This window comes from Cetorhinus maximus, chromosome 5 (assembly GCF_964194155.1).
Source record: "Cetorhinus maximus chromosome 5, sCetMax3.hap1.1, whole genome shotgun sequence".
In the NCBI taxonomy this organism is placed as follows: domain Eukaryota; kingdom Metazoa; phylum Chordata; class Chondrichthyes; order Lamniformes; family Cetorhinidae; genus Cetorhinus; species Cetorhinus maximus.
The window spans coordinates 138,357,760-138,429,848 of record NC_135883.1 but is presented as its reverse complement, the minus strand read 5'-3'; the positions used below and the strand labels follow the sequence as shown (position 1 = coordinate 138,429,848).

Below are 72,089 nucleotides of genomic sequence, written 5' to 3'. Positions count from 1 at the left end.
AACGAACATCCCCACTTCTGATCTTATGATGGAAGGAAGGTCATTGATGAAGCAGCTGAAGATGGTTGGGCCTAGGACACTACCTTGAGGAACTCCTGCAGTGATGTCTTGGAGCTGAGATGACTGACCTCCAACAACCACAGCCATCTTCCTCTGCGCTAGGTGTGACTCCAGCCAGTGGAGAGTTTTCCCCCGATTCCCATTGACTCCAGATACTGGCTCCTTGATGCCATACTCGGTCAAATGTAGGCTTGATATCAAGGGCAGTCACAGAGATTGAGAAGACCCTGACTAGTATAGAAAAAGCTAAAACTAGAGCGATAGATACTTCAAGACAAACTGCGACAGTAGCAAAGTGGGGGAGGGGCACAAATTTAAACTGCTAAAAGACAATTTAGGATTAATCCCAGGAAGTTGTTCGCAAAAGGACTGATTAAATGCTTGGAATGAGCTTCTGGGGAGATAAAAAAAAAACTATAGTCATTTTAAAGAGATTATTAGATGATGTGATGGGGACTAGTGGATTATTCCAAAAGGATAAACCACAGTAGGTTGAATGGCTTTGTTCATCTTTATAAACCCTGCAATCATATTGTTTAAAGTTGTTACTGCAGAATATAGGACCTCTACTGCGGTCAACATTCATGCTTTCTATTTCTTTGGTTCTAAACATATTGCACAGCAACTTTTTCAAAACTGACTTTTCTCATTACTGCTATGTTGTTTTTTATAAAATGCTGAAGCATATAATTAGCATCTTGGTGCCATGAATGGATTTGGGGTCGTTTTGAGTTACGGCCCTGGCAAGGTAAAACTATCAGTGTAACTGTCCGTCGCTGCTTGGCAGAAATCAGGCCTGTGCTTGTAAAGGATAAGCAGCAAAATTATGCAGTACACCTGCAGAATGACAAGTTACACCTTCTGGCAGTAGCTCTGGGTGACCTGACACTGACCTCCCATACAGACAGGTGCAGTTGATAAACTGAGCGTGCACTCTGCAGGTGAATGTGCATCAGTACATTCAGGGACCATCAGGTTCAATGTGTGTAGGGAACCAGGTACATATGAGGAACAACATATGTATGGGAATCTAGATATGTATGGGGAGCCAGGTATGTATAGGGAACCAGATACATTTGGGGAATCAGGATTGTATAGGGAACCAGGTATACGAGGAACTAGGTGTGTATAGGGAACCAGTATGTATAAGAAATCAGGTATATATAGGGAACCAGGTACATGTGGAGAATCAGGAGTGTATAGGGAACCAGGTATATGGGGAACCAGATATGTATGGGGAACCAGGTATGTATGAGGAATCAGGTATGTATAGGGAACCAGGTATACCACACTGACCTCACAGTCCCCTGTCTACTGTGGCGTTCCAATGAAGCTCAACAAAAGTTAGAGGAACAGAACCTCATCGTTCAGTTAGGCATGTTACAGCCTTCGAGACTCAACATTGAGTTCAACAATATCAGGTCATAATCTCTTCCCATATTTTGTTTCCTTTTCACTGCATGTTTCTGTCTTAGTCTTATTTTCCTCTTGTCTTTGCTTTCAGATGACACTATTCATTATTCTGCCATTCACACCTCCTTTAGATACATATTTTTGTTTTGCTTGTCCTATTACCCAACTCTTTTATCATTATCTCTCCTGTCTTCCACCCAATTCACAGACTTTCCCTTTTGTTCTTTATCCAGCCTCCCTCATTTCACCTGCTTAAAACTTATCACATTTCTAACTTTTCCCAGTTCTGCTGAAAGGTTTTTGATCAGAAGGATTCACTGTTTCTTTCTCCACAGATGCTGCCAGACCTGCTGCCTATTTCCAGCACTTACTGTTTGTATCTCAGATTTCCAGCTTCCTCCCCAGCTGAGATTATCCCTGGACAAGCCTGATCCCAGGGTGGAACCCAGCTTGATAGATCCTAATTTTTATTTGATTCGATAGATGGAGAGGGGCTTCTGAACAGAATCACCAGAATCACCAAATGAACTTTTAGCAACAGCTTAAAATATTTATCAAAGAAGAAAAGATGAACATAACAATGCTCCTTCACCCACAACTATATGTTTATAGATATACACAGATTTGTAAGGATAACACAAGTTACAAAAGCTATCTTAAATTTAATAGCCACAGTAAGTGCTCAATCCATGTAAGAACATAAGAACAAGGAGCAGGAGTAGGCCATTCAGCCCCTCAAACCTGCTCCACCATTCAATAAGATCATGGCTGACCTGCCCCAGGCCTCAACTCCTCTTTCATGCCAGCTCCTCATAACCCTCAACTCCCTGTTATTTCAAAAATCTATCTACCTCCTCTTTAAACGCTTTCAGTGATCTAGCCTCCACAACTCTCTGGGGTAGAGAATTCCAAACATTCACTATCCTCTGAGAGAAGAAATTCCTTCGCATCTCAGTTTTAAATGAGTGTCCCCTTATTCTGTAACTATGTCCCTTAGTTCTAGATTCCTCCACGAGTGGAAACATCTCCTCAACATTTACCCTGTCAAGCCCACTCAGAATCTTGTATGTTTCAATAAAATCACCCCTCATTCTTCTAAACTATAATGAATAAAGGCCTAACCTGTTTAGCTGTTCTTGAAAAGTCAACCCCTTCATCCCAGGAACCAGCCTAGTGAATTTCTTTTGAACTGCCTCCAATGCCAGTATATCTTTTGTTAAATACGGGGACCATAACTGCACACAGTACTCCAGGTGTGGCCTCACCAACACCCTGTACAGTTGTAATAAGACTTCCCTATTTTTAAACTCCAATCCCCTAACAAAACAGGCCAAGACTCCATTTGCCTTCTTAATTACTTGCTGCACCTGCATGCTAGTACTTTGTATTTCAAGCACAAGAACACCCAGATCCCTCTGTGCTGCACTTTTTTGGAGTCTGTCTCCATTTAAATAATAGTCTGCCTTTTGATTCTTCCTACAAAAGTGCATGGCCTCACATTTTCCTACATTAAACTCCATCTGCCAAGTTTTTGCCCGCTCACTCAAACTATCTATATCCCCTTGCAGATTCCTTGGGCAGAATTTTGCCGTTGGTGAGCAGGGGGCGGGGCCTGCTCGCCGATGCGTAAAATGACGTGGGATGACGTCAGGAGGAACGCCCGACGTCATCCCGCCCCATTTAAATTTTCAGGCAGGCGGGGGCACAGCAAAATCAGCCTGTCAGGCTGACGGGCAGGCCGGGAGCCCCGGCGGCAAATAGAAAAAACAGGAAACCTCATCTACTGGCGGGATGAGGTTTCATGCAGGTTTTTAAACAGTTTAATAAAGTTTTACTGTAATTTATGAATATATCCCATCTCATGTGACATAGTCACATGAGGGGGACGTGTTAAGGATTTTTTTTTATTTCTATTTTTATTCTTTTTAAAAGTGTCAGCGATCTCCCTGAGGCAGCACTCAGCCTCAGGGAGATGTGTGCTCTTTCATGTGCACTCTCGCTTTTGGGGAATCCCCCCGCCTGCCCGCACAGGAAGCGCATGGCGCTCCCCGCCGGACATCACGCTGGGCGGGCCTTAATTGGCTCGCCCATGAAAAATGGCGGCGGGGCCCGCTTCGCCGGTAGGGATCGGCTCTCTGCCCGCTGGAGATTGGGTCGGGCCCACCCACCCGACAGGCAGAAAATTCCGCCCCTTATGTCCTCATCACAACAAGCCTTCCCATCTATTTTTGTATGGTCAGCAAATTTTGGATACATTACACTCTGCCCCCTCCTCCAAATCATTAATATAGATAGTAAATAATTGAGGCCCTAGGACTGATTCTTGTGGCACTCCATTAGTTATGTCTTTCCAACCTGAAAAAGACCCATTAATCCTAACTCTCTGTCTTCTGAGTGTTAACCAATCCTCAATCCATGCTAATACATTACCCCCAATACCGTGAGCTCCTATCTTGTGCAATAACCTTTTATGCAGCACCTTATCAAATGCTTTCTGGAAATCCAAATACACTACATCTACCGGTTCCCCTTTATCAACTCTGCTTGTTATATCCTCAAAGAGCTCTAGCAAATTTGTGAAACATTATTTCCCTTTCACAAAGGGATTGTGTTAAGCTTTTCTAAATGTCTTGCTATTTCTTCCTTAATAATGGACTCCAGTATTTCCCCAATGACAGATGTTAGGTTGGCTGGCCTATAGTTTCCTGCTCCTTGTCTACCTCCCTTCTTGAACAGGAGCAGCACATTAGAGGTTTTCCAATCTAATGGGACCCTCCCGGAATCCAGTGAGTTCTGGAATATTTCGACCAATGCCTCTACTGTCTCTGCAGCCACTTCCTTTAAAGCCCTTGGATGCAGGCCATCAGGTCCTGGCGACCTGTCTGCCTTTAGTCCCATCAGTTTCTCAAATACTTTGTCCCTCATGATAGAGACTGTTACAAGATCTGTCCTCCCATTAGCTCCTTCTTTATCTGATATCTTTGTGATGTTTATAGTGTCCTCCACCATGTAGACTGATGCAAAATATTGGTTTAAATTATCTGCCATTTCCCTGTTCCTGTTATCAATTCTCCAGTCGCATCCTGCAAGAGTACCACACTCACTTTAGCCACTCTCTTTATATATACCTGTAGAAGCTTTTACTGTTTGTTTTTATATTTCTTGCCAATTTACTTCCATAATCAATTTTCTCCCTCTTTATTAGCTTTTTAGTCATCTGCTGCTGGTTCCTAAAAAATTCCCAATCCTCTGGCCCACTAGTTTTCGCCACTTTGTATGCTGTAGTTTTTGATTGGATATTCTCCTTGACCGCCTTTGTTAACCACGGGTGGATCATCCTTCTCATCGAGTCCTTCTTTTTGACCGGGATAAATTTTTGCTGAGCGTTATGAAATATCTGTTTAAATGTCTGCCACTGCTCAACCACTGACCTTCCCCTTAGTCTATTTTCCCAGCCTGCTTTAGACAACTCTTTCTTCTGAGGAACAAAGGGACCTTGGCGTGTGTGTCCATAGATCTCTGAAGGCAGAGGGGCACGTTAGTGGGGTGGTGAAAAAGGCAAATGGGACACTTGCCTTTATCAATCGAGGCATAGATTACAAAAGTAGGGAGGTTATGTTGGAGTTGTGTAGAACCTTGGTGAGGCCACAGCTGGAGTACTGTGTGCAGTTCTGGTCACCATATTATTGGAAGGATGTGATTGCACTGGAGGGGGTGCAGAGGAGATTCACCAGGATGTTGCCTGGGATGAAACATTTAAGTTATGAAGAGAGGTTGGATAGACTTCGGTTGTTTTTGTTGGAGCAGAGAAGACTGAGGGGCGACCTGATCGAGGTGTACAAGATTATGAGGAGCATGGACAGGATGGATAGGGAGCAGCTGATCCCCTTAGTTGAAGGGTCAGTCACAAAGGGACATAAGTTCAAGGTGAGAGGCAGGAGCTTTAGGGGGGATGTGAGGAAAAACTTTTTTACCCAGAGGGTGGTGACAGTCTGGAATGCACTGCCTGGGAGGGTGGTGGAGACGGGTGGCCTCACATCCTTTAAAAAGTATCTGGATGAGCACTTGGCACATCATAACATTCAAGGCTATGGGCCACGTGCTGGTAAATGGGATTAGGTAGGTAGGTCAGGTGTTTCTCACGTGTCGGTGCAGACTTGATGGGCTGAAGGGCCTCTTATGCACTGTGTGATTCTGTGATTCTGTGATTAATACCTTTGTAATTGCCCCTATTTAAGTAGTGGACACTGGTTTGAGACCCGAGTTGCTCGCTCTCAAACTGAATTTGAAATTCTACCATGTTGTGATTGCTACCCCCTAGAGGATCCTTAACTACGATGTCTCTTATTAATCCCACCTCATTGCTCATTACTAGATCTAAAATAGCCTGTTCCTGGGTAGGTTCTGCAATGTATTGCTCTAAGAAACAATCCCTGATGCACTCTATAAATTCATCTTTCATGTTATCCCCGCCAATCTGATTTGTCCAGTCAATATGCAGATTAAAATCAGCCATGACAATTGTAGTGCCCCTATTACACGCCTCCATTATTTCCCGATTTGTACTTTGTCCCACAGTGAGGCAACTCTTCGGGGGCCTAAAGAGGACTCCTACCTGTGACTTCTTCCCCTAGGTATTCCTTATTTCCATCCAAATTGATTGCACATCATGATCTATTGCACCTATATCACTACTCACTACAACACTGATACTTTTCTTTATTAACAAAGCTACCCCACCTTCTTTTCCGTTTTGCCTATTTTTCCGGAATATTGAATACCCTTGAATATTGAGTTCCCAGTCTTGGTCAACCTGCAACCATGGGCAGAATTTTCTGCCTTCCAGGCGGGCGGGCCTGATTCAATCTCCGACGGGCAGGGAGCCGATCCCCGCTGGAGAAGCGGGCCCCGCCGCCATTTTACGTGGGCGGGCCAATTAAGGCGTCCGGCGGGAAGCGCTATGCGCTTCCTGTGCAAGCAGAGGGGGATTCCCCAAAAGACCATAAGACCATAAGACATAGGAGCAGAAATTAGGCCATTCGGTCCATCGATTCTGCTCCGCCATTCAATCATGGCTGATAAGTTTCTCAACCCCATTCTCCCGCCTTCTCCCCATAACCTTTGATCCCCTTACCAATCAAGAACCTATCTATCTTGGTCTTAAATACACTCAATGACCTGGCCTCCACAGACTTCTGTGGCAATGAATTCCATAGATACACCACTCTCTGGCTAAAGAAGCATGAGCATGAAAGAGCGCATATCTCCCTAAGGCTAAGTGCTGCCTCAGGGAGATTGCTGACACTTATAAAAAGATTAATAATAGAAATTTTTTTAAACCCTTAACATGTCCCCCTCATGTGACAGTGTCACATGAGATGGGATATGTTCATAAATTACAGTAAAACTTTATTAAACTGTTTAAAACCCTACATGAAACCTCATCCCGCCGTTGGATGAGGTTTCATGTTTTTTCTATTGCCCGCCGGGGCTCCTGGCCTGTCCGCCAACCTTAAGGTTGGACGGGCAGGTCCTTTAATGGTTTAAATGATCCTGTCAATGGCCTCAATTGGCCGTTGACAGGTCGGCAGGCGCACAGCTGATTTTTCTGTGCCCCCGCCTTCCTGAAGATTTAAATGGGGCGGGATGACGTCCGGCGTTCCCCCTGATATCATCCCGGGTCATTTTCCGCGTCGGTGAGCGGGCCCCGCCCTCTGGTCGCTGACGGCAAAATTCTGCCCCATGTCTCTGTAATAGCTATCAAGTCATATTCATTTATTTCTATTTGTGCTGTCAACTCATCTACCTTGTTACAAGTACTGCATGCATTCAGATAAAGAGCGTTAAGCATTGACTTTTTACCATTATTACTCATTCTGGTTCTAATTTCTGCTGCATCTTCTGCTTATATTTTCTGCCCCTTCCTGTCACACTTGGATTATAGTTTGCCTCTTCACAATGCTGCACCTCTGCTCTTTCGTTTCTTTTTGATTTTTTAAACTTCTCTTCAATTGAACCCTGCCCCCCACTAATTAGTTTAAAGGCCTACTAGAACCCTAGTTATACGATTTGCCAGGACACTGGTCCCAGCATAGTTCAAATGAAGCCCGTCCCAATGGAACAGCTCTCTCCTCCCCCAGTACTGGTGCTAACGCCCCATGAATCGGAACCCATTTCTCCCACAGCAATCTTTGAACACGCATTTACCTCTCTAATCTTTTTTACCCCATGCCAATTTGCATGTGGCTCAGGTAGTAATCCAAAGATTATTACCTTTGTGGTTCTGCTTTTTAATTTAGCCCTGAGCTGCTCGTAATCCCTCAGCAGAACCTCTTTTCTAGTCTTACCTATTTCGTTGGTACCTACATGGACCACAACAACTGGATCCTCCCCCTCCCACTCCAAGTTCCTCTCTAGCCCAGAAGAGATGTCCTTAGCCTTGGCACCAGGTAGGCAACACAGTCTTCGGGGCTCTCTGACTTTGCTGCAGAGAACAGTATCTATTCCCCTAATTATACTATCCCCTACAACTACTACATTTCTCTTTTCTACCCCAACTTGAATACCGCTCTGTACCACGTTGCTGTGGTCAGTTCACTCATCCTCCCTGCAGTTTGTGCCCTCGTCCACACCAGTAGCAAGAACCTCGTACCTATTGGACAAGTGCGCTGGCTGAGGCTCCTCCAAAGCTAAGTTCTGGATCTCCATACCTGCCTCACTCGCAGTCACACCCTCCTGTCCCCGACCATGGTCCAAATTTGATGTAATTTATCTAAGGGTTGTGACTGTCTCCTGAAACACAGTGTCCAGGTAACTCTCCCCCTCCCTGATGTGTCGCTGTGCCCGCAGCTCCGACTCCAGCTCATCAAATCTGAGCCGCAGTTACTCAAGCAGCCAACACTTGCTGCAGATGTGGTCACTGTGGATTGCATTTGCATCCACCAGTCCCCACATCTGCAACACATCGCCTGCCCAGCCATCTCTATTCCATTTAATTAATTAATATGGGCATTAAATATTTTAAACGTGAATTTCTTAATTGTAGTCTTCAGCTGTAATAACGTCTCCTGATTTAAACCAGGCCAATCAAAAGAGATACGGAAGAGATACTCACCAATCACCTACCTGTTTTCCTGTGATGTCACACTTTGGCTCTGACAGGTAGAAACAGGTTGACGGGGCTCTCTGCTGCCAGTTTTTATCTTCCACCACCGCTGCCCTTCTCATACAGATCTGCTCTCCTCGCGCTCTTTTATCCTGTGTAAACCAATAAGCACCCTGTTGTCAGACATACCACACTCTGAAACCAAGTGACAGATGCCACCTCAACCAGATGCTCTGGATCTCTCCTCAACTCCCCTCAGATGCTTATCACACTGTGAGCCAATCGGTCTCACTCCACTTTGTCTTTCACACAAGGGTTTCCATTCTCTACTCTCCAAGACCTCACCTTGGAATCTTCTCTCAGACTGATGCTTTCTCTCAGATGCCTTCCACAAAGGTTCACCTCCAGGGTTTCAAACTCTCCTGCTAATGTTCCTCTCCCCCGGATCATCACATGTATTCAAGCTGTCTTCCATGCACTCTCTCACCGACTCAGCCGTCAATAGTACCACTGATTCACATGCCCATAGCAAAGAGTTGCAGACCTTCAGTTGTCTCTTTGGGCCTTCTGGCCTCTTGCAAGCTGTTCTCACTTTAAATCTGCTTTCTGCAGCTTTTGTCTCTAAGTCTGGAGCTTGGAGCCTTTCTCTCTGCCCCTCACTCTTAACTTCACTGAATTGGGCCTTTTCCCAGTTCCTGTCCTTCCCTTTGACTAGAAGGTGTTCTTGGAACTTTCTCATGTTCTTTAGCTTCGGACTGGCTATCTGTCCCCTTTGCTCCAGTCTCTCCTGGTAGCTACTTTCAAAACCAACTGAACTCAAACAGCTTCCAAATCAAACTACTGTTTATGGTTTCTTCTGTGTGTATCTGTGGGAGGGATCCACCTCTCTGAACCCCTGTTGCTAGGCAACAGCCCAGTTTCTCTACTCTTGTTTGTTTAACTTAGCTGCAACGGTCATAAAACTTTCATTAGAAATGCAGGCACCTTTTAAAGTGAAAATAAAACTCAATTTGACCTTTTCTTAACACACAGATACAGAAATACAAATCAAACTTAAACATTAAAGCTAAAACTCATTTCTAAAACCCACAAATACAAATATAACTTACTTAAACTATCTCTGTTTCCTAACAATAGTGTTTGCTTTTCTATATATTGCATATTAATTATATATGAAGAACCAGTTATTTTTGGAGAACTGGGTATATATGGGGAACCAGCTATGTAGGCATCCAGGTATGTATGGGGAACCAGGTATGTATGGGGAACCAAGTATGTATGGGGAACCTGATATGTATGGGAACTGAGCACTTATGAGGAATCAAGTATGCATGGAGGTGTTATGACTGCTGGACTTTATTAGACGATTATGTTTTAAACTGTCTCTTTTAACTTAAAGTAAAACAGCACAACCTGGGATGGGGGATGGTGTGAAATTGAGCTGAAATCTGCCTGGTGATAAGCTCATGTGACCTGGTTGCAATGTGGACAGGGGCCCAGGTCAAAACTTATTGAAAGTTAGGCATGAGCTTCAACACCTGGGGCTGAATTTTCAGCTCGTCGGGTGGGAATGCACTCGACCCGACTGAGTGCAAAATGACGTGCGATGACGTTGAGCGAGCGTCCCGACATCATCGCGCATTAGGGCAATATTTCGGTCAGCTGGAACGCGCCAGAGTCGGCAGCGTGCCCCTGATAATTAAAAGGTTTGTTAAGGCCATTAAAAAGGTAATTAGAATAACTTTTTCGCTGTCCGTCCAACCTTACACTTAGTGGGCAGGCGAATAGGCCAAGCAGCCTCTGCATTTTTTTGGAAACCTCATCTGAGGGAGGGATAACAGCAAATAAGAATAAAATAAAAATGTAAAAATTGAATTACTAACATGTCCCTGCTCATTTGACATTAGGGGACATGTTTTATAACATTTTAGAAAGCTTTTATTTGGAGGCAGAGAGCTGCCTCAGGGAGGTTTTCAAGTGCGGACCCTTGCGCATGTGTGAAGTTGGTGCTCACCCTCCTCACCACCCACCCCCCCACCACCCCAGACAGGCAGTGCTTTCGCTGCTGCTCATGTTTCACGCTGGGCAGGCCTTAATTGGCCTGCCAGTGTGAAATCGCGGTCCGGCTCCAATCGTGGGCGGCGGTCGGCTTCCTGACCACCTCTGCCCGCCCCCGCTGAGCCCACCTGACGAGGGAACAATCCTCCCCCTGGACACAATGGAAAAGGCAGTTGGCCCTATTGCTGCAGAGTCTCAGAGTCAGTCAGACTGAATGATTTGGGAAAAGAAAACCCACAATAGTTGCAACTATGCCAAGCAGAAGAAAAGGACTGTTTCTGGGTTAACCGCCCGTTGAAGGAATGGTGAGGACAGAGCCCAAGTTTGAGAAAACAGAGGTTGTGAAAAGTTAGAGACCACGGAATCACCAGAGTGAGCCTTGCCACAGGGAGTCCACTTAATTATGCTCAGAGGGTTAAGTGAAGAGGACATTGTTTAAAAGGTCACTGGAAGGTTCACTTTGACGAAGCAAGGAGAAGGGATCCTGTTAATGCCGGAGGACTCGGACTTAAAACCTAGGACTACATGTCTATGGAGAGTGCGGTATAATGTGTAAATGCTGTGTAGGGTTTTCAGTTGTGTTAAGAAGTTAAAAGGGGTTACCTTTTCTGTTTTATCCCATTTTTTATCCCCCCTTTTTTATCCCATTTTCTATCCTTTTTTCCCCAACTACCGCCCCCTCCCCCCACCTCACCCCTAAAAGGACCATCTGTTACTTGTTTCATGTTGTTCTTTCATAGAGCACTGACCCTTGTTCTGCTATTAACATATTCTGCTTTCTTACTTTTATGCCACTATCAGCACCTTCTTTAGCCCTTACCACTACCAATAACACTCCCTTTGTCCTTTTGTCCATGACATCTTTGTCAATCTCTCCTTTGCTCCTATCTATCGCTAACCTTCACTTGCTCCACCCCCCTTAAACAGTATAAATGTAATCACATTTCTACTTCTCTTTAGCTGTGAAGAAGGGTCATACGGACTCGAAATGTTAACTCTGTTTCTCTCTCCACATATGCTGTCAGACCTGCTGACATTTTCTGTTTCTATTTCAGATTTCCAACATTCAGAGTATTTTGCTTTTATCTTTTCTGTACTTTAGAGTATTAGTTGCCTACTACTAAGTAATGTTTAGTCTATGTTGGCTTTAGTGTGTTTGTTACAGTAAAAGTCTTAAAGCGTGAAATCTTGTCTATGATGCTTTGAGTTGGTCACTGGGAAATTCATATCCCTTTTTAAACTTATCGGTCTCCATGGGGATCATAACACAGGTATCAAGTGAATCATGGGGTGATGGTGGCATAATGGTAATGTCACTGGACTAATAATGTAGAGGCCCAGGCTAATGCTCTGGGGATGCGTGCTGTCGGCGAGCAGGGAGCGGGGCCCACTCACCGATGCGTAAAATGACGCAGGATGATGTCGGGCGGAACCCCCGACGTCATCCCGGCCCATTTAAATTTTTAGGAAGGCGGAGACGCAGCAAAATCAGCTGCAGGCCCGCCAACCTATCAATGGCCAATTGAGGCCATTGACAGGATCAATTATACAATTAAAGGACCTGCCTGTCCAACCTTAAGGTTGGTGGGGTCGGCCAGGAGCCCCGGCGGCAAATAGTGAAAACATGAAACCTCATCCACCGGCGGGATGAGGTTTCATGCAGGGTTTTAAAAAGTTTAATAAAGTTATTATGTAAATTATGAACATGTCCCATCTCATGTGACATTTTTACATGAGGGGGACATGTTAAGGAATTTTTTCTATTTTTAATCTTTTTCACAGTGTAAACAATCTCCCTGAGACAGCACTTAGCCTCAGGGAGATGTGCGCTCTTTCGTGCGCATGCACGAAAGAGTGCACTCTCACTTTTGGGGAATCCCCCCGCCCACTCAGGAAGTGCATAGCGTAAAATGGCGGCAGGGCCTGCTTCTCCAGTAGGGATTGGCTCTCCGCCCGCCGGAGATTGGGTCAGGCCCACCCACCTGACAGACAGAAAATTCTGCCCATGTGTTCACGTGGCAGCTTGTGGAATTTAAATTCAATTAATAAATCTGGTAGTAATGACAACTATCATTGATTTTTGTCAAAACCCACCTGGTTCATTAATGTCTTTTAAGGAAGGAAATCTGCCATCCTTACTGGTCTGGCCTACATGTGACTCCAGACAGGTCTGGTCTATACGTGACTCCAGATTCACGGCAATGTTGGTTGATTCTTAATTGCCCTCTGAATTGCGTAGCAAGCCACTCAGTTCAAGGGGAATTGTGGTTGGGTAACAAATGCTGAGCCTTGCCGGTGACACCCACATTCCATGAAAGAATAAAGAAAATAATGTAGGTCAACTATTGCATGATATGATCACATGGCCAACCAGCTGACATTTTATGATTTTGGCATGATGAAGGCTGCACTTACTAAGAAGTTTCACAAGTGGATACCTGGAACTTTCCAAGTGGCAGATCTGCAGACAACCCTGTCCTTTGACCTGCAAGAGAAAACACAGCAGTAGATGGTAGGAGAGAAGGAGCACATTTACTTTTTCATGTTAGATTTACACAGTGCAATACAAAGAACTGCCTATACTTGCAGGTACCATTACTGTGATTTTGAATCTTAATGAAAATTATAAATTAACCTTACATTCAAACAATTTTGAAATGTAATAGATGAAAAATGGTTTACCAAGTTCCACTGTAGTTGTTTGATGGTGAGAAAAAAGGGGAAAAAATTCATTCAGATGAATGATATTTGAAGTGCACTTACTGTTACTATTTAGTCAGGCAGGTAGCCAATTTGAATACCTTTCATATCTGTGGTGTTGCCATTAGCAGCACAAGCAGATGAAATAAAAGGCACCATTTCAAGCCATCACCCACGCTTTTGGCTATGGAAGTTTTCATTTAATTTTGTAAAAAATCTTCTGAGCTAAAGGTCATAAAGCAATTAGAGCCAAAAATATCCTAGGTAATGACCTCAGGAAAGGTTATATTATTAATACAGGCATTCCCTAACAGTGTGTGAAACTATTGTCCTAGCTTGTACTACTTTTGAGCATATAATGGAACATAAAATTTTCACCTCTCTCCATTTGTGTGAAAGAAACTCTCAAGGAATTTCAGTTTGATAGAGAAAGGGCCGTAAAAATTGCAAACAGTCTTTCCAGCTAGAGGTAAAGCCATGCCCCATTGAATCAGAGATCAGTCAGCATTTATCAGGGCTGATTGTCAAGGGGTGGCAAGACCTTCTGTCACCTGAGTCATAGAATGATGCAGGACAGAAGGGGACCATTTGGCCCATGGGTGACATGAATAGTCGGAATTATGGAGACATGGCTACAGGGTGACCAGGGATGGGAACTGAACATCTAGGGGTATTCAGTATTTAGGAAGGACAGACAAAAAGGAAAAGGCGGTGGAGTTGCATTGCTGGTTAAAGAGGAAATTAACGCAATAGGGAGGAAAGATATTAGCTCCGACGATGTGGAATCTGTATGGGTATAGCTGAGAAACACTAAGGGGCAAAAAACGTTAGTGGGGGTTGTATATAGACCCCCAAACTGTAGTGGTGATGTTGGGAATGGCATTAAACAGGAAATTAGAGACGTGTGTAATAAAGGAACATCTGTAATTATGGGTGACTTTAATATGCATATAGATTGGGCAAATCAAATTAGTAACAATACCATAGAGGAGGAATTCCTAGAGTGTATACGGGATGTTTTTCTGGACCAATACATTGAGGAACCAATGAGAGAACAGGCCATCCTCGACGGGGTATTGTGCAATGAGAAAGGAATAATTGGCAATCTAGTTGTGCCTTGGGGATGAGCGACCATAATATGATAGAATTCATCATCAAGATGGAGAGTGACGTAGTTGATTTTGAGACTTGGGTCCTGAATCTTAATAAAGGAAACTACGATGGTATGAGGCTCGAGTTGGCTATGATGGATTGGGAAATGTTACTTAAAGGGATGATGGTGGATAGGCAATGGCAAACATTCAAAGAGTGCATGGGTGAACTGCAACAATTGTTTATTCCTCTCTGGTGCAAAAGTAAAACAGGAAAGGTGGCCAAACCACGGCTTACAAGGAAAATTAGAGATAGTATTAGATGCAAGGAAGAGGCATACAAATTGGCCAGAAAAAACAACAGACCTGAGGATTGGGAGCAGTTTATAATTTAGCAAAGGAGGACCAAGGGATTGATTAAGAAGGGGAAAATAGAGTACGAGAGTAAGCCTGCAGGGAACATAAAAACTGACTGTAAAAGTTTCTATAGGTATGTGAAAGAAAAAGATTGGTGAAGACAAATGTGAGTCCCTTACAGTCAGAAACAGGGGCATTTATAAAGGGGAACAAAGAAATGGCTGACCAACTAAATACATACTTTGGTTTCTGTCTTCACAAAGGAGGACACAAATAACATACCAGAAATGTTGGGGAACACAGGGTTTAGTGAGAGGGAGGGACAGAAAGAAATCAGTATTAGTAGGGAAATGGTATTAGCAAAATTGATGGGATTGAAGGCTGATAAATCCCCGGGGCCTGATAATCTACATCCCAGAGTACTTAAGGAAGTGGCCCTAGAAATAGTGAATGCATTGGTGGTCATCTTCTGAGATTCTATAGGCTCTGGAACAGTTCCTACAGATTGGAGGATAGCTAATGTAACCCCACTATTTAAAAAGGGAGGCAGAGAGAAAACAGGGAATTATAGACCAGTCAGCCTGACGTCGGTAGTAGGGAAAATTCCAGAGTCCGTTATAAAAGATTTAATAGCTGAGCATGTGGAAAACAGTGGCAGAATCGGACAGTCAGCATGGATTTGCGAAAGGGAAATCGTGCTTGACAAATCTACTGGAATTTTTTGAGGATGTAACTAGTAGAGTTGATGAGGGGGAGCCAGTGGATGTGGTTTATTTGGACTTTCAGAAGGCTTTTGACAAAGCCCCACATAAGAGATTGGCGTGCAAAATTAAAGCGCATGGGATTGGGGGTAGTGTATTGAGATGGATAGAAAACTGGTTGACAGACAGGAAACAAAGAGTAGGAATAAACGGGTCTTTTTCCGAATGGGAGGCAGTGACTAGTGGGGTACCGCAGGGATCGGTGCTGGGACCCGAGTTATTCACAATATATATTAATGATTTAGATGAGGGAATTAAATGTAATATCTCCAAATTTGCAGATGACACAAAGCTGGGTGAGAGGGTGAGCTGTGAGGAGGATGCAGAGATGCTTCAGTGTGATTTGGACAAGCTGAGTGAGTGGGCAAATGCATGACAGATGCAGTATAATGTGGATTAATGTGAGGTTATCCATTTTGGTAGCAAAAACAGGAAGGTAGATTATTATCTGAATGGCTATAAATTGAGAGAGGGGAATGTGCAATGAGACCTGGGTGTCATTGTACACCAGTCGCTGAAGGTAAGCATACAGGTGCAGCAGGTGGTAAAGAAGGCAAATGGTACGTTGGCCTTCATAGCCAGAGGATTCGAGTACAGGAACAGGGATGTCTTGCTGCAATTGTACAGGGCCTTGGTGAGACCACACCTGGAATATTGTGTGCAGTTTTGGTCTCCTTATCTGAGGAAGGATGTACTTGCTATGGAGGGAGTGCAGCGAAGGTTTACCAGACTGATTCCTGGGATGGCAGGACTGACATATGAGGAGAGATTGAGTCGATTAGGATTATATTTGCTGGAGTTCAAAAGAATGAGGGAGGATCTCATAGAAACATATAAAATTCTAACAGGACTCGACAGGGTAGATGCAGGAAGGATGTTCCCGATGGTGGGGAAGTCCAGAACCCGGGGTCACAGTCTGAGGATATGGGATAGACCATTTTGGACTGAGATGAGGAGAAATTTCTTCACCCAGAGAGTGGTGAGCCTGTGGAATTCGCTACCACAGAAAGTAGTTGAAGCCAAAACATTGTATGTTTTCAAGAAGGAGTTAGATATTGCTCTAGGGGCGAAAGGGATCAAAGGGTATGGGGAGAAAGCGGGAGCAGGCTATTGATTTGGATGATCAGCCATGATCATAATGAATGGCGGAGCGGGCTCGAGGGGCCGAATGGCCTACTCCTGCTCCTAGTTTCCACGTTTCTATGAATCACTCTGATTGGTTAAACGTTTATAGGGAGATGATCTTTTGAAATTAAGAAATAAAAAGAGATTTCTGAATCCCATAGCTAGATTAGTAGCAGCCAACCTGTAGTAGTCTTTGTAGAGCAAAACTAGTCATTAGTAATGCTTTTCTTTGTCTTTTTATAGGTTATAATCTATGTTTATTCACTTAGAGTCTCTTATGTTCTGTAAGGACCTTTTAACTTAGTAGACCTAAAAAGAAGCCATTACAGCTATTGTATCCGAAATGGAGTAAAAAGCAGGTTAGCAGTGTGAGTGAGTCCGTTTAGCCAGATGCCAGTAGCGAAAAGTATCACTTAACTTCATAAATGTGTGAGAATAGAAAAAGATGAAGATGAAGCTCGATCAGATATCTTGGCTCTTTTTAGAGGAGAGGGGCCGGGACGGGTGGAGGGGGTGGTAGTGGTGAGTAGTGGAACAGATAACCCCATTACCGAAAGGCTGCTCATCAACTTGATGTTCCAAGGGATAATGCTTACATCCAGGGAAGGAAGGAAGTTGACTCAACCGCTTCAGAAAAACCAGTTGGTGTAAACTATGAAACATTGCAAACCAACGGTATCTAGATGTCAATCTATCTAATAGAATGATAGAATTGTTATAGCACAGAAGGAGGCCATTCAGCCCACCATGTGTGGTCTGGCTCTCTACAAGAACAACTCGCCTAGACTCACTGCCCCACCGTTTTGCCATAGCCCCACAATATTTTTCTCTCCAGACAATTATCCAATTCTCTTTTGAAAGTCATAATTGAATTTGCTTCCATCACACTTTCAGTTCATGCATTTCAGATCATAACCACTTGCTGCATACACAAGAACACAAAAAAACATAAAAAAATGGTTTTCCTCATATCATTGTTGTTTCCTTTGCCAATCATCCTGTGAACTCTGGGTCTCGATCTTTCTGCCAAGGGGAACAGTTTCTCCTGTTGTGACACAGCAGTTTGGTAAAGGCTGTGTTATTTAAAATCCCAGAGGGAAACTTTAAACAACTGTCATAATTTATATTTTCAATTGGTATGTTTTGAATTGTAGTTCTAAATTCAGGAATATGACCATCAGTTCTCGAGAGGTTTTTATATCAAACTAAATGAAACATTTATTAATTTACAACAGATTAAACACAAACACATGGCTACAAATTACTACTATCACAACTTTTAACAAAATCCCAAACTAATCCCAAACTAATGGGATTAGGTAGGTAGGTCATGTGTTTCTCACGCGTCGGTGCAGACTCGATGGGCCGAAGGGCCTCTTCTGCACTTTGATTCTGTGATTCTGTGAATCTCCACTAAGGCAACAATAGCTAATAGGCTTAAACAGACACCAGGCAAACTATTTTCACCTTACGAATTCAAAATAAGGTTCCCATAAATTTGGTTCCTTTGCAGACAGTTGTAGGTTTACAGGCTGAAATCTTACATGCCTCTGACCTGCACACACAAACTCCTTTCTATTATACCCAGCCTTCCCTTTTGAATTTAAATTCTCATAGTATCATCAGGCCCTTTGAACTCCTTTCATAGTACCAATTTTATTAGTAATATAAACATTGCTTGGTGTCTCCTAGCTAGGTGCCAGATTTCACTTCCACCCTTGAATGCTCTATTCAACAAAATACAAATGTCCCCTCTATCTTACTGTTCACATCTCAAAACTACTATACATCAAAGCACCCAGGCTAGCTGGCTTTAATCTAATTAACACACACAGAGTAAACCTCTATTAAAAAAAAAATTCAATAACATTATATACATTAATATCTCTTCCAGACACTCCCTGCTGTGCCCAAACCCCAAGATTATCAACAGTGTTTTCAGCTATCTAGGTGTTTAACCCTAAAATAATCTCACCAACTATAATATTCTCAGACTCCCATCGTTGCTATAATTAATATTCAGCATCTGTTAATGCTGATTTATGATACATTGAATGCCTGTGAAACTTCAGCTATTCATTTTAAGTGATTTGCTATTCAGACTGCTAGTTGAGTGCGTTGATTAACACATGGGGATCTGATATCATTGCTATCATGGAGACTTGGTGAGGGAGGGGCAAGATTGGCAGCTCAATATTCCAGGGTATAGAATCTTTAGGCGAGACACTGGGGTGGGGTGTAAAAGAAGAGGTGGGGTCACAATATTGATCAAGGAGTCAATTACTACAATAAGGAGGGATGATATCTTAGAAGGTTCCTCAAACGAAGCCATATGGGTAGAACCTAAAAACATAAAGAGGGCAACCACATTCCTGGGAGTGTACTATAAACCCCCAAACAGTCAGGAAGAGATGGAAGGGCAGATATGTAGGTAAATTCAGAAAAGTGTAAAAATAATAGTGGATTCCAACTTCCCCAATATAAACTGGGATAGGCAAAATGTGAAAGACTTAGAAGGGGCGGAATCTTAAAATGTATCCAGGTGAGCTTTTTAAGCCAGCACATAGAAAGTTCTTCAAGAATTTTAGGGAACGAAGCTGGGCAAGTGGTAGAAGAGTCAGTGGGGGACCATTTCGGTGATAGTGACCATAACTCAGTAAGGTTTAAGGTAGTTATGGAAAAGGACAATGATGGGCTCAAAATAAAGATTCTGAATTGGGGGAAGGCTGATTTTAATATTTTAAGACAGGATCTGGCCAAAGTGGATTGGAAGCAGCTACTTATAGGAAAATCTACATCAGAGCAGCGGGAGTCATTCAAAAAGGAAATAGTGAGAGTGCAGGGTCAACATGTTCCCATAAAGGTGAAGTGTGGGACCAACAAGTCCAGAGAACCCTGAATGTTGAGGAATGTATAGGATTGCATAAGGAAAAATAAAGCTTATGGTAGATACCGAGGGCTCAAAACAGTGGAAGCCCTAGAGGAATATAGAAAGTGCAGGGGGTTACTTAAAAAAGAAATTAGGAGAGCGAAGAGGGGGCATGAAAAAACACTGGCAGGTGAAATGAAGGAAAATCCAAAGGCGTTTTATAAGTATATTGGGGGCAAGAGGATAACCAGGGAAAGAGTAGGGCTCATTAGGGACCAAAGTGGCGATCTGTGCGTGGAGCCGGAAGACACAGGTGAGGTTTTAAATGAGTACTTTGCATCTGTATTCACAATAGAGAAGGACAATGTAAGTATAGAAATCAGGGAGGGGGGGCTGTGATATACTCGAACAAATTAGCACTGAGAGGGAGGAGGTTTTAGCAGGCTTAAAAGTGGATAAATCCCCAGGTCCAGATGGGATATATCCCAGGCTGCTGAGGAAGGCAAGGGAGGAGATTGCAGGAGCCCTGACATTAATTTTCATATCCTCTCTGGCCACAGGAGAGGTGCCAGAGGACTGGAAGACAGCTAATGTGGTACCATTATTCAAGAAGTGTGGTAGGGATAAACCAGGGAACTATAGGCCAGTGAGTCTAACATCAGTGGTAGGAAATCTTTTGGAAAAAATTTTGAGGGATAGAATTAATCTCCACTTGGAGAGGCAAGGATTGATCAAGGATAGTCAGCATGGCTTTGCCAGGGGCAGATAATATCTAACAAATTTGATTGAATTTTTCGAGGAGGTGACTCGGTAAGTAGATGAGGGTAGTGCAGTTGATATAGTCTACATGGACTTCAGTAAGGCTTTTGACAAGGTCTTGTATGGGAGACAGGTCAAGAAGGTAAGAGCCCAAGGGGTCCAGGGCAATTTGGCAAATTGGATCCAAAATTGGCTTAGTGGCAGGGTGATGGTCGAAGGTTGTTTTTGTGATTGGAAGCCTGTGTCCAGTGGTGTACTGCAGGGTTCAGTGCTGAGTCCCTTGCTGTTTGTAGTGTACATTAATGATCTAGACATGAATGTAGGAGGTATGATCAGTAAGTTTGCAGATGACACGAATATTGGTGGTGTGGTAAATGGCGAGGAGGAAAGTCTTAGACTACAGGACGATATAGGTGGGCTGCTCAGATAGGCGGAATAGTGGCAAATGGAATTTAATCCTGAAAAATGTGAGGTGATGGGAGGACTAACAAGGCAAGGGAGTACACGATAGATGGTAGGACCCTAGGAAGTACAGAGGATCAGAGGGACCTTGGTATGCATGTCCATAGATCCTGGAAGGCAGCAGGACAGGTGGATAAGGTGGTTAAGAAGGCATATGGGATACTTGTCTTTATTAGTCGAGGCATTGAAATACAAGAGCAGGGAGGTTATGATGGAGCTGTATAAAACGTTAGTTAGGCCACTGTACTGTGTGCAGTTCTGGTCACCACGCTATAGGAAGGATGTGATTGCATTAGGGTGCAGAGGGGATTCCCCAGGATGTTGCCTGGGCTGGAGTGTTTCAGCTATGAAGAGAGACTAAATAGGCTGCGGTTATTTTCCTTAGAGCAGAGAAGGCTGAGGGGGGACCTGATTACAAAATTATGAGGGGCATAGATAGGGTAGATAGGAAGAAACTTTTCCGCTTAGTGGAGGAGTCAATAACCAGGGGGCATAGATTTCAGGGAAGGGGCAGAAGGTTTACAGGGGATTTGAGGAAATTCTTTTTCACCCAGAGGATGAGGGGTTGCTGGAACTCACTGCCTGAAAGGGTGGTAGAGGCGGGAACCCTCACAACATTTAAGAAGTATTTAGATGAACACTTGAAATGCCATAGTATACAGGGCTATGGGCTGGAAAATGGGATTAGAGTAGATAGGGGGTTGATGACTGGCGTGGACACGATAGGCTCTTTCTATGCTGCAAAACTCTATTGATTCTATGACACTAGTTACCTTCCATACATTGTGTAGGAGACCTTTAGTTGTGTAGCCTAGATAGTAGGTATCAGGAGGCTTCTTCACTTCCATTCAGCACAGTTGAGATTGTCAGATTGAGCAGTTTCACATTGACATATGCATCAAATTGTCATTAATGCAGTGATTTATACCTAGGCATCTAAGATCTAGAACAAGATAATGACTCATATGTCTAATTGTGGTTGAGATTTAGTATTCTAATAACCAATGCTTGTGATGAAGGTTTGTAAAGACGGCCAACGCTGGTTTTTTACATAATTATTAGAGTGTTGGCTGCAATGAAACTAGTTAAATATGCCACAATGATCTTTGCTGACACCATATTTTTCTGACATTTTTGCACATACCAATGTTGAATTTCAGACTATTCTAGATATTTTTGTGATATGGGTTGAGGTTGTTGGAGCTGTTGGTAGAAAACATTACCATTTCCTTTCTTCTGCAGTGAAGGGAAGTTTGAGGTCGGCCATCACAAAAATCAATCTTGTGCTCAGAAAAACAAAATTTTGTAGACCAAACATTTCTAATCTGATTTATATGACAATATAGTGCATCTGACTTGAGCTTTGTGCTAAGCGAGCAATTGTCCCACTGAAACCGTTTAGTGAAAGCAAGAGGTGCACTTAGTTCTTGGTATAACTGCACGATTTAGAAATTGGGTCCAATTTTTAAAAATCCATTCACTGCTCCTCTACCCCCTCAGTGCTCTGCCCTTTCTGTAGGAGGTGATTGATGCTGGGTTACAGTTGGATGGACACCTGCCTCTCGGTTCTTCACCAAGTTCAAATGTAACCTCTTATCTATTTTTCCTTAGTTCTGTTGAAGAGTCATACGGACTCGAAACGTTAACTGTGCTCCTCTCTGCAGATGCTGCCAGACCTGCTGAGTTTTTCCAGGTATTTTTGTTTTTGTTTCAAATGTAACCTCTGTGGGCCTAAACAATGAAGTGCAAAGAAGCCATTTTCACCATTGAAGATATCAAAGCAAGAGTCAACCCTGACAGCATCTTCTGTTCACTAGCATGCACCATAACTCCTCAGCCTTGAGATTTATCCCACCTGTGTTCTGTGTACTTCACCGCCATACAGACCGTGAATTATCCCATGAAACCATAATTTTTTTTGTATATCACATATAAAAGGTCTTTTCCATTTCGTTGTTGTTGGTAGATCTAATGGCGAAGTAAAAAAATTTTTGAATTATAATCTTGAAAAATAAAGAACCCCGCTTTCGCCAGCCTTTATTGGATGTTTAAAAAAATGCAGAGAGATAATAACCCTAAAACATGCAGGACACAGGTCGATTAAGAGTGAAGTGCTTGTTCGTGACGGTCACTGCCTCCTACTGTAGCCTTACTTTCCCTTTGCTGACTGTGTTGTCGCCACATTGTTCGCTATAAATTTACATACGTAATGTTATAAATATATGCGGGCTTTGTTGAAGTTTTATTGTGTTTCTGTCATCATCCACGTTTATATGTATTTTGGTCTCTCCCTTTCACTTTGTGATTAAACCAATTGCGGGATTTCTCCATAGTTTGTTACCTCTCACCAACTTTCTCCTCCCCCTCATTCTTCTAGGTTTTTTTATCACGTAAAACAAGAATAACTTTTGCTTTTAGGATGCCCCAGGTAAAAGTGAGAGCAAAGTAAGATCGGCAGCTAAACATCAGCCCGCGTTTATTGTAGAAAAACGGATAGCACTTGAAACCCATTGCTGCCTCCTGTCTCTACAGTGCCCGCTCGGCACTGCAAATCTGGCTTCCTCTTGTTTCAAACAGCTTCGTGTTTTTCCCCCCGCTGAAGGGTGAAATTAAAATAATACCAATAAACCCTTCTTTGCTAACGCAGTGACTCCGATATTGCATTTCCACCAACTCCTTGCTGCTCCTCTTTCTGAGCCGCTCCTGTTTCTCGATCCTTTCCTTCTCCCTCTTTCCCTGTCCTCTTGTGTTTCTCTTTTCCCTCACCCTTCTCCCTCTCTCTGTCTTTTCGTCTTTCCTGCTTACTTCCTCTCTCTGCTCTCCTTTCTCCCCCTGTTTCTCTCCTTTCTTCTCTGGTGTTTCTCTCTCTCTGCCCTTTCTTCCTCCCTCCCTCCCTCTCTCTCTCTCTCTCTCTCTCCCCTCACCTGTTTCGCTCTCGGGACACTGGTATTTTGCTTCCTCTCGTGATTCTCCTATTTTCTCCCCTCTCACTCTCTTGCCCTTTTCTCCTCTAGTGTTTCTCCTGTCCCCCTTGTATTTCTCTCGCTCCCCTTCCTCCCCGCGCCTCTCTCTCCTCTCGTGTTTCTCTCTCTCTCTCTCTGTGTCCAATTTCGCGTCTCTCTCTCCTCCCTTTCTTTTCTCCCTCTCGCCTGGCTGCGGAAATGACACAAAGTCACGTCACGGAGCGGACACCCGGAGTCAAAAAAAAAACACGGCTCCATTTTCCACAGGCGGCCGGGCAGCGGGCGCTGAGCTGTGCGGAGGAGGAGGCGTTGGGCTCAGGTAGCTCGGGGGCTCGCTCCGCCCGCCCGCCCGCAGCGCCAGAGACACAGGGGGCAGGTAAGGGTGAGGTCGGCGCACACACTGCGCTCTTTCACAAATCATCACACACACACACACACACACAGAAAAAAAGCAGCTTTTTGAGTGCGGTGGGGTGGCTGAAAGAAAAGCCCAGATTTCATCTGCAGAGATAGTTATCACCAATCAAGGGCAAAACTCTGCCTCTGGAGAAGGGTCATGGCGCCACGCTGTACGTGTCCAAAAGCCGGCGTGCTTTCTCTCGCCTAACAACTGCTGCATGCTGTTGGGAGCTGAGGGAATTGTTTCCCCTTCTCTCTCGTGACTAAGTTTTGCGAGAAGGATTGGTGATTTCACAATCATGTGCAGCCTCTTCTTCTCCCTGTCTTTCAGGCTCGGGAGGCTCATGAATTTAATGCAATAAGAAAGGAAGTGGACTGGGTTTTTTCTTTTCGCTTTTTTTTTCTCCCCTCTCTGAGTTGTGTCCCTATAGGTTTCAGTTGGGTGGAGGCACAGCGCCTCCACAGGATCACCGACCCTGGGCCCCCCCCACCCCGCCAATGTCAGGCACATGGCAAACCCATACAACTCAGATTTATTGGAGTGACGTCGGTGACTTTTTTTTTCTCTTGCCAACTCCCCAATCCCCTTCCACATATTACCCATACCAAGTGCTGTGGCTGAAGGTGGTGACACTGCATCACACCAAATGTCACAAGAGTGTTTCCAACGTCAAAATAAAAGTTTCTTTTGGAAGTGTTGACCTTCCCTTCTCAGATTGGGTGCACCTCTGCACCTTCCTGCTTCTCTCAATGCAGTTGTTTCTTTTGCTTTGCGAAAATATTGAAAAAGAAACGTGGTAGGGAAGCTAATTGCGCTCGACCCCAACTGCCCAGAATGCCAACTTCCGTTGATTTTATTTCTGTTAAGAACATTACTTAGCTCCTATCGAATGCATGGAAGTGCTTTTCCACAGACAATTTCTTGGAATAATCACAATGTGAGCAGAAGCTTCGACAGCAGCAAATATTTCATGAATGTCAACAGTTTCATTTTGTTCAAATGGTGAAAATGAAATAGGTACGTTTTACAAGATAATTAAAAAATAGCTGTGTTTTCTTTAAGAAGTGAGTTCATGTAACACCTAGTCTGGAAAATGGAGAGAAATTGAGCATAAGTGGCTCAATTCTTCCTCAGATTTTTGTAATTCACTTTGGCAGACTAAAAGTTGTGCAAGAAAGAGTGTGCTTAATCCCTAGGCTGAATTAACTGTTGAATGAATTATCCCCAGGAAACTGATAAATCCAAAAGGGTTTATATAAGGCAAGAACGATTGAATGTATAGCTTTGTTAGCTGTTAATCCAGAAAGCTTTATTGATTGTTAATCACATACATTTAATATGGAACTTATTTGTGTTTAACTGTACAGTTCTTTATTCCAGGTAGACAATGAACACTTCAGTCAGTAAGGAAGAAGAGTTTGAAAAGGGAGCACATGGTAAATTCCTTTATAATAAATATTCTTGGTGGGAGGAGATAAGGCCTTCTTGATGTAATGTGATTCATGCCGCACACACCTAAAACACAGATTAGCAGACTGCTTGAACACGATGTGGACAAAGATTATGAGAGAAGCATGGACTTACTCTGAATGGTTTTAATTTCTGCTCCTTTCTTTTTTAATGGGTCCTGACAACTTCTGTAGTTTCACTAATGTTTCTTCATACTAACCGGCTACCCAGTGCCCGCTAGATGGACAAATGGTGTAGTAACACTTTGGTAGCATAAACGCTGCTTACAATTTAACTTATAATTGGCAGGCACCTAAACCTAATGTTCTGCAGTGAGACAGGGTTAACGAATGTAGAAAAGGAGCCTCTGGGAAGAGCAATCAGAATGTGATAAATTTTATATTGAGTTTGAGAATGATTTGCTTAAATATGAAACTAGGATCTTAAATCTGAACAAGGCAAACCCCGTAGGTATGAGAGGCAAATATTAGGTCTAAAATACTATGTTTCCTAGTTGGTAGATGGACTACAAAATTATCTTGAATGCATTCCATGAACTTATCCTCCTCACTATTACTACAAATTTGGTTTATGCAGTCTATATGCAGATTAAAATCCCCCAAGATTACTGTATTATCCATGTTACACGCACTTCTAATTTCTTAATATATACTCTGCCCTACAACAACTGTTAGGGGTCTATAAGCTACCTCTACCACAGTTTCTTAGCTCCACCAAAACTGATTCTACATCTTCATTTTCTGAGCTAATATTCTCTCCCTTTACTACTTTATCCCATTTTTTATTACCAAGCTTCCTCATTTTCCATTTTGCCAGTCTTTTCTGTAAGTCAGGCATCCTGAAATGTCTAGTTAACCACATTTCTGAAATGGCTATTAAGTAACTACTAGTGTTCCGTTACCTTTGTTAAGCTGCCTGTCCCTTTCCTTGTCCCACTTTGATTATTTTAACCCGTCACTTTGTTGTACCACCTTGACGTTGCTCGTTCCTGCTTTTCGGTTTAACCTTTGTGGAATCTTCCCATGCTGCCCTCCCGAATTCATGACATTCTACTGTCTGTTGTTTTAACAAAGGTTAAAGATTTAAAATAAACAGGTTAATGACTGCATTCAGAATAGCAAAGGAGGAAAGCTGTTGGTGTTAAGTGCTCATTCATCAGTATTATCAGCGGTAATCCCAAGGCGACAATCTGAAGATTACCACTAGATGAACAACAGAGAAGAATTAGAAGAATATTTTTCATAGGAGGGTTATTTAATCATGGAGTGTTTTAAAACAAGTGGCTATTAAGGCAGAAAAGGAAGAATTTAAAAAGATATCAGAAAAAGGAGCAGGGAAATGGAATTAAGGTAATAACTCCTATTGAGAGTTAGCACAGGCACAGCCCAGTGAGCCAAATGACTTCCTTCTGTGCTGTAATTTCTACGATTGTGTCAAGGAGCATATCCTGGGCTCTACAAGTCCAATATACTACTGCACTTCCTTTAAAATGGACCTCATGTAGCTTAGGGTTTGGCTACTCCCATGCATGCTGGACAATGATTTACTTGGTTCGTTATTTGTAGCAACATTATAAATGTCCTCTTTGTACAATATTAACTTTTTTGTTACAATTTCTTTAATAATGGGAACCATTTACTGGATTTAGTTTCCTTATGGGCCTAACTACTAAAAAACTTCTAAAATATATTATTAATTATTATACGCATGTTACCCCATTGGAAAATGCCCTTCTGAGAGGCGCTAAACCTCCAGTAACATATGCATTCGTGCAACCTGGTAAAACTAGATGATAATTAACATTAAATTAATTAAAGGGGATTAAATTTATCCAGTTGAGGAGTATCCCCATTATTCTTCCTTCAGGCATATTCTGATAATTTATTTATTTGCAAAATCATCTAGCAACTGTTCTAAACAGCTGTAGAAATAACCAACATTTCCATCGGTAGGATAAATACCACTGTTGTCAAATAGTCATACGAGAAGAACTTTTAAAAAATCAATTCTTCACAATCCTAGAACTATAGAGAAACAGTCCCTCTCTTGCAGAGAAATAGAACTGAATGATAAGAGAAATATTACTGTGCTACAATGCTGCACTAAAAATTGTATATTTAGGAACCCCTAATTTGTCACAGGCTCTCGAAGGTGGCTTCAGGCGGTTGTTATGGTTTGTAAGACCTATGCATCTTTTAAAAAAATTCTTCTTCTGTTTATCCCTCCTCTTTCCATTAAAATGCTTCTTTCTCAAAGTCCAAACCCTCCCACTGGTCAGGAGGTACAATGCCAGGCTACTCTTTTCAATGGCAGCCTTAACTCCCTGAACTTCTCTCTCTCTCTCTTTATTGCCCATCTCTAATTGATTTTGTGAATGTGATGATGAGTTCCCTTCTTGAACTGCTGCACTCCATACCATGTGGTCCATGGTTTGTTGTCTGTCTCTAAGGTAAACATCAAATTACACACAAAAGCAGAAAATGCTGGAAAAACTCAGCAGGTCAAGCACTATGTGCTCACCCCTGTCCTGCTATTATCACATTTTGCTTTCTTACCTTTACGCCGCTATCAGCACCATTTTTAGCCCTTAACATTACCATTAAGCCCTTTGACCTTTTATTCATGACATCTTTGTCAATCTCTCCTTTCGCCCCATCTATCGCTGGCCTTCTATCTAGCTTCACCTGCTCCACCCCCCTTAAATAATATAAATTTCATCAAATTTCTACTTCTCTTTAGATCTGAAGGAGGGTCATAACAGACTTGAAATGTTAACTCTTGTTTCTCTCTGCACAGATGGCGCTAGACCTGCTGAGTTTTTCCAGCATTTTCTGTTTTTGTTTCAGTTTTCCAGCATCTGCAGTATTTTGCTTTTATCAAAGTTCACACGCTAGCCACCCTCAAGACTGTCTATTGCAATCTCTGCAACATAATCTGTCTCCACTCCTTTGTCACCCCCACAGCACTGAAACCCAGCTTAAATCTTTGTCACCTCCAGACTCAATTCTCCTACACTAAGATAAAAGCAAAAAACTGCGGATGCTGGAAATCCAAAACAAAAACAAAAATAAAAATACCTGGAAAATCTCAGCAGGTCTGACAGCATCTGCGGAGAGGAACACAGTTAACGTTTCGAGTCCGTATGACTCTTCAACAGAACTAAGGAAAAATAGAAGAGGTGAAATATAAACTGGTTTAAGAGAGGGGGGGGGGGGTGGTGGAACAGGTAGAGCTGGATAGAGGGCCAGTGATAGGTGGAGATTGCCAAAAGATGTCATAGACAAAAGGACAAAGAGGTGTTGACGGTTGTGATATTAGCTAAGAAATGTGTTACTAGGTGACATTAAGGGTAGAAAGCAGGATGAGCAAGGTACATATAGCCCTAGTGAGGATAGGGTGGGGGGAAGGGATCAATTCTCCTTGCTCTCCTTGCCAGCCTCCCGAATTCTCTGCCGCCTGCATCCTGCCCACGTCCAGTCCCACTCCCTGAGTACCCTATTCACAGCAATTTCCAATGAAAGAAAGAGAAACCATTTGCTCTTAAATAGCATTTTTCACAACTTCAGGACACCTCCAAGCTGCTTACATCCAATGTACTTTTGAGGTGTGGTTGCTGTTGTAATGTAGGAAACATTAGCTCCCTAACCCTAACACATAAATTTCAAAATTCTTGTTCTCACCTACTAGTCCTTTCATCAGCCTTAAGTTCCACAATATCCTTTCTGCTCTGCTGACTTTGGCATCCTTTGGATCCACTTTCAACCACAGCCTTTTCAATCCCACCTTCATAAAATTCTCCCCAGGACTCTTGAATTCATTCCTATTTCCTCTCCTTCAAAAACTTCCTCAAAACCTAGTTCTTTAAACTTGCTTTTGGTCACTACCTCTTAACCCTTCTCTCCATATATGTTGATGTCCTATCACTTTTGTGAAGCACTTTGGGCTTATTATGTTGTGTAAGTTGCAACAACAGTAGGAAACAGTAACTCATGGATCACGTTGCCATGGATATTTTTTGCTTCAATACCTCACCCATTTAGAAGCTCTTTATACATAAGTGTAAACAGTGTAATGCCCAATGTGCTTTTGGTGGAAAAAGCATATATTTTGTGTTGGGGTCATGGTCCCTTTCAGAACTAGGTTTCTCCAAGAAATGGTTTCTGGTAAAGTATCCAGCTTCCAGTAAATTATCACGTGACCATGTTGCCTGGGATATAAACAATAGAAGGGAGAAACGGTCAACATAAGTTAATTATAGGGGTGTAATTCTGTGTTTAAGCAGTTTAGGTTTTAGATTTGAAGCTGGCTGAAAAAGGGAAAAGGGAAGCATCTCTCTGAAACAGAGTTCAGTTGAAATTTTGCGTGTTGGCTAAAAGAGTTTAAAATCTTGTTAACTGAAGGACTCTTAACAGTAAGTTGAACTTCTGGGATAGCCAAGCTGAGAGAGAGAGGGAGTCAGTTATTTTTAGATGCAAAACTGCAGAGCTGAAGAAAATTAGAACCAGGAGAGTTCTGACCCAAGGTGGTGACACTTAAGACACTAGAGACACCTGTCTTGAACAGGGAGTTTGCAACCATAGGATGGTTGGAGGGGATTTGAAGAGAAAATCTTGTCAGAAATAAGCAGAAGGCCAAATAAATCCTTATGAGTCTTTGAAGCAGTCCTCAAACTAAGTGTTTAATCTTCCCATTTTTGATAATATCTGATTTGATTATATTGGGGTGTGTAAGTCCAATGGATGTAGAAGGAAATGTGATTCAAAAATGTGATTCAGTTTAGCATATAGGTAACTGAGTTCATTATGCTTTTATTATCTTAAACATAACTCACTATTTAAGATAGAACGTAGTTATTAGTAGTCATGTCCTTTGTTTTTTTTGTGTAGTAAAATTCTTTTGATTTAACAGGGATCAGTGCTAGGGCCTCAACTTTTTACCATTTTAGATAACTGACTTGGATGAAGGGACCGAAGGAATGGTTGCAAATTTGCTGATGACACAAAGATAGGTAGGAAAGTAAATTGTGAAGAGGACATAAGGATGCTACAAAGTTACACAGATCGGTTAAGTGAGTGGACAAAAATCTGGCAAATGGAATATAATGTGGGCAAACGTGAAATTGTCTATTTTGACAGCAAGAATAAAAAAGAAGCTTATTATCTAAGTGGTAAGAGGCTTGTATCCACTGAAGTTTAGAAGAGTGAGAGGCAGCCTTTAAGACCCTGAGGGGTCATGACAGGGTGGATGTGGAGAGGACGTTTCCTCTTGTGGAAGAATCTAGAACTAGGGGTCAATGTTTAAAAATAAGCAGTTGCTCATTTAAGACAGAGATGATGAGAAATTTTTTCTCTGAGGGTTGTGAGTCTTTGGAACTCTCTTCCTCAAAAGGCGGTGGAAGTAGAGTCTTTGAATATTTTTAAGGCAGAGCTAGATAGGTTCTTGATTAACAAGGGGGTGAACGGTTATCGGGGGTGGGCAGGAATGTGGGGTTGAGGTTACAATCAGATCAGCCATGATCTTATTGAACGGCGGAGCAGGCTCAAAGGGCCGAGTGGCCTACTCTTGCTCCTAATTTGTATGTTCGTGCCCTTCCTCAATGATGGAGGAGTCCAGCACATCAATGCAAATGATAAGGGTGAAGCATTTGCTACAATCTTCAGCCAGAAGTGCCAAGTGCATAATCCATCTTGGCCTTCTCTGGAGGTCCCCAGCATCACAGATGCCAGTCTTTAGCCAGTTTAATTCACTCCACATGATACCAAGAAATGGCTGAAGGCACTGGATACTGCAAAGGCTATGGGCCCTGACAATATTCCAGCAATAGTACTGAAGACTTGTGATCCAGAAATTGCTGTGCCCCTAGCCAAGCTGTTCCAGTACAGCTACAACACGGGCATCTACCCAGCTATGTGGAAAATTGCCAAGGTATGTCCCAAAAAGCAGGACAAATCCAACTCAGCCAATTAGTGTCCCATCAGTTGACCCTCGATCATCAGTAAAGCAATGGAAGGGGTCATCAACAGTGTTATCAGGCAGCACTTGCTTAGCAATAACCTGCTCACTGACACCCAGTTTGGGTTGCGCCAGGGCCACTTAACTCCTGAACTCATTAGAGCCTTGGTTTAAACATGGACAAAAGAGCTGAGCTCCCGAGGTGAAGTGAGAGTGACTACCCTTGACATCAAGGCAGCATTTGACCGATTGTAACATCAAGGAACCCTAGCAAAACTGGAGTCAATGGGAATCGGGGGAAAAATCCCAGCTGGTTGGAATCATACCTAGCACAAAGGAAGATGGTTGTGGTTGTTAGAGGTCAGTCATCTCAGCTCCAGGACATCACTGCAGGAGTTCCTCAGGGTAGTGTCCTTGGCCCAACCATCTTCAGCTGCTTCACCAATGACCTTCCTTCATCATAAGGTCAGAAGTGGGGGATGTTTGCTGATGATTGCACAATGTTCAGCACCATTCGCAACTCCTCAGGTACTGAAGCAGTCCATGTCCAAATGCAGCAAGACCTGGACAACATCCAGGCTTGGGCTGACAAGCGGCAAGTAACATTGGTGCCACACAAGTGCCAGGCAATGACCATCCCCAACAAGAGAGAATCCAGTCATCACCCCTTGATGTTCAATGGCATTACCATCACTGAATCCCCCACTATCAAGATCCTGGGGCTTACTATTAACCAGAAACTGAACTGGACTAGCCATATAAATACTGTGGCTACAAGGTCAGGTCAGAGGCTAGGACGAGTAACTCACCCCCTGACTCCTCAAAGCCTGTCCACCATCTACAAGGCATAAGGAGTCAGGAGTGAGATGGAATACTCTCCACTTGCCTGGGTGAGTGCAGCTCCTACAACACTTAAGGACCTTGACACCATCCAGGACAAAGCAGCCCGCTTGATTGGCACCACATCCACAAACATTCACTCCCTGCACCACCGATGCACAGTAGCAGCAGTGTGTACCATCTACAAGATGCATTGCAGGAATTTGCCAAGGCTCCTTCAACAGCACCTTCCAAACCCATGACCACTACCATCTAGAAGGACAAGGGCAGCAGATAGATGGGAACACCACCACCTGGAAGTTCCCCTCCTGACTTGGAAATATATCACCGTTCCTTCACTGTTGCTGGGTCAAAATCCTGGAACTTCCTTCCTAACAGCACTGTGGGTGTACCTACACCACATGGACTGCAGCGGTTCAATAAGGCAGCTCACCACCACCTTCTCAAGGGTAATTATGAAATGGGCAATAAATGCTGTCCTTGCCAGTGAAGCCCACATCCCCTAAATGAATTTTTAAAAAGTCCCTGCCGTATTGTTGTATATTGTCTCATGAAGATGTCTAGAGGCTTGTATGGTTGAACAATAGCTGTGTATTAATAACACATAACTGTATAACTATATACAGGATACAGTCCTGACTAGGTGCTATTGCTATGGGCAATAAATGCTGGCCCAGCCAGCGAAGCCCACATCTCGTGGATGAATAAAAAAAAACATGAACCTTGTGGTTTTATTCTTTTAGTAAATACCTGGGTTTTCCAATTCTATAAAAAAAAACCAAACATGCCATTGGTCTGCACAAAGATCATAACAATTGGGTGTCCCATCCAGGGGGAGTCTTGTCCAGGATTGTAAACAGTTATGGCGGGGGAAATATCAACTTATGTGTATTTTCCAGTTGCAGTCACCTGATAGCTACCAGAAACAGAAATCCTGTCTGACTTTCCATCCCTATCCTGGGAACAACATTGTAGCTGTTGTGGTGCCATTCAAGCCAAAATCAGCCAACTTAGCACAGGCAGGGATGGCACTTCAAATCCCCTTGCTCTGCTTGGCTTAGTACCACCTTATGTGGGGTGTTTAACCATTCACTTGTCACATCTGTAAATAAAGCTCCTAAAATCTGAAATTGTGCTTCCATCAACTAAAAGTAATATTGCAGGTGTCCTTCCCAGAGTCCAAAATTTGCTCTTAGTCTATTGAGTAGCAGAGTAAAATTAGCCTTACCTTCCACACACTAAATGTTTGGGTTGGGGGGGCTCAAGAGGAATGTTTCTGACATGCAGGTCTGGGCAGAATTTACACCTTCAGGAACTCCATTACATCAGACCAAAGTGATTATAACCAAGGGCAATCTCAAAAAAGTTCCTTCTGAGCCACTGCTCAGATTGGAAAGTAGCTAATGTAACAACAGTATTCAGGAAAGGAGGGAGACAGAAAGCAGGAAACTTTGGTCAGTTAGCCTAACCCTGTCATAGGAAAAATGATCGAATCCATTATTAAGGAGTTTATAGCAGAACATGTAAAAAATCATAATGCGCTAAGGCAGAGTCAACATGGTTTTGTGAAAGGGAAGTTGTGTTTGACTAATTAATTAGAGTTCTTTGAGGAAGTAATAAGCAAGGTGGATAAAGGGGAATCTGTAGACGTAGGTGTACTTGCATTTTCAAAAGGCATTTGGTAAGGTGTCACATCAAAGGTTACAACAGAAAATAAGAGCTCATGGTGTAGGAGGAAACATATTAGCATGGATAGAGGATTGGTTAGCTAACAGAAAACAGAGATTTGGGATAAATGGGTCATTTTCAGGTTGGCAGGATGTGACTAGTGGAGTGCCACAGGGATCAGTGCTGGGGCATTAACTATTTACAATCTACATCAATGACTTGGATGAAGAGACAGAAGGTATGGTTGCTAAATTTGAAGATGACACAAAGATAGGTAGGAAAGTAAGTTGTGAAGAGGACATGAGTATACAGAGGGGCATTGATCGGTTAAGTGAGTGGGCAAAAAATTAGCAGATGGAATGTAATGTGGGAAATTGTGAACTTGTCCACCTTGCCAGGAAGAATAGAAAAGCAGCATATTATTTAAATGGAGAGAGACTTCAGAACCCTGCAGTACAGAGAAATCTAGAAGTCCTGGTACATGAATCACAAAAAGTTAGTATGTAGGTGCAACAAATAATTAGGAAAGCAATGGAATATTGTCATTTATTGCAAGGGAATGGAATATAAAAGTAGGGAAATTTTGCTACAGCTGTACAGGGCTTTGGTGAGATCATACCTTGAGTACTGTATAGAATTTTGGTCTCCTTACTTAAGAAAGGATAAAATTGCATTAGAAGCAGTTCAGAGAAGGTTCACTTGACTGACTCCTAGTATGAAGAGATTATCTTATGAAGAAAAGTTGAATAGGTTGGATCTATACCCATTGGAGTTTAGAAAAATGAGAGGCGAAGGTATTGAAACATATAAGATCCAGAGGGGACTTGACAAAGTATATGCTAGGTAGATGTTTCCACTTATGGGCAAGACCAGTACTAGGGGCCGCAGTTTTAAAATAGAAGGTCTCCCATTTAGGATGGAGATGAGAATTTTTTTCTCTCAGAGGGCCATTAGTCTGTGGTATTGGCTTCCTCAGAGAGCAGTGGAGGCTGGGTCATTGAATATATTCAAGGCTGAGTTAGATTTTTCACAGACAAGGGAGTCAAGTATCATGGGGAGCAGACAGGAAAGTGGAGTTGAGGCCACATTCAGACAGCTGTGATGGTATCAATTGGTGGAGGAAGCTTGAGGGGCTGAATGGCCTAATGTTTTCCTAATTCATATGTTCGTATGTATGTATATCTGTATGCTTCTCCAGTTACTGGATGAGTTCTTAGCCCCAATCTAAGATATTGTGTTTGAACATTAAAACATTCAAAGTATTTTGACCTGAATGAGCATAAGCCTCAACACATTAGCACAGACATGCCTGTATCTTGTGCATTCAAAACTATATCTCTGGGTCGGTGCTCCTTACAATTCTTAAAGCTTTAAGTTAATTGCAGAATTGCATTTATATAAACTTAATAAATTTTGAAACTAAGTCCTTGCTTTTCACACTAAAGAGGCATGGTTATCAATTGCTTAAATCTGTAAATATCTAAGGTACTGAGGTTTTCTGAACATCCTTCTGATTTTACTCTGGTGTCCAAGTCAACTACAGTTTTGTTCACAGGAAAGGGGTAGAGCAAAATAAAGCTTGAATTCAGATAAAGCTTGAACTGAGAAATCAATGAATGCTATTATCGTATTGTGGGAAAAAATAACTTGATAGCTTTATGTTTTCCTCTCCCCTCACAGCGATAAAGGTCAATATTGACAGGGTCAAAGCAGAAATTAGCACCAAAGAAGATGATGTGGGTGGCTCCAGTCCAGATAGAGCTGCAGAGCCCAACTGTGTGCAGGATACAGCAAAACGAAAGCAGATACAGAACGGTTCTGGTAAGATGACTCCAGAATACGAGAGTCCAATCATCTGTAAAAGGAGAAGGATTATCTGTGAGGTAAATATCATCTACACTGCAGTATATTCTAAGCCTACAAAGACCTTTTAGCCTTTCTTTTGAATAATATCATTCTTTATTCCAACGAAACACATTGTTTAAATGTAATTCATCTATATGTAATTATATTTTAATGTGCTTTAACTTAGGGCCACAGGGGTTCTAGGCTTTGGAATACTGATGCACTTTAGTGTGCTGTGGTAGAATGCGGGTTTGATTCCCCTTTTTATAAGTTCTTGAAGTGCATGCCTGCAGACTGGAACTGAACAGCCCAGCTCTGATTTTCATGGGCCACTGTTGTGCACCTCTCAGGAACTGGCTTGCAGCAGCAAAAGTTGGACAGGTTACTTCCCTGGTGCACTTGCCCATTATCAGTATATGGTCCAATGAGGTATAGGGGCTGGTAAGTGGTAAGTGTTATTCATGTAACACAAGTGTCAGGCAATGACCATCTCCAATGAGAGACTGTCTAATTGTCTCCTCTTGACTTTCAATGGAGTTGACAACACTGAATTCTCCTCCATCGACATTCTAGGGTTTACCATTGACAGAAACTTAACTGGACAAGCCTTATAAATACTGTGGCTACAAGAGTAGGTCAGATGCTTGGAATTCTGCAGCGGGAACTCACCTCCTGACTCCCCAAATCCTTTCCACCATCTAACAAGGCACAAGTCAGGAATGTGATGGAATACTTTCTGCCTGCCTGGATGACTGCAGCTCTAACAACTTGTAAAAAGCTGAACACCATCCAGGACAAAACTGCCGTCTTGATTTACATCCCACTCAGCACCTTAAGCATTCTCCCCCTCCACCACTGATGCACAGTGACAGCAGTGTGTACCATCTAAAAGATGCACTGCAGCATCTTCCAAACCTGCAACCTCTACCACTAGAAGGACAAGGGCAGCAGATGCATGGGAACACCACCACCTGCAAGTTCCTTTCCAAGTCAGGATGGTATATGACAATCATGTACCATACTGACATGGAACTGTATCGTTGTTCCTTCACTGTCGCTGTGTCAAAAACCTCCAACCTTCTCCCGAACAGCACTGTGGGTGTCCCTGCACCATAAGGACTGCATCAGGTCAAGCAGGCAGCTCACCACCACCTTCTCAAGGGCAGTTAGGGATGGGCAACAAATGCTGGCCCAGCCAGTGATGCCACATTCCATGAACGAATTAAAAAAAAGGGATTATATTTTATTCAAAAGAAATGCTAACACTGCTGTACAATATTCTTATTTTATCTTCATTCTCATCAAGTTGAGGAATGTTCATTTTGGGAAATGGAACTCTTCCCTTTTCAGGATTCATAGGTCAGGTATGGCACAGCCAAATGCAGTGTTAAGCTGCCTCTGTTTGCCTCAACTTTAGCTCTTCTGAAGAAGAGTCATTTTGAACTCGAAACGTTAACTCTATTTCTCCCTCCATAGATGCTGCCAGACTGTGTTTTTCTAGCACTTTCTATTTTTAATTCAGACCCCCAGCATCCGCAGTATTTTGCGTTTATCTCAACCGAGTACATATTTGGCAAAGTTATTTTAAAGAAACACAGTGAACTACTCAGTTCTCCCCCTCTTTGTAATTAGTGTAGTTGGATTGTTATTCAGTGGAATAGAAATTGGTCTGTCTTGCGCTTTTTTCCCCAGATATAATGTAAGTGCCCACCATACCAATTTAGCAGTGGCATAGCCTGCCTCCAATCTGTTCAAATTGAATATCATTTAAACAAAGTAAGGAGAAAAATGTAGGGAAACATTTGCTATTGGTTTGTGATATAGAGATGGTGTAATATCTATGAGGAGCAGATACATTTGCTTGTATTCTCTTGCTGTGCAATTTTCACTAAATATGTTGCACTTTGTGTTTTAAGGACAGGTTTGCAAGTCTAAATGGCATAGACGCTGCAGTGTCTTCCCAGGGAAACTCAGATGACACAAGCAAAGTAAAGGAGGCCACTGCAGATTTGTTGGTGGAAAATGAAGATGTTCCTCAGGACAAGCCGTCGTACAGGAAGCCACTATATAGCATCTCACACAAAATATCAGATCGGCGAAACGCACAACCTGTGGATCAGCACTCATCCATTGAGGTGTCAGATAGAGTTTACCTCAACAGTCTCTTACAACAACGAAATCATACCGACACCCGCAAGAGTTACCCTTCTGCCTTGCCGGCCCATGCGGCTGATGGTGATTCAACACTGTACTCATTAATCCATAAAATGTTTTTCACTCTCAACACTTTGAACTCTACCATGACCCAACTGCACAGCAAAATCGACTTGCTATCATTGGAGGTGAACAGAATTAAAAAGCACGTGAACCCCGGCGAATCGGTGGTGGAGTTCTTGCCACCCGCAGAGTACCAGCTCAACAATGCAGAACTCAAGCAGGTCCTAGACCAGAGCTCCTCTCCCGGAGACTTTGCCTGTCGGTTGCTTGTGCAGCTCTTTCCGGAACTCTTCACCGAAGACGAGGTCAGCAGGGGCTGCAATGCATGTGGCTCCACTTCTGAGAAGAAGCTGGACTCGCTCCATCTCCAGCTCATCAGAAACTACATTGAGGTCTGTTATCCGTCAGCCAGAAATAGCAACGTCTGGCAGGTAGAATGCCTACCACAAGTAAGCGACTTTTTCAACAGGTTTTGGGCACAGAGAGAAATGGAGAGCAGTCAGCAGAACACCAAGGTGATCAGCTTTTATGAGGCGGACCATGTTGTGGAGCAGCCCCAGCCAAACTGCTACATTGACAACAACACGCAAGATGAAGGGCTGTCCTTGGATTCCTCCAGCAGTATGAACTCGGACTTGGTTTTGGAACCTCAGGAGATAAGCGAGTTCTTGGATGAAGCTTCGTCCCCTGGGGAATTTGCGATTTTGCTGGTCCACAGGCTGTTTCCGGAGCTCTCTGACTTAAGATGTTTGGCGTCACAAACCAGCTGTTATGGTTCGTCTGTAAAGCAGGCGCTTGATCCGCAGAGACTGCAGATTGTCCGCAAATACGTAGAAATCTACTTTCCTGATGTGCAAGACGACAAGGTTTGGCTGCAACAGGTCATCCAGAAGATGGATGAAGAGCTAGCGAATATGAATTCTGATGGAAGTGAGTCTGATGCCTTCAGAAATGAAAGTCACTGTTCCCCGAATGTATCCATGGTTACGAGCAATGACAGCTGTGACTTCGATAAATCCACCCAAAAGTCCAAGAAAATCTGGCTCATGCCCGTTGATTTCAACAGCCTTGTCGTACCCCCTCCAGACTTTGAAGTACCTCGCCCAGACTACATACTCAGCAAACAGCAGTTAAAAAACATTTACGAGAGCAGCTTGTCCATTGGAAACTTTGCCTCCCGGTTGTTGGTGAGGTTGTTCCCTGAGCTCTTTACGCCAGAGAACCTGAGGAAGCAGTATAATTGCAGTGGCTCCCTTGGCAAAAAGCAGCTGGACCCAGTCCGAATAAAGCTCATCAGGCACTACGTGCAGCTGATGTACCCCAGAGCCAAGTGCGACAAGGCATGGAATCAGGAGTTTGTTTCAAAGCTGGATGAGAGGTGCCGCCGCAGAGACACAGAACAAAGGCGCGTTTATCAACAGCAGAGAAAGAAAACCATCGTCAGCACGGAAAAGGAAGAGCCTACAACTTCAGTGCAACCTGAGCCAGTCAAAAAGGAAGCAGTCCTGCTGGCACCAGAGAGAACAGACCGGTACCATAGAAACTTCTGCAAAGTGGCACTTGATGAACTAACCGTGCCCACTCTTGATTTCCCAGTCCCAAATAAGCACCTGCTCTCTACTAAAGAGTTAAAGGAAATAGTGCAGGACAGCCTGTCAATCGGGAACTTTGCCGCACGACTTCTTGTCAGGATCTTTCCGGAGTTGTTTACTTCTGAAAATCTCAGACTGCAGTACAACCATTCAGGCGCCTGCAACAAGAAGCAGCTGGATCCAGTCCGCTTAAGGCTCATTCGACATTACGTAGAAGCGGTTTATCCGCGGGCCCGGAATGATCAAGTGTGGCACCTCGAGTGCATACCAAGTATTGATGAGAGGTGCAGGAGGCCGGACAGGAGGAAGTCCAAGGTGATGGGGAAGTCCAAGGATGAGAAAAATGAAACGTTCTCTTAGCGCGTTCGGGTTTAGGCAGGTTTACGGCAAAGTAGTGGCAAACATGTGATGGTTACGACAGACGTAGATAAGCTAAAGATATGTTTTACAACTTAAAAAGAATCAAAAGTGCCAGCTTAGAAAAGAGCACACACTGGGAGTTCTCACCTTTTATTTATTTCATGTGCAATTCATTGTCTTCTGGTCCCTACCCATGAATAAATGAATTATTTGATCTGGTGCAGAGTCTCCATACTGTTGCTGTCACTGGAGAGAAAATGCTAAAGTAAAGCAAAAAGAAACTCTGCCCTGCTACTTTTTGTTTCTATCACAACAGGGGGAGGCTCTTTGCCGTTCCTTATGTGTAGCAAACACACCAGAAAGGGCTGATTTTAACTCTGGGTGGGAACTGGGTGACGAGGGGGTCAGTGAAGATGTTGGCCTTCTGGAGTGTGAGACCTGAGAGGCTTTAACCCGACACTGACTCTTGCCGCAGCTGGTGGGCATATTACCAAAATTGGTGGGCCCCTAGTTGCTGGGGACCAATGGAAATGATCCCCAGCAAGAGAAGCTAGGATTTGGGGCTGGGTGGGGTGGGAATTTGATGAGTTTGTGATCAAAGCAGTGGGTGGTGAGGGGATGTAGTCTGGGTGGGGCCAGGAGGAGACCTCTTTTTTTTAAAAAAAATCTTTTTAAAGTGGAACCTGGGCTTCCTGGAGCTAGGATCCTTACTGCTACCAGCTTATAGTGGCAGGTCAGAGACTAAAATGGCATGGCTGTCTCAATGACATCATAAGGTCCTGCCATATTTAAATTAGGTCCCACGCATCTAGGCTAGTCAGCTATCCTGCACCTGCATTCAGGGAAGTAAAAATGGTGGGTGGCAGCAGGAACGCATCAGGAAACCTGTGCAAACACCCCCTTCTCTCCCCCCCACCCCCATCCCCTGCCATCATAACCCATTACCCACACAATTCTCACCGGGGTGGAACAGGAACGGGGTAGAAGTGATATAATTGGCCCTCTGCTGTTCAAAATGACTATTCTATAACCTGGTATATGGGCTGTTGTCATGTGTTTATTGCATTGACACTTCATTTCTAATGCCTGACTTCAAATCTAAGCCAGAGAGATAAAATGAACCTTCTTGCTCCCCAGGAGGGTGGGCAGAAGAGCGGGAAAACCGCTCTCACTACTGCTGCAGTGGGCGTACAAGAGCAGCCCGAGTTGACTAACCCTCCGAAGAAGCCTGGCTTCCACACTGCAGTTCCATCTGTGGAAAAACTAAGGCCAGGAACTCACCCAGTTCACCTCTCTGAGGCAGAGTGTGTTAGTGTTTGACATGTCCAGAAATATAAATCTATACTAAATGTACTGAATGTGAAGTAATGGTGCTGTTGTCCTACTGTGCACTGTCTGAGGGAACAACAGCTCCTCACTCCCAGCACATGCTGTCTGTTATTGTTGTGCAGAATTCTTTATTTTCTTTCATGGAGAAACAGTTTTTGATGGTGAGGGGCAATGTGATGTGATGAAAAGTACTGGCTCACAGACTCGTGTTCCTGTGGCGATACAGAAGTGTGAAAGGCTGGTCTGGGAAAGCTGGTTTCCATGGAGATGCCAGTATGGGAGGCTAGACTGGCGATGCTCGTTTCCATGGAGACAACAGTGTGAGACGCTGGTCAAAGCTGCTTATTTCCATGGAGAATATGTGAGCTCCAATCTTTCATCGTACTGGAGCGCATGGTTCAGAAGTTGCAGGTTTGCAAAGCAAAAGCAAATCCTGGAGGCTAAGGTGAGGAGAAATCATGCTGAAAACCATTTTAATATCTCATTAGGTCTCAGAAACATGAGTACTGGAACTAGTTGTCATGAATTATCCACTGATCACTAGTCAATGACACCTATGCATTGTCTAACTATTGTCACTGAGATACGATATCTAATGTAGGAAAAATAATGTTTTGAGAAACAAACTGCTGATTACTGAAATACTTGAATGTTTTCCAGGTTAACACTTTGTGGTTTGTGTTAGTGGTTTTACTCAGAAGGAGTATAATGAACAATTGAAAACACAGAAGTTATTACATATCAAATCGCCAAGTGATTAGCCAACATCTGTGAGACGAGTTGGAAGGCTTTTATACTGAAAGAACTCCCCATTTTAGTGCTTTTAAAAAAACTTGTCATCTCAATGAATTTGCATTTTTTTTATTTGCGTGTTTCATAGTTTGGTTATCACTTGACACCTAGATATACTGTATCGTGTTTTAGTATAATTGTGTATAAGTTAGTTATCTATAATCAGCTCATGTAAATAATATTTTAAATAGATTTTTACGTACATTAACAAAACCACTTGTATTGAACACTGGCAAGTTTCATTTCTGTTGGAACTGTGAAGATATGCCAAAGTCGCTGATGGTTACATCAGTACGAAAGTATAACTCATTCAACCTGACATTAAATTGAATGACTTTATAGAAATGATTAAACTCTTGCAATATTGATGAGATTCTTTGAAATTTGTGTGGTAGGTTACAATTTGTAGTTTGCATTGTTTAATGCTTGAAGCTTGGACACACCCCATCAACCCACATTCTCACCATAATCTTTCAACCCTTTCTCATGCCAGAAGTGCATCCACATGTCTCTTGAATACCTTTATATGATGTGCTTCAGTGATTCCTCGTAGCTGTTTAGTGTACAGCTTACCACCCTTTGGCACTGTTTAACTTCCCCTCTTGTTCTTAACTCCCTCATTTTTAACTTATGCATACTATTAGGTGAACTTCACCACGGAAAAGAATTCGCTCGGATCAGTTTTGGCCAGTCCCCTTAGTAATGGTGAAAACTCCAATTAGGTTATCTCAAAAAAATGAACCCAAGTTTCCTCTCTCTCTCCCTTGCAGTCACTGTATCTGCTCAGGGGCTGTAATATCCTTTGTATGATTTTGTCTAATGAATGATCTTTTATGGCATTTTAAAAAATTCATTCATGGGATCTGATCATCACTGGCTAGGCCAGCATTTATTGCCCATCTCTAATGACCCTTGTTCAGAGGGTATTTAAGAGTCAACCACATTGCTGGGGTCTGGAGTCACATGTAGGCCAGACCAGCAGATTTCCTTCCCTGAAGGACATTAGTGAACCAGATGGGTTTTTACAACAACCAGCAATGGTTTCATGGTCACCATCAGACTCTGAGTTCCAGATTTTTATTGAACCCAAATTTCACCATCTGCTGTAGTGGGATTTGAACCCAGGTCCCCAGAGCATTACCCGGGGTCTCTGGAACAGTCATCCAGTGAAAATACCACTAAGCCACCACCTCCCCTGCTGGGAAGTGATTTTTGTGGCATTTAGCAAAAGAAACATAAAGACACTTAAAAGAAAGAAAGACTTGCATTTATATAGCACCTTTCATAACCAGAGGTCATCCCAAAGCACTTTACAGCCAATGAAGTGCTTTTTGAATGTAGTCACTGCTGTAAGGAAGAAAATATGGTAGCTAATTTGCACACACCAAGCTGTCACAAACAGCAGTAAAATAATGACGAGATTATCTGTTTTTGTGATGATCATTGAGGGATAAATATTGGCCTGGAACCGGGGGATACTACGCTGCTTTTTTCAGAATAGTGCCCTGGGATCTTATACATCCACTTTAAGAGGGCAGACTGGGGCTTGGTTTAATGTCTCATCTGGAAATTGGCATTCCTGCCAGTGCAGTACTGGAGTGTCAGCGTAGATTTTTGTGCTCAAATCTCTGGAGTGAGAATGAATGTACAACCTCCTGACTCAGATGAGAGTACTACCAACTGAGCCGCAGTGCCACTATAGTTCAAAGTAACTCCAAAACTGAAAAATGGATGTCCATAAGTGGAAACAACTGACTCAAGATAAGAAAGTATTGAGAAAGCATTTATGGAAATGTCACATCATATGCCCATCACATTAAACACCAGCTAAAGCCATCTCACCTGAAAATCCAAGATCCCCAATCAGAACCAACTGGGATCCACTGTTCACCCTGTGGATGCTCATTCTTACCAAAAATTGGTTTCACCAGCCATCAAAGACCTGACTGCAGAAAATGAAAAGCTATCCTGGCTGTGTTCAATGTCAAAAGGATGAACAAATTAATAATAATGATTATGCAACCTGCACTCTGGATTGGATCCAGCTATTGCCTAGTCACTATATTAATCTCACACTGAATTCCATCGGTCATCATCTGGCCTGGACACCGAAAGTTTATTGATTACCTCTGTACTGCCATTGCTTTAAGAACTGGGACTAGAGGAATCAGGTGCAGTTGAAAAGCAAGCACTGGGCACCCATGCAGTGGACTCTTCCTGTGCTGTCATTTCTATGGTTCCCTGAGATTTGACAGGTAGTACAGTCTCAGTAGAAGCTGTATTCACAGGGTGTGATTGTGAGGGTGGGGGAGGGGGGTGTGGTGTGGGGTAGGTGGTAGGTGGCAGGATTCAGATATGGGACTTGCTCTGATCCACATTCTCTACAAGGTTATCCGTTTAATTCCTTTCTGAATCTGGTTCCATAGTTTTCCATTGTGCTACCTCTCATTTTGATATAATAGAGATTGTGCTTACACTACCCATTTTGTATTTTATGAAGAGTGATTGGTCGTCCAGCGCATTGGGGCCTAGACAGATCGAGCCACATTGCCAATGTTGAGGTGAAGGAAGTGGAGTTGGATGAATAGCCCGATTTCGAAAAATGCAGCATTCTCAAAGGATCATGGAGCTGGAGAAGTTACAGAGTTGGGAGGAATGAGACCGTGGAGGGATTTGAACACAAAGACCAGAAATATAAAATCAAGATGCTGGGAGCTAATGTAGATCAATGAGCAAATGGCTGGTGTTAGGATAGGTTGAAGATTATGGAATGTGGAAGATGGTTGTTAGGTGCCTATCAAACAATAACCAATCTGGAGGGCAGGAAAGCATGGATAAGGTATTAATTATAGATGGGCTGCAGCAGGGGCAAAGATAGGTGATGTTATGGAGATAGAAATAGGCAGTCTTGATGATGGAGAAGATATAGGGTCAGATCATCAGCTCAGGGTCCAAATAGAATTTCAAGGTTGTGAATGGCCTGGTTTAGCCTTGGACAATGGCCACGAGGGGATGGAATCTATGGCTAGGTAACGGAGTTTATGGAGCAGGCTGAAGACAATGACTTTTGTCTTCACAACATTCAATTGGAGAAAATTGTGGCTCATCCAGGACTGGACGTTGGACACTCAGGGCAGAATTTTCTGTGCCCGCTGGCATTGGGCATCATGGTGGATACGAGCGGACAATATGGCAGGCAGGCCAAAAATCAGTTTCATGCTGTCATGAAACACGTTGGCAATTGTCCGCTCTGCCCATCAATGGTGGGCCGCATTTCCCGCCACTGGATGTCGGGAACTTCATTGTAATTTATTTTTTATTCATTCATGGGATGTGGGTTTCACTGGCTGGGCCAGCATTTAGTGGCCATCCCTAATGCCCTTGAGAAGGTGGTGGTGAGCTACCTTCTTGAATCGCTGCAATCCATGTGGTGTAGGTACACCCACAGTGCTGTTAGGAAGGGAGTTCCAGGATTTTGACCCAGTGACAGTGAAGGAACAGTGATATACTTCCAAATCAGGATGGTGAGTGACTGGGAGGGGAACCTTGGAAGGTGTTGTTCCCATCTATCTGCCGCCCTTGTCCTTTTAGGTGGTAGTGGTCGTAGGTTTGGAAGGTGCTGTCTAAGGAGCCTTGGTGAATTCCTGCAGTGCATCTTGTAGATGATACACACTGCTGCTACTGTGCGTCGGTAGTGGAGGGAGTGAATGTTTGTGGAAGGGGTGCCAATCAAGTGGGGCTGCTTTGTCCTGGACGGTGTCAAGCTTCTTCAGTGTTGTTGGAGCTACACAAATCCAGGCAAGTGGGGAGTATTCCATCACACTCCTGACTTGTGCCTTGTAGATGGTGGACAGGCTTTAGGGAGTCAAGAGGTGAGTTACTCATTGTACAATTCCTAGCCTCTGACCAGCTCTTGTAGCCACAGTATTTATATGGCTAGTCCAGTTCAGTTTCTGGTCAATGGTAACCCCCAGGATGTTGATAGTGGGGGATTCAGTGATGGCAATGCCATTGAACATAAAGGGGCGATGGTTGGATTCTCTCTTGTTGGAGATGGTCATTGCCTGGCACTTGTGTGGCACGAATGTTACTTGCCACTTGTCAGCCCAAGCCTTGATATTGTCCAGGTCTTGCTGCATTTGGACATGGACTGCTTTAGTATCTGAGGAGTCGTGAATGGTGCTGAGCATTGTGCAATCATCAGCGAACATCCCCACTTCTGACCTTATGATGGAAGGAAGGTCATTGATGAAGCAGCTGAAATGGTTGGGCTGAAGACACTACCCTGTGGAACTCCTGCAGTGATGCCCTGGAGCTGAGATGACTGACCTCCAACAACCACAACCATCTTGCTTTGTGCCAGGTATGACTCCAACCAGTGGAGTGTTTTATCCCAGATTCCCATTGACTCCAGTTTTGCTAGGGCTCCTTAATGCCACACTTGATCAAATGCAGCCTTGATGTCAAGGGTAGTCACTCTCACCTCACCTCACCTCAGGAGTTCATTTGCATATCATTATAAGCCCAGCTGAGCTGCACTTCAAGGGAACTCGTTACAACTCGTGCACAGTAACATTGCACAGCGCTTGTGAGGGTCGCCTGTTGGACCTTTCCCTGGCTGGCTGACAGTGCAGTGCCAGGGCAAGGGCTGCACTGCAGTTGAAGCAAGGTGCGGAGGGCGGGGGTGGGTAAGGGCTGCACAGCGGTTGATGGTCGTACACATATGTGGGTGGAGGCGAGGGAAGTGGCCACACATTAGGGAAACCTTGTGTAAAGTGACCATTCCTCTGCAGCTGAGGCAGTTCAGGCGCAGCCACATTGACATGCTTGGAGTTGGGCCTCCGGCTTATCTGCCCACTCAAGCAACGCAGAGGCATTCAAGTGCAACCAAGTGCTCCAGAGTTTTTCACCCCTTGGTTGCAAACTAACGAGTGTTTTAGTGGACTGCAGAACAGTTGGACAACTAGGCATGTTGTACAATCTCCTCGCTAAAGCTGGCCATGGAGCAGTCACTGATGGAGGCGCTTACAGTCCCTTGCCATGTCATCATCCTGGTTTGGTCCAGTTTATTTACAATAGTGAACAGTATGTACAAGTGATTAACACCCATCCCCAGGCTGTGCAACTACATCTTCTTAACCCTGCTATCTCTGTTGCTACCTCTTGGTGCTCCCTCGACATCTACAGCGGAGGTAGAGGCAGACGAGTGTCCTCTGTAGGGCTGAGATCTGGAGGGCTACTTTCAGGGTCCTGCTGTGTGGCAATGACACCTTCCTCTGCCTGTGGAGCTGGAGTTGCTGGGGTTACGAGAGGAGGTGATTTGGATGGGCTGGACACTCCCGGAGTCACCTGGATGAATGGCCCCGGTGTGTGCACCTGCTGACCCTCCTCCCTATGAGTGCCCGAGTGCCCCAGGCTGAGTCCTTGAGGACAAGGGGAAGCTGGAGTGTGGTTGAGCTGCCCCACACCCCTCTCATGTTGACACTGTTGAAGGCCAACTATGGCGTCAGCAATGGAGTTCAGCCCATGTAGCAATACAGGACCTGTGTCCTGTCTCCATGGTAGCCGCCACCCTACCAGTGTTGACCTCAGTGCATTGGCATGCTGGCGCTATCACCTCAGCCTGAAGGCAGATGGTCTCCTCTATCATGCCTTGAAATCTGAGAAGTGCAGCGGACATCCCTTCCTTATGTTCCCAAGCTTGTCTTTGCAGCTCCAACAACTGAGGTATGACCGAGTCCAGAGGCTCCTCATTTGACTCGTACTCAGCAGATTTCTGACCTCTGAGTGCCAGAAACCTGGGAGGTCCCTGCCCACTGCCTGCTGTGGATCAGACAGTGCGATGTGCTCACCAGATTGTTATTCCAAGGCTACTCTTTAAGGCTAGGTCCCACTGAGGCGTGTGTCTCTGCGCTGGTGGAGGGTGTGGGTGAGCGCTGTGATGGGACTTCAGGGAGGTTTTCAGCAGATTCCTCTCCCGAGATACCTTCGGGGCTTGAGTTGAGGCCCTGGGTCGTGGACTCCCTCAGCTGTATCCCAGATGTGCCTGCAAAAACAAGGAGAGATAATTAGTTCATGGCAGTGGCCTGTGAAACAGGACACATCACTCACAGCATGGTTGTCTGATGGATGTTGCACTGCTGGATCCTCACTTGGTTGAGCACTGCTAACCTCACTGTCAGCACAGGGACAGTCCAGACCTTACCCAGCTAGCCGAATGACAATACTTTCAAAGTCTATGATGACCTTGATGTCGGGCATTCCTCCACCAGTCTGCGACCTTTCCCTCTTGATGTGTGCCAGCTTGTCCAACATGAATAGAGATGGAGTAAGTGTAAGCAGGATGCCTACCACACCAGATGATAAGTATGCCTGGCCTGTGTGGGTGGTGAGTGGTCCCATGGACGGGATGAGGACAATGAAGGTGAGTGTGAGAGAGTGAATGGTGATGTCTCTTGAGCTGGCAGTGAGTGAGATCCCTGTGGATGTGTGATGGGTTTGTGACTGTGTGAGTTGACAGTGATGAGAAGAGTGACTTACCCTGGTGAACGGAGGAAATCATTCATCCTTTTTTGGCACTGGGTGGCTGTCCGGATTGGTGATGTTGCTGCCCCTCCTGCAGCCAGAGAGGGGATGGAGGACAACATGGCGGGCCTCCATGGCGTCCAAAAGGCGTTCCAGGGACACATCACTGAATCGAGGGGCTGTACTTTTCTTGCCTTTCGGGGCCATGCAGTCCTTGTCTGGAAGCAGTGAGAGGTGTGTGCACGTGGCTGCACTTTAAATACGGTGCCCGGCATGAGGATGCGGCGAGTTGATGTCATGGCGGGCGAATGAGAGGCTGCACGCCAGCGACTCGGCGTGTTTCCCGGGAATGCATGATTAATGAGGGCGGGATTGGGACATTACAGCGTGAAAAGCCGCCATTGCGACCGCGGGTAAAACGTGCTTTTTCCCGCCCACTGCCATATTTAGTGCAAATCTGGAATGATTCCACCCTCAGCCTTACAGAAAGGCAGCGGAGGGGGTCGAGGCAGTTGGTAGTGAAGTCGATCTGTATGTTGTCAGCATGCATTTGGAACCTGACATATTTTAAAATGATATCGCCGAGGGGTGGCAAATCAATGAAAAATAGGAGGGGCCCAATCCACATTTCAAGTTCCTTTTGAGTTAGTTACCAAATAATGAGATCAGAAAGACTAGATGGCTTGTCTTGTTTCCCCTCAAATGCCCTTTAGTTTTAAACTAGATAATTAGAAAACTGGAATCACTGCAGGAGCAACCTTTGCAAACGTGAGACTGCACAGCTCACCAGTTTATTTTACATGGGATAAATTTACCATGAGCTGACTCATCTGCCCACATTGGTATCTGCCAGTTTGTTCAGGGCCAAAATCTGGTGCTTTAACTTTAAGACCTGAGCAGAGAAGCCAATGCAGAAATTTCTTTGGCTATGACTAGATCAATAAGAATGGAATCATTCTTGCACAGCTGGACAATGAAGAATAGGTGTTGGAAAAAGGTGGTTTGGTCCACAATGACAAGGGCACCAGACAGATCGAGACGGATAAGGGAGGATAGTGTACCAGAGTCACATAGGACATCAGTTGTTATTTTGATTTGGGCCACTCCAGTGCAGTGGCAGAGAAATTCAGCGGGGGATCAATTAAGAGTATGCTAAGGCTCCACCCCTGTCCACTTAGTTTTCTGATTTATCTCAGTCAGTGGAGCCAAGGCCAGAGACATTGGATGCCAATATTGAAGTGGACAAAACATAGACTTAGTCACGGGAAGCTGAAGACCATAACAACATCTTGCGATCAATGGGGAAGATGGAAGTATAGAAATTGGTGTCATTAACATACATAAAAGCTGACTCTGTGTTTCTGGATGATAATGCAAAGGGTACTACGTAAGTGGTAAAGCGGAGGGGAGCATAGATTAAGCCCTGAGGAACACTGTGTGTGTCCACGGTCGCTGGACAAACCTATGGCCAGAATTTTGAGGTCGGCGGACGGGTGGGCATGGTTGGCGGGCCCGGGAGCAGCCGGGAAACGGCCTGCCGCCCGCAATTGGCCCCTGACCACAATTTCACGCTGGCTGGCCACACGTACAATGTGAAAATTCTGTGCCAACATTTTAAAAAAAATTTAATGATGGAAACCTCATTCCACCCTTGGATGAGGTTTCCTGAAAAATGAAAAAGAATGCTTGGCCGATTCGCCCGCCTGCCAACTGGTATCGTTGGATGGGCAGCGAAAAATCCCGGTTAATTGTGCCATTAATGGGCTTAAGAGCCCTCTTAATTAGCAGCAGGTGCGCTTCTGAGTTTAGCGTGCGCGAGTGCGCAATGACGTCGGGGACGCTCACCCGACACCATCATGCGCTATTTTATGCTCGAGCGTGTCAGGCGCGCGCCCGAATGCCGAGCAAAAAAGTCTGCCCTATATTTTTTGTTTCCTTTTTACTCCAAACCTTGGCTCTGATGCAGAACTCCCTAAAATTGAGTAATTTGATTGCAAATTGTGATCAGGGCTTAAAACTATAGTGCAAACATTTGTCCTGAATAAATTGGCAGCTACCAATGTGGACAGATGAATCGACTCACAGTAGATTTAAATCGTGTCAAATAAATTATGAGCTATGCAGTGTCACGTTTTGCACAGGAAAAATTGCCCCGAGGGCATTCCGGTTTTCAAATTGTCTAATTTAAAATTAAAGGGTGTTTGAGAGGAAACAAGACAAGCCTGGCAGTCTTTTGACCTCATTATTTGGTGACTAACTCTTAAGGAACCAGAAACGTGGACTGTTCCAGCTACAGACACAAGACCTTTTGAAACAAATGCTTCACGATCTGTTTCTTATGGAAAAGACTACAATGTTTCAGGTTAAAAAGAGTGCTCTTTGCTGTTCCACAAACCATTCAGTGTGACAGAATGAGCGAGATGGGATGAATGACCACTCCCATCTATACTTTACAATGTTGGAAGAAGCACGAAAGTGGCCTGGGTCTGCGCTGCTGGCAACCAGGACCGAATCTGAATTCCAGATTATAACATGAGTTTAACATTATATTCGGATAAGTGTCAATCTGCACCAGGGGTCAACCAGAAACCTATTTCTGACCTAGATCATTCCAGGCTTTCCTGTGCCTCCCCTGTTATTCGGCACAGATGGAGAGAGGTTCTTCATAAGATTGCAGATGTCAAGTAACCGTTGTCATTACCCCATGGGCAATGAGTGGGAAGCAACTGCTTACCAAGCAATTAGGAACTTGACTGGTACAACTGATAAAATGCAAAACTTGTATGTTTTTGTTTATCAAGTTCGCTTTGTCCTGCAAAGGCGAGTTGCCCCCGTGATATTAACACATTAGCTGGTGCTTGATGCAATATAGGCAGAGAGACTGACTGACTGAACACACTGGTGGTTTATTGAAATTAAGAACAGAGAACTAACACATTGTGTACTTCTTCAATCACCTCCAGCTCTAGACTTACAATTACCAAAGTAGCTTGCACTGTATAGTGATTGGTCAATAAAGTCACGTGGTCAATCAACTACACTCTCTTAAAGCACTCCATTTTACCACATCCCTCCCCCTTTACTTGAAAGTACAATTGACAAGCTTCACAACATCCCAATTACTTATGTGAATGACTATTTACAAGTCAAATCTCTCAGGAGGCTTCCTCAGACGTGTCGTGCATCGTAACTCAACGACCTCGGCTGGATTTCCAAGACCCCCCTTTCAGGGGTCAACTGTCCACCAAGCTCTTCGGTGGAAGTGGGCAAGTTTGTGTCTTCGACCCTCTCAGATCCAACAGGCCTCACCGGTACTCCCAAATCGTGTGACATTTCTTCCACATGCGGTGCAGACTCAAACACAAATGATGATGGCATTCCTTCTTGTGGGACTGTCTGTCTTCTCCGGAGATGATCCACGTGTCATCTAATTATTCAGCTGTTTACTAACACATTATAGGAGAGTGGTCCTGTCACGGCACTCACTTCACCAAATAGCCAATTGGGCCCATCTCCAGAGTTCTTCACAAGAACTGTGTCTCCCACCGTGAAATTTCTTTCATGTCTAGCCTTCTGGGTCTCTTGGCTTCTCCCAACCCTCCCCCCCACTAAATTCGGCCTGATAAGAGTTAGATGGATGTGGAGACATCTCTTTATTAGTAATTCAGCAGCGACAATACCAGTGGTCGTGTGTGGTGTCGTCCAGTATGTGAACAGGAACCGTGACAATCTGGTGCTGATGGAATCCCTGGCCAGCTTTTTCATCCCGGACTTAAAAGTTTGGACCTTCCACTCAGCCAAACCACTAGAGGCAGGGTGGTAAGGCGAGGTTTTGATATGGGTTATTCCGTTGAGGGTTGTAAACCTGTGGAACTCCCCGCTGGTAAATGCAGTCGTGTTTTCTGACATGAGCACCTCTGGTAACCCATACACCACAAAACTCTGTCGCAAATGGTCTATGGTGGCAGCAGACGTGGGCGACCGGACTTCGTAGACATCCATCCACTTGGAGTGGGCATCTATCAGTAAAAGGAACATGGTGCCCAAGAAGGTCCCTGCGTAGTCGATATGGAGCTGCACCCATGGCCGCTGCGGCCATTCCCAGGGGCACAATGCAGCTAAAGAGGGGGGAGCTTTTGTACCTGCTGGCATTGAAGACGACCTTTGCCTCGGGTTTCGATGTCCGCGTCCATCCCTGGCCAGCACAAGTAGCTGCACGTGAGCATCTTCATCTAACTAATGCCAGGGTGAGTGCTATGTAATTCAGCCAGTAACGGCCTTCGCCCTCTCGGGGGCAGGTTAACCCTTGCTCCCCAGAGCAATATGTTGTCCTGGCAGCTGAGCTCATATCTGTGATTGATATAGAGCTTCATGTCATCTGACTTGGGCTCGCCTGACTGTCCGCTCAAGACCTGCTCCCAGACGTGAGATAAAAGTGGATCTCGGCTTCTCCACTCACAGATTTGTTTGGCCCGGGCAGGGGAGGGATCCAGAACATTTAATACTAAGACAAGTTCCTGGGGGAATTGGAACCTTCACGTTGTTATCTGGCAGAGGGAGGCGGCTCAGCGCGTCAGCATGTGCCATCTGGCTTCCTGATCAGTGAATAAAAGTATATTCGTAAGCAGCCAATATCAGTGCCCACCTTTGGATGTGAGCAGGTGTGATGGGGGGTATCACCTTATCCTCTCCAAATAATCCCAGCAGAGGCTTGTGGTCAGATATAATGTGAAAATGGCGAACGTGGAGGTAATGATGGAATTTTCAGGCGCCATCATAACAAACAAGCCCTCCTTCTCAATTTGAGAATATCATTGCTCTGCAGCACTGAGCGTGCGAGATGTATAACCAGTGGGTCATTCGGAGCCATCCGCCATCCGATGTGAAAGTACAGCCCCTACTCAATAAGGGGATGCATCGCCAGTTAAAATCAATTCTTTCTTTGGGTCAAAGTGGACCAGTAGGGCCAATGATCTTAACAATTGCTTTACCTACAGAAACGCCTCCTGGTTTGGAGCTTGCCAAATCCATTTATGGTTTTTCTTGAGCAATGCATATAATGGAGCCAGGACAGTTGATAGATTTGGGAGAAACCACCCATAGTAGTTTATTATGCCTAAGAAGGCCTTTAGTCCTGTAATGTTTCTTGGTGCAGAATAGCCTTGACGTTTTCTTCCACGGGATGCAGGTCCTGCGCGACGACCTTATGGCCCAAGTAAGCTACCTCTTTGGCTTGGAAAATACATTTTTCACGCTTCAAGCACGCCCTTGCTTATGAGAAGCATTTCAGCACCTCCTCCAAATTAGCTAAGTGTTCTTCAACAGTTCGTCCAGTGACTAAGACATCATCCAGATAAAAACGACATGGGGCAGTCCCTGAAGCAGATTTTCCATTGTATGCTGGAAAATAGCACGCATCGATGAGACCCCAAAGGGTAGTCGAGTATATTGATAAAATCCTCGATGTGTTTTGGTGGTCACAAATTCCCTAGAGCCTTCTTCCAACTCTACCTGCCGGTAGGTGTGACTCATGTCGAGTTTGGAATATGTGGTGCCCCCTGCCAATTTCGAATATATTTCGTCAGTCTTCGGTATTGGATGTCAATCAAGTTTGGCCACTCTGTTTACAATTAACTTATAGTCAACGCATAAGCGAGCAGTTTGGCCTGGCTTCAGGACGGGTACTATAGGTGCCGCCCACTCAGAAAATTGCACTGGTTGTAAGATACCCAACTTTTCCATTATCTCAGTCTTGATCTTGTCCTGTGGAGCATAAGGGACTGGTCTGGCTCTGATAAATCTGGGGATTGCGTTAGGGTCTATATGGATTTTGGCTTGTGGCCCATGAATCCTTCCTAGCTCGTCACTGAAAATGGAAGCGTACTTTTGTAACAATTCCTGTAGGTTTCTCGTTCTGATTTGAAAAATCTTGGCCCACTGCAATTTAATCTTTTTGAGCCAGTTGCGACCAATTAAACTGGGAGCCACCCCAGCTACTCCTATAAGGGCTAAATTTGGAGACTGATCCCCATGCTGCACCAGGACTTGATATATCCTTTTCACTCTTATTTCTTCGCCTGTATATGTTTTTAATTTAGTGCCCGATTCTTCCAAACTTGAAGGAGGGAGTCCTTTATTCAAGAATCTGAACGCATGCCCTCCTATGACAGACATTGATGCCCCAGTAAGGACCTCCATCTTGATGGGTTGTCTATTGACTCTAATAACTACCTGGATTGGTTCAGTTCTACCCACTTTCAGGTTGTATAATGAATAGCTGTCAGATTCTGCTTCCTCTGGTTCTTTAACGGGACAAATTTCGCAATTTCTACCTTTGTTTTTAAAATGCTGTCTCAGCCGATCTTGACAGTGATGCATTACGTGACCATTGCAGTGGCAGAAAAAACATTTGATATTTCTGAACTGTCAATGCCCTGCAGGCTGCCTGGATGCATTTCTCTCATTAATGCCGTGGGTTTTCACTGTAGTACTGTTGTTCTTCAATGGTCTGTACATAGTGGCTATTTCCTGCCTTTCTGTGGAGTCCAACGTTTTTGCGCCCTTCCTGCCCTACAAGATGGACGAGATATATCTTTTATTGCCTCTGAGACGCTAACAGGGCTCTCCATGGCTGTTGCCAATTCTAATGCCTTACTGAAGTCTAGGTTAGTTTCAGATAGCAATCGCTTTTGAATAGCATCGTCCCCAATTCTGCATATCAATCAGCCTCTCAACATGTCATTAATTGAAGTTCCGAACTCACAATATTCTGTTAATTCCTTTAAAGCAGCTACGTAGCCAGCGATTGTCTCTCCTGGAAGCCTATTCCTCAAATTGAATTTAAAACGCTGCATAGTGGCTTCAGGTGGTTTTTAACAATACTTACTAACTTGTCAAAAGTCTTCGCATCGGGGGTGTTTGATGACGTGAGGTTGCTGATCAGCTCATATGTTTTGTTCCCGCATGTGGTCAAAAGAATCGTCCTCTTCTTGTCCTCCCCAACGATGTCATTAGCGGTAAAAAAAGAACGCTGGGCGTTCAGAGTAATGAGATCAGTCATCGGAAAGGGGATCAAATGGTTGAAAATGCCCAAACCGCAGCATACTCTATGACTAAGGAGACTGCGCTTTCAAGGTGGTGGTGAAATAACGTAGCTGGCTTACCGCGGCTTTCTTGATTACCATCAATTGATCCGGTTTATCCTCGTCACCGTTTTTATGTTTTTGTTTATCAAGTTTGCTTTGTCCTGCGAAGGCGAGTTGCCCCTGTGATATTAACGCATTAGTTGGTGCTTGATACAATATAGGCAGAGAGACCGACCGACTAAACAAACACTGGTGGTTTATTGGGATTAAGAACTGAGAACTAACACAATGTGTGTTTCTTCAATCACCTCCAGCTCTAGACTTACAGTTACCAAAGTAACCCGCGCTCTATAGCGATTGGTCAATACAGTCACGTGGTCAATCAACTACATTCTCTTAAAGGTACATAGCACTCCATTTTACCACAAAAACATTGTAATACTGCAGCATATAGGGTGCTGAAAATAAGATGAGGGGCATAAAACAACAACAACTTAATTATATAGTGCCTTTAGCTCAGTAAAACTACCCAAGGAGTATTAGCAATCAAAATTTGATACCAAGCCACATAAGGAGTTATTAGGACAGATAACTAAAATATTAGTCAAAGAGGTAATAAGGAACATCTTAAAGGAAGAAAAAGAGGTGGAGAGCTTTAGGGAAGGGAATTCCCAATCTGAAGGAATTGTCTGCCAATGGTGGAATAACTAAAATTGGTGATGTGCAAGAGGACAGAATTGGAGGACAGAGATCTTGGAGAACTGTACTGATTGAAGAGATTACAGAGTAAAGAAGGTGAGACCATGGAGAAATTTAAAAACAGGATTGAGAACTTTAAAATCTAGGCGTTGCTCAACTGGGAATCAACGTAGGTCTGTGAATGCAAGGGTGATGAATGAATGGGACTTGGTGCGAGTTAGGACACGGACTGCTCTTGATGTCACACAGATGAACTCTGAACTCAGGTGTCCGCAGGATTTGAGTTTATTATTATGGTTTTCTACACTCTCGACTTTTCCTATTTGTTAGGAGATTGTCCTTCTAGGTAGAAAGCGTCCAATCAGAGGCCTATTCTCAGGTGCCTCTTTGTGACTGGGTACAAACCAGATTATCAGAAGGCTGCAATGAGTAGGCCATTCAGCCTCTTGAGCCTGCTCTGTCATTCAGTTCAGAGCATGGCTAAATTGCTTCTGAACTCTAACAGTTCTCCAGGCAGCCTCTTGGCCCAGGAAGGTATGTGCAGGAGTGCTGCACAAAGGTATTTGGGAGAGAAAGGGTGGATATGGGTGAAAGATGAGTAGTGTATGGCATGTTTTAAATTTTGGAACCCTCCAGGCTCAACTTTTAATCGTGTAAATTCCAATCTTAAAATAATATCTGGAATAATACGTATCCCGACATGAATACAGCAATTCCTGAACCCTTATGGATGAGCAGAAAAAAAATAATGAAAACAGAAAATGCTGGAAAACTCAGCAGGTCTGGCAGCATCTGTGGAGAGAGAAACAGAGTTAACATTTTGAGTCTGTATAACTCTTCTTCACATTTCTACTTCTCTTTAGCTCTGATGGGTTTTATACTGTTTAGGAGGGGGTGGAGAAGGTGGAACGAGATAGAAGGTCAGGGATAGGTGACAGCTAAGGAGAGATTGACAAAGGTGTCATGGACACAAGACAAAGGCAGTGTTAATAGTATTGGTGAAGATTAAAGAAGGTGCTGACAGTGGCATAAAGGTAAGAAAGCAGAAGGTATTAACAGTAGAACAAGGGTCAGCGCTCTGAAAGCAAAACATAAAAACAAGCCATAGATGGGCCCGTGGTGGAGGGGGTCGGGGGGTGGGGTGGGAGTGGGGGGGGAGGGGGGGGGGGGGTGGTGGGGGGGTGGTGGGTGCGGTGTGGTTTGGGGGAAAAGGATAGAAAATGAAAAAATAAATAAAAGAATAAAATAAAATTAAAATCATAAATAAATAAAAATTGGATTAAGAAGGGGGGTCAAGAGGGAGGAGAGAGTTCATGGTCTGAAGTTGTTGAGCTCAATGTTAACTCTGGAAGGCTGTAAAGCGCCTAGTCGGAAGATGAGGTGCTGTTCCTCCAGTTTGCATTGAGCTTCACTGGAACATTGCAGCAGGCCAAGGACAGACATGTGGGCATGAGAGCAGGGTGGTGTGTTGAAATGGTAAGCGACAGGGAGGTCTGGGTCATGCTTGCGGACAGACCGAAGGTGTTCTACAAAGCAGTCACCCAGTTTGCGTTTAGTCTCCTCAATGTAGACGGAACCGCATTGGGAGCAGCGAATGTAGTAGACAAAATTGAGGGAAGTGCAAGTGAAATGCTGCTTCACCAGAAAGGAGTGTTTGGGCCCTTGGACGATGAAGAGGGAGGAGGTAAAGGGACAGGTGTTGCACCTTCTGCGATTGCATGGGAAGGTGTTGTGGGAAGGGGATGAGGAGTTGGGATGATGAAGGAGTGGACCAGGGTGTCACAGAGGGAACGGACCCTATGGAATGCTGATGCGGGGGGGGTGGGGATTGAAGGGAAGTTATGTTTGGTGATGGCATCATGCTGGAGTTAACGGAAGGGACGGAGGATGATTCTTTGAATGCAGTGATTGGTGATGTGAAAAGTGAGGACAAGGACGATCCTATCATGTTTCTGGGAGGGAGGGATGAGAAGGGAAGGGGTAAGAGCAGAGCTGCGGGAATTGGGTTGGACATGGCTGAGGGCCCTGTCAACCACAGTGGAGAGGACACCTCAGTTAAGGAAGACATATCAGAAGCGCCATTTTGGAAGGTGGCATCATCGGAACAGATGCGAACGAGGCGAAGGAACAGAGAGAATGGGATGGAGTCCTTACAGGAAGAAGGGTGTGAGGAGCTGTAGTTGAGATAGCTGTAGGAATCGGTGGGCTTGTACTGAATATTGGTGGACAGTCTATCACCAGAAATGGAGACAGAGAGGTCAAGGAAGGGAAGGGGTGTTTTGGAGATGGTCCATGTGAAGGTGAGAGGGTGGTGGAAATTGGAAGCAAAATCGGAAATTTTTTCAGGTCCATACAAGAACATGAAGCAGCATCAATACAATCATCGATGTACCGAAAAAAGAGTTGTGGGAGGGGGCCTGAGTAGGGCTGGAACAAGGAATGTTCCACATACTCCTCAAAAAGACAGGCATAATTGGGGCCCATGCGGGTATTCATAGCCACACCTTTTATTTGGAGGAAGTGAAACAAGTTTAAGGAAAAATTGTTCAGTGAGAAAACAAGTTCAGCCAAGTGGAGGAGAGTGGTGATGTTTGGGCCACTGTTCAAGGAAGAAGCGGATAGCCCCCAGACTATCCTGGTGGGGGTTTGAAGTGTAGTAGAGGGATTGGATGTCCATGGTAAAGAGGCGGTTAGAGCCAAGAAACTTGAAATTGCTGAATATGATGTAGGGCAGCGTGGAATCACGAATGTAGGCGGGAACAGACTGGACAAGGGGAGAGAGAATTGAGTATTTACTATTAGGGATACTGCTAATGCATCGACTGGTTTTAGTCCTTTCGAACTAGTTTATGGTCATGAGGTGAGAGGACCACTGAAATTGATGAGAACTTGGTAGGTCAAAATTCAGAAACTTCTCACCTGGGTTAGGTATCTAGCTTCAGAGAGAGATTGGACAGAACATGTGAGTTAGCTCGGGAACATTTAAAGATATCACAGTAAGTGTTGAAAGCAAAGGCAGACAGGAAAGCTCCAGATCATAGTTTTGTTGCTGGGGAGAAAGTGCTAGTTCTGTTACCAATACTGGGTGACTCGTCAAAGGCAAGGTTTAGTGGGCCTTACAGGGTTGAAAGGAAACTGAGTGAAGTAAACTATTCAATAAATACTCCAAATAGAAGAAAGAAGCAGAGGGTGTGTCATGTAAATATGCTTAAAAAGTACTTTGACATGGAAGAGGACCAAAAGGAGGTGTTAGTGATAGTCGATAATGAGAAAGAGGTAGAATTGCAGGACTCTGAAATTGATTTTCCACCAATCAAATTGTATAATGAGGGGGTACTTGAAAATTTAAATGTAATATTGAGTTACCTTCTAGCAAGTGTCAAAGTGATTTGGAGAAGCTATTGCGGTCACACAAAGATATTTGTGGGAATATGCTGGAAGGATAAATTTAGCTATACATGATGTATGTGTAGAATTTTCATCTTCGATGAGGCAACATCCTTATAGATTAAATCCGGCAAAGTTATCGCAAGGACAGAAAGAAATTTAATTCAGGCTTCAAAATGATATAATTGAGGCTAGTTGCAGTAACTGGAGTTTGCCTATTGCGCTGGTACCGAAACCAGATGGAACACTAAGACTGTATGTGGACTACCAAAAGATGAACACAGAGACAAAAGGGAATTCATATCCTATACCATGGTTGGAAGGTTGTATTGAGAAAGTGAGGCAATCAAACTTTATCACAAAGATTGACTTGTTGAAAGGATATTGGCAAGTACCATTATCGGAGAGAGCAAAAGAGTTAACAGTTTTGTTACGTCAGATGGACTATATCAGTTTAAAGTCATGTCATTTGGTATGAAAAATGCACCTGCAACATTTCAAAGATTGACAAATAAAGTAATTGCAGGTCTGGGCAATTGTGTTGTGTATATTGACGACTTGATAGCTTTCAGTCAGATGTGGGAGGAGCATTTACAACATCTGAAAGAATTATTTACTCAATTACAAGAAGCTAATTTAGTGGTGAACTTGGCTAAAAGTGAATTTGCAAACGCACAAGCTACGTTTCTGGGCCATACCATTGGACATGGTAAGGTGGTTCCGAGAGATGTGAAAGTCAAGACTATCTTGAATTCCCCCATGCCTACGACAAAATGAGAAGTTTTTAAATTTTTTGGGTATTGAGTGAGTTTAACTGGAAATTTGTACCAAATTTTAGCAGTGTGGTTGCTCCACTGACTGAACTATTAAAAAAGAACAAGAAGTTTCAATGGACACTGGAGCGTCAGACGGCATTTGACAGTTTGAAAATTGTATTAAGTACAACATCAGCTTTGGCAGTACCCAATTATGCCAAGCAATTTAATTTGGCCATTGGACGCAAGCAATATAAGCATTGGGGCCGTACTGTTACAAGAAGATGACACTGGAATTGAAAAACTGATAGAGTATTTTTTACAGAAGTGGAATGTATAACAGAGAAGATATTCAATGATCGAAAAGGAGACTTTGGGATTGGTGTTAGCATTGCAGCATTTTGAAATTTATGTTGCAAACATTTAGTCAGAAACAGTTGTTTATATAGACCACAATTCTTTAAAGTTTCTGGACAAATTTCGAGACAGAAGTGCAAGGCTATTCAGATGGAATTTGTTACTGCAGCCATTTAATCTACAAATTATACATGTAGCAGGATGAGAAAGTCTGATTGCACATGCATTGTCAAGGGTTTGAAGCTTAAAGGGAAAATTGGACATTCAAAACCTGGACACTGGACTGGAATGATTTCTGTTGACACCAAGGATTTGCATATATATTGTTATGTTAATACATGCATCTGGTAATGTAATAAGTATAGGAGGTAATGTAAGTTGGGTTCAGAAAATTAAGCCATCTTTTTAAGTTGTGATGGTTCATTTTTTAATAAGGATGGGGATGTCAGGAAGATATAATAATTTTCATAATGTTATTGGAATTTATTGTAAAGTAGAGTAATAGTGGGGCCTATGGCTATATGTGTGTTCGAGGGATTTAATTGAATTAAAGGCAGCTGGTCAGATGTAAGAGAAGATAAGCTAGTTTGAAATGTTAAGTAGGTAAACATGGGGGAATTTTTAGGATATAAGCTGTAAAGGGAACAATTACATTTTTAAATAAACCAGACTGGATTGAATTCAAAAGCAGGAGTGTGTTTATTTTTCCCAAAGATTACTGGTAAAATTGGTACTATGATAGATTTTATTATTATAGAGGTAAAAGTCCAAAGACATAGTAAAACAATGGAAATTTGCATTCAAAGGGAAGTATACTTCAAAGTAAGTATAAAGGAGTGTGTAAAGGCAGGCATTCTAAGATCTCAATCAAATCTCCAAAAGCCTCCAGCATCTACAAATAGCTGAAGTTAGAGGAAAGTGCAAGAGGAGGACCCTGGGACAGGAAGTCAGAGCTGAAATGTAATGTCAAAGGAAAACAGATAGGTGATTGGTGGGTATCTCTTCCGTGTCTCCTTTGATTGGCCAAGTGGTTTAAATCAGCAGACGTTATTACAACTGAAGAATACAGTTAAGAAATTCACTTTAAAATATTTAACATCCCTATTAATTAATTAATTAGAATAGAGATGGCTGGGCAGGCAACATGTTGCAGCTGTAGTATGTGGGAGCTGGTGGACGCCGGTGTGATCCACGGTGATCACATCTACAGCAAGTGTTCACTGCTTGAAGAGCTTTGGCTCAGAACTGATGACCTGGAGTCCGAGCTGCGGACACTGCACCACATCAGGGAGGGGGACGCTGTGTTTCAGGAGACAGTCACACCCCTTAGATTAATTACATCAAATTTGGACCATCGGGGACAGGAGGGTGTGACTGCGAGTGAGGCAGGTATGGGGATTCAAAATTTAGCTTTGGAGAAGCCTCAGCCAGTGCCCTTGCCCAATAGGTATAAGGTTCTTGTCCTGGTGTGGACGAGGGCACAGACTGCAGGGAGGATGAGCGAACTGACCACAGTATCATGGTACAGAGCGTCATTCAAGTGGGGGTAGAAAAGAGAAATGTAGTAGTTATAGGGGTTTGCATAGTTAGGAGAATAGATATTATTCTCTGCAGCAAAGACAGAGAGTCCCGAAGGCTGTGTTTGCCTATCTGGTGCCAAGGTTAAGGACATCTCTTCTGGGCTGGAGAGGAACTTGGAATGGGAGGGGAAGGATCCAGTTGTTGTGGTACATGTAGGTAGCAATGATATAGGTAAGACTAGAAAAGAGGTTCTCCTGAGGGACTACGAGCAGCTCGAGGCTAAATGAAAAGCAGAACCACAAAGGTAATAATCTCTGAATTGCTACCTGAGCCACATGCAAATTGGCATGGGGTAGATAAGATTAGAGAGGTAAATGCACGGCTCAAAGATTGGAGAATTGGGTTCTGATTCATGAGGTGCTGGCACCAGTACTGGGGAAGGAGAGAGCTGTTCTGTTGAAACAGGCTTCATTTGAATCATGCTGCGACCAGTGTCCTGGTGAATTGTACAACTAGGGTTGTAGATAGGACTTTAAACTAATTAGTGGGGGGGGGGAAACCAAGGGAAGTTTAAAAAATCAAAAAGAAATGAGAGAGCAGAGGTGCAGGGTAGTTAAGAGGTGAATGATAATATAAGTGTGACAGGAAGGGGTAGAAAATATAAGCAGAAGATGCAGCAGAAATCAGAACCAGAATGAGCAATAATGGTAAAAAGTCAAAGCTTAACGCTCTTTATCTGAATGCATGCAGCATTTGTAACAAGATAGATGAGTTGACGGCACAAATAGAAATAAATGAATGTGACTTGATAGCTTTTACAGAGATGTGGTTGCAGGGTGACCAAGACTGGGAACTCAATATTCAAGGGTTTTTGACATTCCAGAAAAATAGGCTAAAAGGAAAAGGAGGTGGGGTAGCTTTGTTAATAAAGTAAGGTATCAGTGTGGTGGTGAGTAGTGATATAGGTGCAATAGATCGTGATGTGGAATCAGTTTGGGTGGAAATAAGGAATAGCAAGGGGAAGGAGTCACGGGTCGGAGTCATCTATAGGCCCCAGAAGAGTTGCCTCACTGTAGAACAAAGTAAAAATCAAGAAATAATGGGGGCGTGTAATAGGGGCACTACAATTGTCATGGGTGATTTTAATCTGTATATTGACTGGACAAATCAGATTGGCAGGGATAACATGGAAGACGAATTTGTAGAGTGCATCAGGGATTGTTTCTTAGAGCAATACGTTGCAGAACCTGCTCAGCAACAGGCTATTTTGGATTTAATAATGTGTAATGTGGTGGGATTAATAAGAGATCTCGTAGTTAAAGATCCTCTAGCGGATAGCGATCATAACATAGTAAAATTTCAAATTCAGTTTGAGGACGAGCAACTCGGGTCTCAAACCAGTGACCTCAACTTAAATAAGGGCAATTACAGAGGTATGAAGAAAGAGTTGTCTAAAGTGGGCTGGGAAAATAGGCTAAGGGGAAGATCAGTGGATGAGCAGTGGCAGACATTTAAGCAGATATTTCATAACGCTCAGCAAAAATTTATCCCCTTCAAAAAGGACTCGATGAGAAGGATGAACCACCCGTAGTTAATAAGGCCAGTCAAGGAGAGTATCCAATTAAAAACTAAGGCATACGAAGCAGTGAAAACTATTGGTAAGCTAGAGGATTGGGAACTTTTTTGGAACCCGCAGCAGATGGCTAAAAAGCTAATAAGGAGGGAGAAAATTGATTATGCAATCAAACTGGCAAGAAATATAAAGACAAACAGCAAGAGCTTCTATGGGTACATAAAAAGAGAGTAGCTAAGGTGAGCGCGGGACCCTTGGAGGATGTGACTAGAGAATTGATAATGGGGAGCAGGGAAATGGCAGATAATTTAAACCAGTGTTTTGCACCATTCTTCATGGTGGAGGACACTATAAACATCCCAAAGATGTCAGAGAAGCAAGGAGCTAATGGGAGGAAAGATCTTGTAACAGTCCATATCATGAGGGACAAAGTATTTGACAAACTAATGGGACTAAAGGCAGACAAGTCGCCAGGACCTGATGGCCTACATCCAAGGGCTTTAAAGGAAGTGGCTGCAGAGGTAGTGGAGGCATTGGTCGAAATATTCCAGAATTCACTGGGTTCCAGGAGCGTCCCAGCGGATTGGAAAACTGCTAAGGTGATGCCTCTATTCAAGAAGGGAGACAAAAAGCAGGCAACTATAGGCCAGTCAGCCTGACATCTGTCACTGGGAAAATGCTAGAGTTCATTATATAAGGAAGAAATAGGACATTTAGAAAAGCTTAACACAATCAAACAGAGTCAACATGGTTTTGTGAAAGGGAAATCAAGTTTGACAAATTTGCAGGAGTTCTTTGAGGATATAACAAGCATAATTGATAAAGGGGAACCGGTAGATGTAGTACATTTGGATTTCCGGAAGGCATTCGATAAAGTACCATATAAAAGGTTGTTGCACAAGAGAGCAGCTCACAGTATTGGGGGTAATGTATTAGCATGGATTGAGGATTGGTTAACACACAAAAGATAGAGTCGGGATTAGTGGATCTTTTTCAGGTTGGAAAGACTAGTGGAGTGCCACAAGGATCAGTCCTAGGGCCTCAGTTGTTTACTATCTATATTAATGACTTGGAAGAGGGGGCAGAGTGTAATGTATCCAAATTTACTGACGATGCAAAAATAGGTGGGAGGACATGTTGTGATGAGGACATAAGAAACCTGCAAGGGGTTATAGATAGGTTGAGTGAGTGGGCAAAAACTTGGCAGATGGAGTTTAATGTAGGAAAGTCTGAGGTAATGTACATTGATAGAATGAATCAAAAGGCAGACTATTATTTAAATGGAGAGAGACTCCAAAGAAGAGCAGCACAGCACGTTCTTGTGCACGAAACACAAAAAGTTAGCATGCAGGTGCAGCAAGTAATTAAGAAGGTAAATGGAGTTTTGGCCTGTATTGCTAGGGGGTTGGAGTTAAAAACAAGGGAAGCCTTGTTATAACTGTACAGGGTGTTGCTGAGGCCATACCTGGAATACTGTATACAGTTTTGGTCCCCGTATTTAAGAAAGGATATACTGGCATTGGAGGCAGTTCAAAAGAGATTCACTAGGCTGGTTCCTGGGATGAAGGGGTTGACTTATCAAGAATGGCTAAACAGGTTAGGCCTTTGTTCATTAGAGTTTAGAAGAATGAGGGGTGATGTTATTGAAACATACAAGATTCTGAGGGGGCTTGGCAGGGTAAATGTTGAGAAGATGTTTCCACTAGTGGGAGAATCTCAAACTAGGGGACATAGTTACAGAATAAGGGGACACTCATTTAAAACTGAGATGCAAAGGAATTTCTTCTCTCAGAGGATAGTGAATGCCTGGAATTCTCTACACAGAGAGTTGTGGAGGCTAAATCACTGAAAGTATTTAAAGAGGAGGTAGATAGAATTTTGAAATATTGGGGAGTTGAGGGCTATGAGGAGCTGGCACCAAAGAGGAGTTGAGGTCAGGAGCAGATCAGCCATGATCTTATTGAATGGTGGGGCAGGCTTGAGGGACTGAATTGAAAACTCAATTTGAATTGGATTGTTCAGGGTATCGTCTTTCTTTGCCTGGGTCTTTTAAAATCTGTGTGTCTTACTGTTGCCTTAACGGAGGTGTAGCTGGGGTTTAAATAAATTCGGGGATTTAGAAGTTATCATAGTAGTAATTTGTAGATCTATGTATGTGCTTAAAATCATTTCTTCTATTAATAAAGGTTTAATTTAATGTTTTAAAAAACCTGTAAGACTTGGTGGCCTTTTTACTGAATTCAAAGCCCGCATCGTGAAATAAGTACAAATTGCAAAAATTTGTGGCAGCTGCTTCAAGTTTCCGTCTGGGATTTGGGCAGCTTGGTATTTATCATCTGCCTGCCATAACACAGTCTCTTCCCACCTACATCCGTGATTCCTCTGATGCCCTATGACATATCAACAATTTCCAGTTCTCTGGCCCTAACCGCCTCCTCTTCACCATGGACGTCCAATCCCTCTACACCTCCATCCCCCAGCAGGATGGTCTGAGGGCACTTCTTTCTTGAACAGAGGCCCAAACAATCCCTATCCACCACCACTTTCCTCTGTCTGGCTGAACTTGTTCTCTCACTGAACAATTTCTCCTTTAACTTGTCTCACTTCCTCCAAATAAAAGGTGTGGCTATGGGTACCTGCGTGGGCCCCAGTTATGCCTGTATTTTTGTGGGGTATATGGAACTTGCCTTGTTCCAATCCTACTCAGGCCCACTCCCACAATTCTTCTTTCGGTACATCGATGACTGTATTGGTGCCGCTTCATGCTCTCGTCTGGACCTGGAAAAATTTGTTGATTTTGCTTCCAATTTCCACCCCTCTCTCACCTTCACATGGACCATCTCCGACACTTCCCTTCCCTTCCTTGACCTCTCTGTCTCCATTTCCGGTGATAGACAGTCCACTAATATTCATTACCGACTCCCATAGCTACCTCGACTACAGCTCCTCATACTGGAAGAGCCAGTCTGTAAGCCCAACAGAAATGCGGATTTTCCTGACTTGGAAATATTGGATCACTTAGCATCAGTGCACAGAGCAACATTAGGAGGGGTGAGGAGCTAGCGTATTCATAAAGAAGCCAGCTTAATTTTCCATCCATTTGTCTAAAAACCTGTTGGCTGGGCACTGTTTCTGAAGTGCAATCATTCTCACCCACATTTCCTCAGATCCAATTCATCTAAGTTGTTACGATCCCTGTAGAGACTGATAACTAAAAATAAATTTGAACTTCCAGTTGACAGCTGAAAAGATGACAAAACAAGATTTCACGTTTTACGACTTTTCTTGCAACAAACAGACTAAAAGCACCCTTGACTAACACTATTTTTGTAGGTAACAACTTTAAACTCCAGACAGAACTTTCTCCTTTGACTTTTAATACAACCCAAAACACACTTTACAGGTATACTTTACACTGTCCCTCAGGTAGCCATTCGATTTTCCCGGACCCAATCTAAGGTTATTCTTAGCTCCTGAGGGTTTAATTTTGTTCCCTTCCTTGCCCAGCCTAGTAACTTTTAATCCCAAAATTGTCTTTTACGGTGAGGGTTTTTCCTGGTGATTCTCCCTCTAGTGCATGTCGTATTGCATATCAAATTTGCCTTTTCCACTTCATTATACAGTCCCTTATACAGCGGTTCAAACATTCCCACTCGAGCATAATTCCTTAGCACCACCTGACCCTTTATGTCCCATTCCTGTGGTTTGTGTGGTTCTAGATTCATTTTGTTAATGCAATGTTTACAGCCAAAATTCCCTGCAGCTTGCCTATATAGGCTCCTCTCAACTGTTTCTTCAAGTCTCTGACAAACCTATCTCGAGTTACTTCCTTTTTACTGCCTTTCAATCAGAACATGTACCAATTTTTCTGGTGTTTTCATTGATCTCCCTGTCATCAACTCATGAGGTGAATATCCTGTTGCATGTGAGGTGCTTCCCCTAATATTCATCAAGACCAGTGGTAACACTTCATCCCATTTCTTCTTTTATTAATCCAATTCTTTCTTAAGATTTTCTTTTAAGGTTATATTCATGCACTGTACAATTCCTGAGACCATGCACATCTTTCCTGGCCCATCCAGCAGAATGCACTTGCCCTCATTCCCTTTCCATGAACAGTGATTAAATAAATCTATCACCAGCCCATTTGCTTCCATACAGTCTGATCCTAATACCCCTCTATCCCCACCCCAACTCATCCCTTTGTCTTGAAGAGTCCCACTTGTATGCAAAGAGGTTTTGATACTGTGCCAGCCAGCCCTTTCCCATAAATCCTTCCAAAACATAGGGTTGGACACCTGTAGATTCTTTGCATGGACTACAGTATGCGGTTTCCCTCTACCAAATATTCTCCTTTCTCTCCTTCCACTATTAAATCTACGGTTGGTCTTCTGCGACTGTCATGCCTGTGTGGGTGCAGATATGATAGCTGAGTGCTATGGCCCCTTCATTACTCAGAGGGTGTGGAGGGTTCCAGGTTAGTTTCCCCTCCATCTCCCCCCTTGGTGGAATTACATTTTCCTTCAGCCTGGCTTACTAGCTTCTCCAAGGCCTGTGCCAGACGCACGATCCTGAGATCCCCCACCCTCAGGATTCTTTCTCTGTCCTTCCCTATTCCTAGGTGTATGACACTCTCTTGCTGTATGACCAGTGGTTATTACTCTCTGTGCTATCTCTAACTGGCTGATTACCTACATTCTCTTTTGCCACAGGTTTTGCTCTTTCCTGTCTCCACTGTCTCCCCTGGTTCTGCTTAGGGGCCTGGTCTGGAGTTACCTGGAGTTTCATCTCCTGTACTTTATCTTTCCTCCACCTTTCTGCCCTGTTCTTATCCTGTTTGTCCTCTTTATCTTCCCAAAGTGGAATAAACTTCCTTAACACGAGAGCCCTGATATGGCTATATCAGTAACAGGTTATGTATGAACAATAAGACCTCTTAGCCATTTGAGGAGATCATCTCCTGCCAGTTGATCCCATTTCAATCCTCCTCCTTGTGTTTCATTATGAACAAGCCACATCTGCTGGCAATCGTTTCTGGGTGTTCCTCCTCTCCCAGTTTTGCTGTTTGTGCCATTATTGCAAATAGGTCATCCCTGCCGTACACCACACTTCTCTGACATGTCGCTTAATAATTATCACAAGTTACTGTTAGTCGGGCATACTTAGAGTCTTGGTAGCCCAGCCAGAATCGTCCCATCCAGACTAAAAAACAAATACCTCTTATTCTCAGATTTGTCGAAACCCTCCATCACAATCATTGTCTCTAGATGCAAAAATTGACCTTCCACATCTCTTCTGAGGGTTCCTAAATCCCTTCCTGCTTCCTTTCATTGTGACAGAACATAAGCTTTATCATATTTTGGCACAACATGGTTTCCCCTGGTTACTGGTATCATTTTTTTGTGCCTTACTGGGCACATCACATCCAGCCCTACGCCACCACCACCTTTCTCTTCACCTTCCACGACTTCCTTTCCTACCTTCTCCCATTTATCTGACACGCTCCCCTTAGTTAACTGCCCCTGCAATAGCACGGACAATACCACCCTGTCTCAGTAGCTTGTGCTGGAGCTGTTCGACTTCTTCCTCGCATCTGAACAATCTTCATAGGTCTCGAGTTCCTTGTGCTGCTTTCACAGCACACTCTGTGCTTCTAGGTAACTGCACCTTGTCTCCATATTTTCCCTGTCTTCTTGTCTGTCCTGTATAGCCTCTGAAACTTCTTTCATTAGCCTCGCTATTATAGCATCCTTTTTCTGCAGCCTTTCATCCTTCTCCTGTAGTCTCCCTTCATACTGCAGCTGTTCCATTATTCACCTATATGCCAACAGCCACACACGCTATACCTATTTAGGCTTCCTCTTGGCCATGAGGGTTTGCTCCCATTTCTCAGCTCCCTTCAGGGGGTTGGACGGAGCTGGGATGATTCGGACTCATCCCTCTTTCAAAGGTAATTTCTTACCCAAAGACTGCTCTACCCTCTCTTCCATTTTCCCCTTCCAGGCCCCACAAGGTGCACCGGAAGTCTGTAGGTAGGTGAACTCACACCTCCCCTCTTATTCTGCTACCTCAGGCTCGACCTGAACCCATCTGGGTGGAGAAAATGATCAGTGGTCATAACTCATCCTTTTAATGGTTCATTGATAAATGTACAACATCAGTAACCTCCTCCCCTTTTAAGTTAATTTACAAGTGGACAAACGTCAAGACCCTGCTCCTTATTTCAAGTTAAATCAGCATCATGGCCACATGCACTGTCCCCATAACTTCTGAGCTGCACCCACACTGTTAACCCTTGGATCGCTGCCTCTGAAAAGTTGCTACTTCAGTTCCTGCTGTTCTTTTAGTTTTGTTGTCTTGCTTTAGTCCATCCAATTTCCTTATTAAACTTATCTTCTGTGAGCTCTATGCTGTGCAGTGCTACCACTGCTGTTGGCTTCTGCCTTTTGTCTGCTTTGGCTGTTCTCGCTATCTGCTACTACCGCTACTGCTCTTACTACTAAAACACACCTTTCTTAAAAAGCCCAAAATTCACACCTATGACAAAGACTGCTGCAAAAACCTCTCTTCAAACCTGTGTCTCCTCATATATTGTAACAATTTCATGTTTAGCTCACATGAAGGTTGTCTCAATGGGGAAGATCCTGGTTATGACATTCAGTAGGCTTCACTCTAATCAAAATGTTCTCTGGGGTTAGCATTTGCAAGGAATGGGGCAAGGAGCACATTCAGACACAATGAATCCAAATCTGTAGGTATCTGTAGGTATAACTGTAGTTCTACAGTTTGCAGATGCATACCCACTGTGTGGCCTGATGGCTTTGTTAGCCGTCTCTTGACTAGTATATTGTGTGCATATGTCAGGCTTTCAATGTCCCGTGAATGCTGGGAGGAAGAGTTTGGCCAATGCCTGAAAATTGTCCATCACAAACAGCCTTTTTTTTAGCAGTACCTTTTTTTTGCTTTTAAAGGTTGGCTCCTTGTAAGTTGAATGCATTCTTTGCTGAAGGACTGGCTACAAGTGTTAAACTAAAAGCTATTCATAGCTAGTCCTGTCCTGTTTACCTCCTTCATGTGGTAGCTAATAAAATCTGCCATCAGACCACAATTGTTTATGATAAGGACAAACTGTTTGTAATTAATAGATTATTTGGTCATTATCCATTGATGTTGGGACCTTGCTGTGTGCAAATTGCCTGCTGTATTTTCTTACATAATAACAGTAATTATACTTCAAAAGCACTTCTTGGCTGGAATTTAATCCTATGGTCATGAAAGGCACTAAATAAACGCAAGCCTTTTATCCTTGCTAACAACAACAATATCTGATATTTATATAATGCCTTTAATGCAATGAAATGTCCTAATGCATTTCACAGCAGCATTACAAAACAAAATATGACACCAAGCCACATGAGGAGCTATTAGGCCTGATGACCTAAAGCTTGGTCAAAGAGGAAGGTTTTAAGGAGTGTCTTAAAGGCGAAAAGGTGCAAGGAGGGTATTCCAGAGCTTGGGCCTTAGGCAACCGAAGACATAGCCACTAAAAGTGGAGCAAATATAATTTGGAATTGACGTGGCCTAAATTAAAGGGACACAGATATCTCAGAGGGTTGTAGGTTTGGAGAAGATTACACAGATATGGTGGGGCAAGGCCATGGATGGATCCGAAAACAAGGATGAGAATTTTAAAATCAAGACGTTGCTTGACCGGGAGTCAATGTAGGCCAGCGAGCATAGGAGTGATAGGGGAGGAGGATATGCTCCAAGTTAAGACATGGCCAGCAGTGTTTTGAATGACCTCAAGTTTACAGGAGGGTAGAATGTGGGAAACCAGCCAGGGGTGCATCGGAATAGTCGAGTCAAGCTGCAGATACATTTCAGTTATTGAGCTGTCGGTATTCAAATTAAGCACCACTGAGTCTGGTGACAATAAATAGAGTCTGCCAACGCTGTCAGAACCCAATTTGGTACATGGCAAGGCAAACTGCTGCAGCTA

General features: G+C 43.6%; 1 protein-coding gene across 2 annotated transcripts; it reads left to right on the top strand.

Annotated features, from left to right (window-relative positions):
* Positions 1 to 25,024: 25,024 nt before the first annotated feature.
* bend3 (BEN domain containing 3) lies at positions 25,025 to 40,696 on the top strand. Of its 2 annotated transcripts, none has more exons than XM_078542508.1 (4): positions 25,025 to 25,140; positions 25,491 to 25,559; positions 35,734 to 35,936; positions 37,815 to 40,696. In XM_078542508.1, the coding sequence occupies exons 2-4, from the start codon at positions 25,511 to 25,513 to the stop codon at positions 40,065 to 40,067; spliced, it is 2,505 nt and encodes an 834-aa protein (XP_078398634.1). In that variant the 5' UTR covers positions 25,025 to 25,140; positions 25,491 to 25,510; the 3' UTR covers positions 40,068 to 40,696. The 2 variants fall into 2 exon arrangements, with proteins under 2 accessions (XP_078398634.1, XP_078398633.1); XM_078542507.1 differs by having other exon boundaries at positions 25,026 to 25,140; positions 25,504 to 25,559.
* The last annotated feature ends 31,393 nt before the right edge of the window (positions 40,697 to 72,089 follow it).

What these genes read in the sequence shown, in the direction of transcription:
- bend3 (XM_078542508.1), top strand. Translation starts at nt 25,511, where the DNA reads ATGAACACTTCAGTCAGTAAGGAAGAAGAGTTTGAAAAGGGAGCACAT. An exon ending in GTTTGAAAAGGGAGCACATG is followed by an intron (nt 25,560 to 35,733) that starts GTAAATTCCTTT and finishes CTCCCCTCACAG; the next exon opens with CGATAAAGGTCAATATTGAC. An exon ending in GGAGAAGGATTATCTGTGAG is followed by an intron (nt 35,937 to 37,814) that starts GTAAATATCATC and finishes TTGTGTTTTAAG; the next exon opens with GACAGGTTTGCAAGTCTAAA.